The sequence below is a fragment of the Chamaea fasciata genome, unplaced genomic scaffold (genome assembly GCF_029207755.1).
Source record: "Chamaea fasciata isolate MVZ Bird 193981 ecotype frontalis unplaced genomic scaffold, bChaFas1.0.hap1 SCAF_10, whole genome shotgun sequence".
Taxonomy (NCBI): Eukaryota; Metazoa; Chordata; class Aves; order Passeriformes; family Sylviidae; genus Chamaea; species Chamaea fasciata.
This window is the reverse complement of record NW_027094095.1, coordinates 16,980,134-17,051,299: the sequence shown is the minus strand read 5'-3', so window position 1 is coordinate 17,051,299 and position 71,166 is coordinate 16,980,134. Positions and strand designations below refer to the sequence as shown.

Here is a 71,166-nt window from a genome sequence, read left to right as displayed (position 1 = left end):
TAGAAACTCACATTAGAGACTGAAGAGAAATTGGATATCCTTCGTGCAACACCAAAGCTTTCTGGAAGGAGAAAAAGGATGGCACTGTCTGAGAAAGCAACTTTGAGGTCAAGCTGGACAATAGCTGAGGCTTTCCAAAACACAGGGAAAATAACTCAGTTGAACAAGCAGGAAGTTTCTCAGCTGGACAATACACTGAAGCAGACTCAGTAGACAAACCTCAACATGTGGCCAAGGCTGGTGGAGACAGTTACATTGCTCTGGAAATCACAGAATGATTTGGATCGGAAGGCACCTTAAGATCAGCTGTGCCTTAACTCTATGGACAGCTGTGTGCAGCTTCAGTAAGTGGGAACTGGGTCATTCAATAATTATATGTCTTTTTTACATGTAATCGTATCATTTGGACATCATCTATTGATTTTCTTTGCTGCTAAAAAGGAAGTGGTTTGAAATGAAGCCATTTATATAGGGAGATGCATAGATTTGTAGCAACAATGTGTGGAGATCTGAATAGAGTTCTACAAAGGAAAATCCTTCCTCCTCTGGAGAGTGCATGTTCATGATGCCCAGAAAGGCCTTGAAACAAGCAGTCTGAATGACTGGAAGGCATAGGCTGCTGCACACCATCAGAACTCTACTGATGCAAGCCCTCATGTGGATGCCCTTGCACTAGAGTGACTGGAGAGATTTGTCTAGTTTGTGTTTATGAGCATAAAGAGCAAGTTCAACCTGGTTATTATTATCTGGATTTGATACACATCAGAGTCAGCTGGTTTAAAGCAGAACCCTGAGGCCACATCTCTTGTGATGTTCAGAGCAAAGTCCTTTCATGTAGCCATGCTGCCACCAGTCCTTCTGTGGCTTAACCTGCAAGCTGCCTTCTTTCTACCACCCTCATTTTCTGACAGGGAAGTGATTTCTGTTACCCTGTCATGTGCTGAGGGCAGATTGTGCTTGCAAACTGCAGCCTGCCCAGCACCCTCTGTGTGAGACAGGCACCTTCCTGCCCCATCCTTGCTCAGCATTGTCCCTTTCACACCTGCCTATGCACAGATGGGAATTGGCAGGGAGAGCTCCTTTCCCCCGGCTGGGCGCCAGAGAAGCAGGCAGCAGTGCTGGGGAAAGGTGAAAGGGGCTCTTGGTCATGTGTGTCCAGAGGAGGCTGCTTGTGCTGCTCCCTTTACAGAAAGCATCACGAGACACTGAAGCTTGAGCATTGTGTGACCCCAAGGAAGATGTCAGAAGTACTGAGGGATCCACCAGCTGTCATCAGGAGAACGACAGACATAGCTGAGGCGGGTGACAGCACGGGCAGAATACTGCACTTGCAGAAATCTAGCTAGCAGCAGAGAGTGCTGTCGGCAAGAGAGTAAAGGACATAGGCATCACTTCATCATGAAATGCTCTGGCTAAGCAGGTGAGTGCTGTCAGAGATCCCTCACACAGCACTAGAGGGGGTAACGCTGCTCTGAGAACTGCATAGCTCACTGGGACACTGAGAGAGCAGTTTCTTCCTCTCCTTGAAAGGAAAGAACTGGAAGGAAAATGATCAACCAGAAAAGTATGTTTGTGGGAGAAGGAATCTCGTGTTTGTGAGTTCAGACGCCTGGCACAAGCAATTTTCGTTAGTCTTGGCAGGTAGGGGCACAGCACAGTGTCACTTCTTTGATTCCACTGGTTATCCAGCCCCACCAGGTGAATGAGGCCAAGGGTCTAAACAGGGTAGGTTCAGTGGAAGACCTACCATGAGGGAAGGAATTCCATGAGCTGAGAAGTCCTTGCAACTTCTTTCATCCCTAATTTTGTTGTTTGTTTTTTTGTTGGGTTTGGTTTTGTTTTGGTGAGGTTTCCCCCCATGCCTTTGCTTTTCCTTCACTTTCTGCTAATCTTTTAAAACATTCCGGTGTGTAATACTTTCCTGACCAAAAATGTCAAGAAGAAAGGAAGCAGAAATTAAAAACCTGCAACCATTCTGAAGTTCATTCCTGGTGCGGGTATAAAGAGACTCAGCTTTAACAACACGGCACACTTTCTCCCGTGGCTACCTCTCGTACCGGTCATGGAAACAGGGGAATATTGGCTTTTTCCAGAGCGTCATCATGAATCCTTGTGAGCGGCAGCGACGGTCCCGGAGCGCAGTGCCAAGGCGACCTTTAAAGGTGCGAAGCCCTGTGTGCCCGCGAAGAAGGGAGCTGCGCTCTGAGCGGCGGCGCTGGCCGGGGCCAAGGCGGTGCCCGCGCTCTCCCCCGCCCTGGGGCAGCCCCGGGGCAGCAGGGCCGTGCCCGGGCCGTGAGCGGGGCGGGCTCGCCGGGGGCCGGGCGCGGGCTGGCCGAGCGCCGCCACTGCCCCGTGCCCGTGTCGCTGCCCTCGCACGGCCCCCGGGTGCCTCCTGCCGTTTCGAGACCGTTTAGCGCACTCGACCACACCACCCTCCGATGGGATTTGGGCTGGATTGCGAGCCCTTCCAGCGGGAGTTCCGCCTGCCTGGGCACCTGGCCCGTTAAGCAAAGGGACGCGTTTCTGCAGAGACGCCTTCCCAGAGGCTCAGCGGACGGCCCCGCAGCACTCCCTGGGGTGGTCTGCGCGGAGCCCTCGTTCAGGTCCGGGAACAGCTGTCGCTTAAGGAGAGTTTACTTCCCTAGCCAGACCATCTTCAAAATATCTTTGCAGTAATGAAAAGGAAGCATTTTTCCTTTGCAGTTTTTTCTTATTCTACTCAAGCTGGAAGAGTGACCTCTTGAAAAACGGAGTGTTTCTTAGTGCTAGATATAGCAGTCATTTTTTAACAAGTACTGGAAGATAGCAGTAACAGGCTTCAACCATCTCTGATGGATTTTGGAGCATGACAGAAAGTCTGTTACTGGTTTTCTTTCTTCTTCCAGATAAGTTATTCATAGCCAGGGTTCCCACGGCAGGTCCTGAGGCCACTTAGGCCAGGCTGCTCCTTGTGGTGGTGGCCAGCCCCAGCTGTTGTGTTACCATGAGGCCATGACTGCATTGTTTAATAATTTTGCTTTTGTCTTCCTTTGCAGAACTGTTAAAACCAGCAGACATTCAGGCAAGCAGACCAAGACTGGCAATGCTAAATGCTGCACACTCAAACTGATTTGAACAAAGTGTTTGTTTGCCCTCAAACCTAGGGAACAGCCTACTAACACACGTGATGGATGACGAAGGATGGGGTGCAGGAACTGGAGCTTGCTGGGACTCTGGGAAGGGCCAAGAGTCTCTGGCTGATGAGCTCTTTGCCTCTTGGGAGCTGCAGGGGGTGGCCTCCCTTCTTCCCCACTTCATGCAAGGGAAGGTGGGATGCTAGGTAAGGATCTAAGAGGGGGAAGAAATGTGTAAGTAGGCATCCTCCAAAGACAAATTTCATTTTCTTTGAAGAACTGTGCTCTCTTTTCTGTTAAGACATATGGAAGCTGAGTGCATTGTGGCCTACATTCATGTGGATGTCGTTTTTTCTGTTGTGACTAACGATTCAATACTGTGCAGCACCCTGTAATGTGGTCTGATAGGGCATCTTCAGTTTGCCACTGTAGACAAGTTTCTTTGATTGCTTTGTGACTAGTGCAATTGGAAACATATTCCAAACACAATGATGGGAAGAAAGGGAGGCCTGTATTTCCCTTCAGTGCTCTTCATGTGATCTATCTGCATCATGTAGCCATGCAGTTTTCTGTGGTTCTTCTGCATACAGCTACCCCAAGTGAAGTAAAATAAGCTTCATTAACCTAAAAGGAGCTATTTTTTCAAAGCATGTGGTTTTCCAGGTTTGTAATAAAAGTATTGTGTTTCCTAAAGGTAGAGCTTCTGCAAGTGGAGTTCATAAACAGTGTCAAGGGATGTTTTCAGAGCAAGGTTTGCTCGACTTCCACAGAGATCATGAAAGTCTTGCTGTTGACAATATCCTTGAGTTGTTATTCCAGCAGAAGAGAAGTCTCTTATGGTCCTATGTCATGTCTGCAAGCCCTTCTGGCTGCTGACCCGTGTCCTTTGTGAAGCTGTGCCAGGCACTGATTTACCAGAGATGCAGTAAAATGCTGCATCCTACCTTCAAGTTCCTAGAGACAGAAAATGAATTCATAAGCTTTGGTCTGCAGGTGTCAACAGACAATCATGTCTGTCCAGGTGGGAGAGTTCAGTCCTCTCCATCGGTTGCATTCAGGGTTTTCAAAGACCTGCATCAGCATTTTTCAAGCCTGTACACTCTTGAATTGGAACAGTAAGAAAACATCCACAAAACTCAAGTGAATGGACTGGGGAAAAATCTTGAAAGAGCAAAGTGGAGATCGAGCAACTGTGTGTGTCTGATCCATTCTTGCTTTTCTATGTTCTAAAAATTCTTGTACCACATTGAGCAAAGACGCTGCTCTGGTGTCCAGACCAGGTGAGATGTGGCAGGTTGGCATCCCAGAGGTGCATGTACCGCTCCACTTTAATGCCTACTGCATGTCAAAGGCAGATTTTGTATTGGCTTTGAGACAAACTGCAAACTCCAGTCCAGCCATTGATTTGCTACAGAGAACACAACAAGCTTGTCCACGGGTATAGTGACTTGCCTCTTTTTCGAATGATCCAGCTCTGGGAAAGGAAAATATAAGGGTCTTACACTAATGTGAGCTCAATTATTTGGGAATTTTGCTGTGCGTGGTGGCTCTGCTGATTGAGTGGAAAGACCATCTCCCCTCTGCTCCTCCTGTTCTTTCCAAACCCAAAAGGAGGAGGTAAGGACACAGCCTACCTGCTGTGTGCAGGCAAGCGAAAGGGGACGAGAGCACCCTCCTTTGCTTGTGTCTCCAACAGCCTGGACACCAGCAGTATGGAGCTCACCTTGTCCTTCCCCCTGGCAAACCAGCCACTATTTCTGAGACATTCTGCTCACCTAGATTTAGGAAATGCATACAGGAGTAAGTAACACAAAAAAAGTGAAATGGGTCTTAATTTAAGGGATCTTCATCTACCTCCAGCCCCAGTTTCTCAAGTTAGGACTTCATCCCTATTCATTACATGCTTAAAGCAGAGATCAGCTCTTCCTGTTTATGCAGCTCTGGGAAAATTGCTTGTTCGTTGTTCAGAGAAGAATAAACAGCAACCACCAACACGGTCAGCTCATTCCTACCATCATCACTGATCGTGATCTGTCAACTGCTTTTGCCGCTTATTTGCTGGCAAAGAAACTCAAACCAAAGGTCCTTTGGGAGATACAAAGACAATAGAAGCAAACTTTTGCCTGATGTCTGATGTTACCACAAAGAGCTGGCCAGTGCACATAGAAATATTGGACTTACTATGGAAAATTAAATGGGGAATATTGCAGGACTAGAACCTGTGCTTCGAAGGGCTTATCTGTTCCCTGACGTGCTCCAATTGTGTGTCCTTTTCCAGCACACTCCTCCCTCTGGAGGAGGGTACTAGTCACAGCATCTCCCATAGTCAATCCCTGTTTTCTGTTCCCAATCCTAATTTCCAGACTTCCAAAATTAGACCATGCTTCCCATCTGAGAGTCCTGATGAGGAGTACAATTTAATCACAAGACACTGACTGTCCAAACCTTCCTGGAGTTCTTCCTTAGGTGCATTTCGGGCTCTTCCCTCTTGCACCAGAAACATCCTGGTTCACTCACAAGCTGCTACTGCTCTGTGCAGCTGCTGCTTGTTATCAAGATGTTTATGTGTGAAACAAAACCTAGTTATAAAAGAAGGGGGAAATGTGGATTCCCTGGGGTTGGGCATGAGGCTGTGGGACTGTCTTAAACCCCTGGAGATTAATTTCTGGTTCTGCAAACAAGCTCTGAGTGAAAAACATTGCCTTCTGGAGCCAGCTACTCCCACCACAATTAATGTGTAGGAACTCAACGTATTTGAAGGTTGTGTCTCTGGAGGTATTGTGATGGACCACTGTCACTGCAGGAAACCTAGAAAAAGTGGCATAGGAAGTGGGCATAAACTGGAAAAGTTAGGCCGTTTTCAGTGGATTTACTGTGGATTTAGTAACATTTAATTGTCACTTTATAAATATTCAGATTTACTGATCAGCCAAGCAAAGGGGTTAGCAATGGAAGCAACTGCAGATCGGGGGGACAATGTATGTGAGTACCAGTAGAGCTCATGCCACAGCAGCTTCAAGCACAGGGTTGTGTAATTTGAAAGTTTGGGTACCCGTCCCTCACCCTCTATTGCACTAACCTGAGTTTGTTTTGCAGTAGAACTCATACAGGAAAGATATAAATGGATGGTTTTGAAGTGGAAAGGCAAAAGAGCTTACTGATAACACAAGGGAAAAGGCACACACATAGATGGTGTGCAAGAAGTGTTTAAAGACATGTTCAACAACGGATATTCAGATATGAAGAAGAAATTCTGCAGTAATCACAGGTAAGACAAGCTGCTCTATATAAGAGGAAAAAAACCGCAAAAAACCAAAAACAAACAAACAAACAAAAAAAGGCAGTTAAGGGCTAATAGCACAGACAGTCTTCTTTTCCAGAAGCTTGGAACTAAAGTATAGAAATTTCATACAGGGAAAACCAGCAACATAGAGCTGCCAGTCTCCTCCAGGCCAGAATTGCCACAAAATGGCATTTGGAAACTTGATAGATATAAGAAGCTTTCGCAAATACTGGGAAGCAGGAAAGAGATGGTCACAAAGATAACTTCAAGTGTATCCAGGATGCTGTTCAAATGGACAGGGAGTGTTCAAAGCTGGAAATTTGAGTCCTAATATATAGATAGCAGGACAACATTGTGCAAAAAGCACCTAAAAGAACACTGCAAACAAGCAGAACTCCCCCCCCCCCCAAAAAAAAAAAAAACCACTTGGTAATGTACTGATCTCAGGGTCCAGAGGTGTCATTACAAAATAATGAAGTGTCACCTCGCTTTTCCTTACTTGAGAACACACACGCAAATTACTCCAGGCTGCATTAACAAGCACATGTGGACCTGAGACTACAGAAAATGTAACACATGCCAAGCTAGCAGCCAAATTTGGGTTCAGGAGTCACAGACGGTAGGGGAAGACTCTAGGTCACATTTAACTATGAGACCTTGTTGTTGTTAAGATGAGCAAAATTGGGAAGCACAAGAAAACTGTTCATGTTTTGCTGAGTTTTCAGATCTGAGTCTGCTAAATTAATGTTTTAAGTAAAATAACAAAATTTTATAATATGTTTCCAACTAGTCATTTTACAGCTTTCCACAGATGGTCTGAAGTATGTATGAAAATAGAATACAAGTGGAAAATTCATTGCCTTTAGAGCATCCTTATGTGCTCTTTCATATGCCCATCTGCTGCATGTCCTGCAGCAACAGTTTAAATATTACAATTTCATGACCACTGGTGGTTTTGTAGTGGTGAAATGAGGCTGGAGAAGTGGAAGCAAAGAAACAGTGCAAGAAAGAGTGATGTTTCTAGTGGGAAAATAGAGTGTGCACATGCAAGAGACTTGCAAGGAAAAGTAAAAGAATCAGAGGAGGTGGTGTTAGCAGCACTCAGTTCATCTAGGAAAGGATGGGGGGTGGCTGAGATGCAAGGTGGAGACACACCCAGCAGAAACAGGGACCAGCAGAGCTATGGTTGTTAGCTGAAGCCCTCCAGGCAGATGAGGTGGTCTCCAGAAGGTCACCCAGCAGACATTTGTGTTCTTCATTTGGGAGGAAGGAGTACATAGGGTTGCAGGAGACTCCCATGTGGAGAGGCCAGGGAACAGATGAGGGCAAAGAAGGATGAATAATATGCCTGGGGTGGGAATAGAAGTAGGACACTGGGGTTCTGGTCCGTGGGTCTTTGTGGAAAGAAAGAAGGCAGCAGAGAAGAAAAGCAATTTCATAAGACAGGAAGGAATATAGCTTGAAAGGGAATTTGCAATAAATGGCATCAGAAGCAGCGAAACAACCAGAGGGATGGGGATAGAGATGGAGGAATGAGAGGCTGTGAAACTTAATGGTGCAAGCACTGGAATAAAGGTATAGATCAGGGTTGTTAGGCTGAGGGTAGAGTTAGCTGTGGTGCTGGCTGGATTCTTCCATTCAGAGGACAAGGAAGAAGAAAGGTGTATAAGGGTGGGATTTAGGGACAAGGAGAAATTATAAGGTGCTTACCTTGGAGGTCTTGATAAAGGATCCTGGAGGAAAGCAAGGATTTGGAGCTGTGAAGGATTGAGTACGGCTAAAGAAGGTGGCAGAAGATACAGATTCTGGGGTATTTGGATAAACAGGAGCAGAGAATGGGTAATGCTGTTGACTGTATGAGAGCCAGGGAGAGTATGGGAGAGGAACAAGCCTGGCTCAGGCCTGGGAGAAGCTGGCAGTACCCCTGCACATGGGTGCAGAAGACCAGTGTGAAGCAGTAACCTGAGGTGGTAGGCAGGGGGTCTAAAGCGAAGGAAACTGTAGGAGGACTGGGAGAGAGGATGGAGCAAGAGATCTTAGGAGAGAGCACAGAGCATGTTTAGTAGGGAGATAAAGAGGAAGGAAAGGGTAGAGCAGTGCAGCAAAGCTTTGTGTGGCTGAGGAGTGCTGGGGAGAAAAGGGGGTGGAAGTCAGACAGCAGAGGTAGTGCGAAGGTGGAAAGGATGGAGAGATGGAATTATTCCAAGGTGGGAGGGAAGGGGAAAGACAAATGAATAGGCAAACTATAACTAATGCAATAATTAACTGCTACAGCAGTAATCTGATTGTCACCCAAAAAAGAGGATGAGGCAGGGAGTTCGTGAGTGAGGGGGAGGCATGATCAGGCTGGCAGAGGAGCAGAAGTGGGCTGAGCCCAGTGGGGTGCAGAGGCAGCGTGGCAGGGAGCAGCAGGAGCAGATGCTGGGGCTGTAGTTCCTATGGCAACATACGAAGGCAAATGCAACAAGTGTGCCAACGTGCCCCCGTTAGCAGGGGACAGCTCGGTGCATTTCCGTGTCACACTCCTCAGGGTGGCAGTGGAGCCGTGCACCATCCCTGGGCACCAGGGCAGCTGGGCTCTGCCCCTGCAGAAACCAGCACAAGTTACTGGCAGGTTTTGAGGCCCGGCCCCCTCACTGCTGCTAAATGGGTGTTTTGTGCTCTCTTTCTGCAATCCAGGGAATCCCAAAGCGCAGCAGTGAGAGCTGCTGAGCATCTTGCCAGCAGTGAGGCGCCTGTGTTGTGCCACATGGTGAGGGGATAGCTCTGCAGGGAGCGATGGGAGAGTGATCCCTCCTCATGCCCATGTGCCGTGGGGCTGGGGGCTTAAATCTCCCATATCCTGGCTCAGCATGGCCTGCTGCAGATGGCACATGCCTCCAGTGTGTAGGTGCCCTCCAGCAGGGCTGTCATAGTATGAGGCCACTCTGCCTACAGCAGGCAGAAAAAGCACGTCTTTCACAGGCTGGGCGCTATTTTTCACTCATTAATTCTGGCAGAGTTTTCCCTTCCTTTCTTATAGTATCTCTTGTATCAGTATCAGCAGTTTCAGTCTGCAGCTACTCCACACCATTGTGCTCGTGTCCTACGCTAAACAGCTGGAGACAGAACATAAAGGCAATTTTTCCGATTTCTCTGACGCTCGGACAGAAAGAACAGCCCTGCGGGGTGTCCAGCAAGGATGCTGCTCCTTTTATCCTGCCGGCGCAGGAGATCCACCGGCCCCGCAGCAGCGCCCGGGCTTTCCGCGGGCTCGCAGCTGCATCCAACAGCAGAGGGAGCTCCGGGAGAGGAAGAGGAGCAGGCGAAGCTTGGCAGGAGCAGCCCCAGGGAGGAGGGAGGCGGGCAGGGGTGGACAGAGGGAACTGCTCTGCTGCACCAGGTGCGGAGCTTTTAACAGAGTGAACGGCTGAGGGGGAAAGTGGCCTGAAGACGGGAGTAGTTTGAAAGCAACCACCATGGAAACAAAATGCCAGGAGAACTTTAGGCATATAAAAAACCAGAAAGAGACAAGCAAAAGATGCGTCTGGGTGCTCGTTCCAAGATTTAAGGCTTAGGCTAACTTCAGGGTATCTTGTGCTAAATAGCTGTAAGGAGGAGGAGGGTATCTTAGTTACTTGGAGAGTGTTTTCTGTGTATTTAAGTGCTAAAAGGTCTGGCTGTATTTCTTCCGAGGAGAATGCCCTGTGTTGAACGCTGCTGACATGCCCAATTAATTTCAGAAAGTTTCAGTGAGATGTTGAGAAACTCTGGTGCCACGGGTTCACACCAGGATCAAAGGAAAGCAGTGAATATGCTTTTGTGGCTGTGGAAATGCACCCACTGGAAGTCGATGGCCATTTCTGCCGCACTTGGGATGACAGCAATACCAGCCAGCCACATCACAGCCCCTGCAAAGCCAGATCGTGGCTATGACTCTCTAGCCACAGAGATCAGAGCAAGGAAATAAACATGTTGGTCTTTCCATCCCTTGCTCTCCGTGGTCCCGGTGCAGCACAAGAGCGGGCATGATTCATTCTACAGTCTCTGGGCAACCCAAGGGAAAATTGCTTGCTAATTTCAGTTTCTGATGTCAGAACGTATAATTAACCTGACAAAGCAAAACGTTATTTTAGGTTAAGGCGTGATCAGACCTTCCTTCTCCCTCTACCTATTTCTAAATGGTAAAAAGTTGAAGGTGTTTGAGGCTGGGGGAGGTATATGTTTTGTGGTGGCTATGCAGTGTTGGCAGGGAATTTGCTGCTCCTATGCCCTTTAATATATAAAAATGTTACCAGTGCTTTCTCCAATTAATTTATATTCAAGTTAAATGCAGAGAAAACAAATTATTTGGACGTTAGAGTAAACTTCTTCCCTTTCATTGCAAATGTGTGCAACACTCCTCCTTTGTTTCAGTCTTTGGAACAGGAAATGAAGCAGGTTTTAAAATTAACATGCTGAATGCCATGGTAGCTGTGCATAGGAATCACAGGAATACTTGGAATCTTTAAGGTGTGTAATGTTAGAGTGGATAGTGTGATGCTAGACTGACAGTGGATATCTAATTGTAGAAGCTTTAGTGACCAGAATACTTCGGTTTACTGTCATTGTATTTGAAAAAGTATTGGGAAGAGGATTTCAGAGGTGAAATGTTGTTGCTATGTTTTCCCTTGGCTAGAACTGATAGAATGGAGCAGTTGATTTTGTTTGATCCATAATATGTACACATAACTAGCAGAGAGTGCTGCATTTAAAGTAAGAAGATTAATACAGCCCTTTTCAAGCAAAATCAACTTATTTTAGTGCTGTGTTGGCAAGTCTGGGTTCTGTAGGCTCCTAGCCACAAAAAACCCCCCCGGCCCTTTTGCAGTTCTTGAGGTGGGAAAAGAGCTCCAAGTACCTTTGGGTCCCTGATTAAGGAGCTCAATTTTAAAAAAAGAATTCTATAGTCTCCTTCTACAGAATGACTGGTGGTTTCTTTGCTCCATGGTAAAATAGGAAGGTAGAGAGAAAATGCAACATGTAAGATATAAATATTACTCCCTTATCCCTTTTTTTTTTTCCTGCTGTTTTTGCCTGGTATTCCTCAAATTTGGTCGTTTTTTGGTGGTTGAGGTTTTTTTGTTGCTTTGTTTTTTAGTTTTAGGTTTGGTCGGGGGTTTTTTTGGGAGGGGGGTTGTTTTTTCTCTTTTTTTTTTTTTTTTTTTTTTTTTCTGATCTAGTTGGGTGAGTCCTTAATCTTTAGCCATTTGGATGACTGGAGATCAGTCATTTGCAGGCTCAGAGCATTTTGGTCCCACATATGTTCTTTCTTTTTCCTCCTGCTGCTCACAAAGCTTAGCCCAGCTGTGCACCTCATTATGCTCTTGTGGCTAGGCTATTTTAAAGAAACTTATTCGAAAAGAATAACAAAATCAGCAAGGTCTAACTATTGTACCTGTGTGATTGGGGAAGTAAAAGTCAAGTGCTAGCACAGGTACAGCTCAGCACTCTGAAGATAACTGGCTTGCCATTTCTTTAAAGACCCACCATTGTCCTAGATCCAGGTAGGGCACTTAGGTTTTGTGTCATTCCATTTGCACATGGAGCCACAGCCATTTCACTGAGAAAGCCAATTGAGATCTGAAGGGGAAAGAAGGGCTTTCAGGCATGATTTGAAGGAAGAAATAACAGACTGAAATGTCCTGGGGAAAGCAGGGAAATCGTTCCAGAGAGCAGGGCTGGACAAAATGTGACACCTGAAAGCTTCTTTTGGTCTTATCCTGCTAATTCTGATTATGACAGATTTTAAATTTTTATTTCCTATTCAGTCTCCACGTTTAGCATTTAGTATTTGTTGAAATGGTGGCGAACAGATGAGGCAGAGATCACAAACAGTAAAGTGCAAAATTAAGAAAATATGAAGAGTAAGTAGATTAAGTGGACTGGCAGAGACTAGCCCGCCCCTCCCCTCCCAGCCCGCCGGCTGTAAAGACCTGAGAGCACTCAACATCTCAGTGGTGATTCCTGCCTGGGCTCTGAGTATACAGAACCATGTTACCAGCCTCTACATTTGACTGACACAGGCTCTATCTTGGGCTGGCCAAGCAATGCACAACCATATTCTTGCTTCTGCTAAAATCAAGTCCTACCCTGGCTAGCTGCCAGGGTGAAGGGCAGGTTTGCCTGCAGCTCAGTTCATGGCCTTCCTGCCATGCCTCCCATCTCATATGATGCTGTGTGTTTTGTGACTTTATAGTCCTTTATTGATAAGTACCAGAATGAAACAGATTTGCCATCTGTTTGTATATCCACTGGATGAAATCTGAGAACTCACGAAAACTAGGTCTTCTGTGTACTCAGAAGCAGCCAGCATGTGTTCCTGCCATCACTTGAAAAACTTTACTGAGCTGCAGTGTGATAACACACGTTACTTGCAATGCACATCATCATGGCTGCTGCTCTTGTTTCAGAGTACGAAGGTACTTGCTAAGAATGAGGCTGCATCCCCCAAATTTTTAGAAATGGAACTGCACATCGAGTGGCTGACATATTATCACAAATGAAATAAAAGAACTGGTGAGCACACTGTGGAGTTCTGGATGTAAGTAGAAACTGCTGTTTATCTAAAACAGTCATTCACTCCTTTTTTCAGCACAAAGACAAGGTAAGCAGTGATTTTTTTTCCGTCCAGGAAGTTCAGAAGTTGGAAGAATCCCAGCCAGAATAGGCTGGCTCACAAGCCCTCCGAGAGTCACTGTGTTTTTAATACAGAGGCTGTTGTGCCAGGTGTTTGAAGACAAGCAGAATAACAAAGTATCTCCCAAAAAAGTGGGAATATGAGTCTGGATAATTGTTTATAATGGAGTTATATAATGGCAAAAAAGTTTGTTAGCAGGAATTTTAAAAAAAATTGATGGAATTACAAATGAATGTAGTAGGGACAGGGTTTTGCAATGCATTTTATTTTTGAAAAACATGGGGGTTTTTTTCTTCAATACCTTCGGGATTGTCAGTAAAAATGTATCTAAAGGAGGCTTGTCTGGTAATTTGATTAGACTTTCTGAAAGCTTTGGCAATTTGTCCTGGTGATGGGGCAGACTGAGCTGCAGCAGTCAGGTAGCACAGGATCACAGCCCTCGGGCTGTTCCTTCCCTCTCCTCTCTAGAAGAGCAGAGCCCTTGAGCCCCACACCCCAGGGCTGGCTCTCCACAGCAGGCTCTCCACAGCCAGCTGTGGGCATATGCACAGCAGGCCCTTGCCAACATCTGCTTGCAGGGCAATAAACCAGCTGCCAGCACATCACCCAATTTTGCCTGGCAGGTTAGCCTTGCTGCCACTGTGGCAGGCCCGTGGCACAGGGGTGGCATTAAAGGGCACGGGGGTGGCGATGGCACATCGGGGCTCACACGTCTGGGTGCATCCCCAGCCCCATCCTCCTGCCCGTTTGTCCTGGGGGAACACCACAGCCTGAGCTGTTCAGCACTTAGAAACGCTCTTTCTTGAAAACAGATGGCCAGTAGCCAAAAGAAGTGACTCATATGTATCCTCCTCATTTAAACTGCAGTCTTCCCCTTCGTGCTTTGCCCATTCCATGAAGCCAAACTGCCCTGTTTCTGGAGAGGGGAAAGCCAATTCCCTGCCTGTCTCTGTCTTCTATGTAGCCATCCCCACTTCTTCCCAAGTAACTACCACCTCATCTATTTAATCATAGAATAGTTTGGGTTGGAAGGTATCTTTAAAGGTTATCTTGCCTAATCCACAATATCAAAATTCCCCTTCATCTTAAATTTGTTTGGGAGAAAAATTTGTCAGCCTACTCAAAGCCAGGACTGAAATATTTCTCAGTATGGAACTTCCTCACTGTTTTCTGAAGAACTACTGGCACTCTCTATTTTTGACACCATCTCTTCCTTATGTTCACCTTCTGCTGGTGTTCCTTTTGCACCTGGCTCCCTTGGACTGAACTTAGACACCTGCTGGACAATGTCATGCAGGTATATATGAGATGCACAGTATGGCTGTTTGAATGAAAGAAGGAAAGTACTGGAAATAATCTCGGAATAAATGGTCAGCTTTCAACCTGGCCAAAACCATAACTGTTGGAGGGCTGATATTTTCTAAAAAATTTTAATGATATGAGAATGATGATAACAATAAGGTTGAAAAATATGACATATTTGGCTACTCAAGGTTATGGAATTTGAAAAATTGAAACTAAAAGGCAGTTATAAAACCAAACAGGATTGGTTTGTCCTGTGAGGAATATGGCTGCATTGCTTTTGCTTGTTAATGTGATCACTCAGTTCTCTGAGCTACAAATCAAAATAACAATATTAGTTTATTTAATTGTAAAGGGCCAATGTCATAACTGTGCAAGTGGAAAAGAGCTCTTTTTCCCTCACAGCCTCTGTTTTCTGGCATCTTTTCTATCACATGGAGTAAGCTGGCTGACTTGTACTTTTGCCTATAGACTACAGCAGGATAACAAAACAGCTGGGATTTTTATTTGCCCCAAACCGAGCTCTTTTAGATTTATAATTCCCCTCCTCTCTTTTCTGTCCCACCTCAGCATGTCCTAGGTGATCAGAACCAAAACTAGCAATCTAAAAAGAGCTGCCCAGAAGTACTCTGACTTCAGCCTGGGGAAGACCAGACCTGAAGAGGTCTTTACTAGAGAAGCTTGAAAGAGAGGGTGTAGAGAGGTTTAAATTAAAACCCATTTGCATTACCTTTAAATACATACCAAAACAAGGGGAGAAAAAAAACCCCCGAAACCAAACCAAAATAAAAACCAAACAAGCAACTCAGCATATGTTCTGTAGGAGGTAAGTCCTTCACACTTGTGTTTGCCCTGTCAGAAAGGGAATCTTAATTGGATCTGGATCTGCCCAGTTCCAGGTGTCTTCTGTCTCAGATCCCCAGAGCCATTTGTTTGTTTTGCTGGTGTGCCTCAGCTTGGCAAAGTATCTTGATTGCTAAGAGAATGTGGATTCAGCCAGCTCTGACCAGCTCTGGCATCTGAAAAAAATCTTTTTTTCTTCCGCTTGAATTTCTCTGCCAGCTGCCTTCGAGTCAGGATTTCCCGGCCAGCAGCTCTTGTTATTATCTGTTTTCACTTGCCTTGATGTTTACCAGATTGGACTGCTTTTATCTCTATTAACCCTCCCTCACTGTGGAGCCCCAGTATTACACACCCTGTGTGCCTTGGCCGCTGGGTCAGAGCAGAAATAAGTAAATAGGTAATAAAACCACCTTATTGAGAAACTGAGGTCTAAAATGCTGGCCAAAAATAACACAAGTGATGATCATCTCAGGGAAGAAAATAACTAAAAGGCCAAATGAAGGTATTAAAAATCAAAGCTTAAAATAATTGACAGCTCATTAGACTAAATCTGAGCTCTGCTAAAATTCCCCACCAGATGAAAACTCTGGTATGAAAATAGTGCCGAACAGCTGAGAGCAGGACAAGCTGGCCTGATTTTTTTCTGGTCTCAGAAGTGAATTGTGGCCATGAAGTGCTTTCATTTGTAACCTTAGATACATCATACAGTCATTTAGACCAGAAGGTCTGATTAAAAATGCATCTAAAAATATAAAGGGGAAATTCTCAATCTTTAAAGGGCCATAAAGCTATTCTGAACAAGCACAAAAAGATCACTTCCCATTTCCTCTAGTTCTTGAAAATATGGGGAGGAAATAAAATATGGAAAAGATGAGCTCGTATTTTATTTTTTTAAAAATTCCATTCTTGATCAAGACCAATATACTTTCAAAGGTAATAGATTACATCTGGTTGAAAAGACCCGCAGGTCTGGTTCTGGTCACATGTCGGCTCAGTGTTCAAGAAATGTTTAAGGATATCGGTGGCTTTTCAGTGTAAGGAGGAAAAAAAAACAATCTAGTGGATTTCGGGGTAAGGATCAGGGTCAGTTCGGCTTCTTCCTCAGTGTCCTGTATTCAGCCTCTGGAGCCGCCGTGGAGGAATCCGTCCCTGCGAACTCAGCGGTGCCGCCCCCGCCCAAGCAAAAGCTGCCTTCGACTTTTTGGTTCCCTCAAGGGCTCAAGACGGACAAATAAAATAACTTCAACATTTTAATAATTAAGCCACGCATTTTGAACCTGTCGCTGTTTTATCTGGCTCACGCACTACGTTCCATTTACCTGCGCACCGAGAACACCGCACACACTTTGCCGCCCGGCGCTCCGCTCCCGCCGCGCCCCGCGGCCGCACCCGAGCGCCCCGGTGGGTCCGGGTCCGGGCCCCGGCCCCGGCCCCGGCCCCGGCCCCGGCCCGCGGGCACCTGAGCGCGGCGGCTGCGCGGGGGGCGAGCGGGCGGGGCCGGCCCGGCCCGGCCCTCACATGCGCGGCGCCGCGGGAGCCATTGGCCGCCGCCCCGCCGGCCCCGCCGCCGCCGGCAGCCGGTGCTGTCCGCACGCCGAGCCATGCGGGTGCGCGCTGCAGGACGCCGCTAGGAGCCGAGCCCGCCCCGCCTCTGCCCGCCCGCATGGCAACGCCGCGGGACTGACCGCCGCCGAGAAGCTCTGCGCCTCCGCCGCTCGCACGGCTCGGCTCGGCTCGGCTCGGCTCGGCTCGGCTCGGCCGGGCGGCTCTCGGGGACCGCAGCCCGCAGAGCCGGCCCTGAGGTGAGGCGAGCGCGGGGCCGGCGGGAGGCGGTCGGGCGGGCGGCGGAGGGGCCGCGGGGAGGGGGCGGCATCTTCACCGGCACCCCCGCCGCTCCCTCCCCGCGCTTCCCGTCGCGCTTCTCTTTATCTTTTTCTGCGTGCAGACCGGCCTGGGCCGGTTTCGCTGCTGCTGCCGCCAGCGCCGGTGTGCCTCGGCGGCACAGCTGCCGGCGGGACCCCGGGGGCGGCCGCGCTCGTCGCGCTCCTCTCCCGCGGGATGCGCGTCCGCGCAGGACGTGCCCGCATGGGCGGGGGGCCAGCGGCGGGTCCGGGAGCACGGCGTGGTGCTGGGGAATGCGGCTGGAGCTGCGAGCCCCTTTCGAGGCCAGTGGGGATGGATCCGGCCCCTCTGGGGGCCGCCAGCTGTGCGGCTTTTGTGTGGGGTCAGCTGTGCTTCGCGTTGCAGCACACGCAGATTAAAGGGACCCAAGCCGGTCAATAAAGCACATCTTCAGGGCAGAGCCAGCCCTTGACAGATAACCATCTCTGTTTCTTCGAGGCGCGTCTCCTCCCTTCCCCCTGCTCCCCAGTACGTGGCAATACCGACTCCCGCTCCTACAGGATCCCTGAGCTTGGCACAGCAGCTCCTGTCTTGCAACCTCCATTTCCCCCCGTCACAAGTGCTGCCACTGCTTTTAAGCACGAATTCAGGCGCAGAAGGCTTGTGACTTGCCCAGCATCCTTTAGGGGAGCTGGTCTGCGGTCACTGGGGGGATTCAGGCTCTGCCTTGATAGCACGCCTGCAGCCCGTGGCACTCTCTCCTCTGGACGTTCCCAGTGTGTGAGAGCCATGAGATAGGTTACTCAGACTTGAAAATGGAGGACGGTAGTGGTGATGGTGTTGTTTGGTGGATAAGTCTTAGCAGTACTTCCTGTAATGGTGGTGCTGAAAGTGATGTTTTACTTGACTTAGCTGCTGGTGCAGAGAACAGTTTGGGGTATCTGCTACTCCTAAGCTTTGCTAGTTACAGCTTTAAAAAGTCCCCAAGCACTGCGGGGAGGTATTTGGGGTTTTTTCAGCATTATGTCTGTCACCGTGATAGTAAAGGCTAGTATTTTCTGCCTCTAAAACTGGAGGTGGGGAGTGACAATACCTGCATGTTTGAGAGACAGGGCTTTAGGATGCGAGAAATTTGCATGAACAGGGCTGAGATTTTAAACCCAGAGCTCTGAGCTATCAAAAAAGCACCCTTGTGACAGATGGGGTAGCTAAGTCCCTTTCTCTGTGATTTTTTTTTGTGGGTTGTTGTTTGTTTGTTTGTTTGTTTGTTTTTTGTCTTGTTTGTTGTTTTTGGTGGTGGTGTTTTGTTTTTTTTCCCTCATCTCTTTCTCGAGGCAAAGGAAACCATCTTTCTTCAACTTAGGGTAAGCTTAGTGTTGTGTTATTTGCTCTTGATTGCCCTCTTAAATTAATTCACCAAGCCTTACTTGAGGCCAGGATCCTATTAATTCTTTGTGCCTTACAAATGCCCTATAAACCTTTTATTGTTAGTTGCAACTGATTTATGGGATCCTGACCCATACGTCTCTGTGGCTATATTTTTTTTACGATTTTCTTCCGTGTCTCTAGGCAGGCATTGCCTTCATAGTAAACTCATTTGGTGTTTTGCCTGTACCTTGCTTAGTGTCAAAAACACTCGTCTGTTTGCTGTGTCTGTCTTCTTGCACATAATAGCAGGGGAATATTAAATAGATGCTATTATTTGTAATTGTGATTGCTTCAACACAAACGATTAAAAGTTTACAACAGCGATGTGAGGTTATGCAGGGAGGGAGCAGCGTTAAGCTGTCATTTGTTTTGTAAGATCCAGGTATGCACAATAGATCTCTACCAGTCCTGATATCCTTGAGGGGATGGTAATCTGTCCAATATGTTGAGATCTGGAAAAGGAATTCTAAGCAGCAGTACCAGCAATGAAGAAAGACTATGTGCTGCAGTCAGAGGAAGGTAATTATTAATAGGAGGCAACCTCTATAATAACAATGCAGAGAGAGTGAAAGCTCTTGGGTGCTTGCCCTGGAAAGATTAACTAGTGAACACTGTACTAACACATAGCTCTACACCTGAAATGTAGTTCTTGTATTCCAGTTCTTTTCTAGCCCTTTGTGCCTGTTGCCTCCTTCTCTTATGTAGGAATACCTAAGTGGTGGTACAGAGATACCCCTGCTCTGCCTCCTGTTTATGGACAGTTTTCTTGACTGCATGCCTGGATAGGGAGGAAAAAAGCTAATGCTGTTTGTGTTGGGCTTGCAATAAGTCCTGCCAGTGACAGGAGGATAAGTGCATAAAGGCTAGTGGAGAAAAGGGTATGTCCATCCCTGTGGTCAAAAGCACTTGCAGCTATGTGTGTTGTGGCTTGGCGCAATTTTATAAGAAGGGACTGTACTGAAGTTTCCTGGGTTGAAGTTGGTTCTTTTAAATTCTCTAGGTCTTCCCATTTCTTCTGTGTATTGACGTCCCATTCAAAGTCTATTAAAGTAAGTGGATTTTGAATCAGGCCCTGTACACAGGCTGGGTTTCTGACGTGCTGTGTGTTCTCTGGTGGCACCAGCAGCTGCGTCAGGTCCTGCTGTTGTGGCGTACTCGAGGGTTGGCTGGGGCTGCTGTGCTGGCAGAGTGCTGACTCAGCACCTCAGCCTGGGGTCTCCCTTTGCCTTCTCCTGCACCTCTAAGAGAAGGGAATTTTGGTACAGGTACATGGACACTGTGATCACTGTTAGTGTCCTGAGGCTTAAAGCACTTATTCTGTGTGGGGCTGCTGAAGGCTGTTTTGCTCAGAAGTAGCTTGAGTCACAAATGGGGGAACATGAGGGAGCTCAGTAAACAAGTTTCTCAACTGGGTGCCAAAAAAACCCGGGAGTTCCAGGGTAAGTATTTCACAAAATAATGAACTCTGAGGGTTTTCATTTCCTTTTAAAAAAAAGTAGTCTTTATCTTCCAATTCACAAGGTTGCTAAATCCCTAAATATCTTTAAACACAATTAGCAATATTTGTTATACTCAGGTATTACGTATAATAGCACAGTAACATTAAGTGGAAAGAACAAAACCTGTTATTTCAGTTTCTGATATTTAAATTCTTCCATTTCTTGCTAGCATTGAAACAGGGCTTCACGGTTCTCCTTTTTTTTTTTTTTTCCTTTCCTTTCTGTTTTGTTTTATTTATTTATTTTTTTATGGTCTATTGGTGGTGGGAAGATTATATCCTAACCAATATAAAAAGAAAAAGCTACTGCTATGTTAAGAAAAATGGAAGTAACATTTGGATAGAGATTTGTCTGGGCTTTTGCATAACTGACATTTTAAACATGTTTTTTTAACAAGCAGTGAAAATTCTGTGGACTTCACCATGCAAAGACTTGTATCCATGACTAATTTTTCATGTATGTATAACTTCATGAGTCCACATGCATACATGAGGCTCTCTGGGGTTGCACTAGTGCTGCTTGATCTTGGAAGTGTTTGTTCTTGGCTGTGATGATGAGCTGCTGTGGGTCCACTCAGGGCTGAAATATGAGGAAAGGTGTTTGTGAAATGCAGTTTTCTAGCAGCTACTAGCACTGTGTGTTGTGAAAGCAATGATAATTAGTGTTTCAAGGCTGTCCTGTGCCTCTAACCTTGAGAACGCTTTGAGCTATGTTTTTTGGGTTTGACTTGCTTTGCATTGGAGATGTTTGGCTCAAGATCTTTTGGTTGGAGCAAATTGAGTACAATTTTCTTTTAACCATATAACAAAGAATAGGTACCAATTGCTTGCCAAACAATTTCTCCCATCAGAGATTACAAAAAAATTTAGGAAAGAACAAAGCCAGGATTTCTAGGGTTTAACTTCTTGAGAATCATCTTGGTTTTGGCATGTTAAAAAGAAAAGTGCGTCACAAGTCAAATTGGCACCTAATACTGTCAGTAATACTAATTTCCACATGATTAATTTTAACTGACACTGCTTCAATCTTTCTCTTACCACAAATTTATTTAATTAAAAAAATTGAAGATCTTTTCATTTATTTTTATATTCTCTTCAGCTGTAGCAAGAACAGGTTCTTGTCCCCCTTCAAGAAATGGATAGGAAGAGAAGTTAAAAGACATTCATGTAGCAGCTGCCAGAATGTTCAGGGATATATCCTTGGAAGGAGAAAACTTGTTTTCTTGAAATCAAGCCAGCAAAATGCCACTTTTGCCCAACATTTGCAGGCAAGCAGTAGTATGGGAAGTGAGGATGGCTGCACCAAGAACTTGTTTGTTAGAACTGTTATGAAAGAAATACCTTAGTTTTTCTTCTTCTCCCTCTTCAAGTATAAATCAGGATACAAAACCATATTGTTATGTAGCCTCAAAACGAATTTTCCTTCTTTCCACTTGAGCTCTTTCCTCAGAATTGATTTGTTCCGAGGCTGAAGTAACTGCGACATTCAAGATTTGAGAAGCAATCGTGGGGTAAAATACAGCCACCCTTAGGGAGGAGGAAAGATAGTTGTTGCTCCGATATTTTTTCTTTTTGGAGGCCCTTTTTTGTTGAAGATAACTCTGATTAAGAAGCAGAAAGAAATAACCAGGCTGAAAGCATGTGGCATCCAGCAGTGGGTGAGGGTAGCATTTGCGTTTATTCATCATGGTCTTGCTTTTTTCTTGTTTGATCAGTAGAAGAAGGAATAGTCTGATTCTTGTGATCTGCCTTGCTAGTGTTAAAAAAAAAAAAGAATCCTCTATGTGTGGTCTTGTCAAAAGTTGGGCATCCCAAGTGTTCTGTCCTATGATGGTCTACTTTGAATACCAGAAAATTGCAGTGGAAAATTTCTCAGCCCTAAGGGGTGGGCACTACAGATAATACAGATAATGCTGTTGTTGCCTTTTCCTATCCAGTATCTCTTCAAACTGTTTGCTGTACGTATAAATTTGGAAAAAAAACAATGCACAGTTCTCAAACTGGAGTTTCAAAATCTCTCTATTCATTTGCTCGGGATTTTTCTATCTGAGTTGTATCTCCTGATGATTTCCCCTGCATGGTTAGACCATGGATGAGGCGGACTAAAGTGTCTGTTGCTGTTTTAGATGTCTTACCTTTGACACTCACATGAAGCTGGTAAATATGATGAGACCATCTGCTGGAGACAGTGATGCTCAAGATGAGCCCCTTCCCTGCATTCATTATGTAAAGATACACAGACAATGGAAAAACTCCATGCATGAAGGCTCTTTATAGTCCTTCTGATGAAGCAGTGAGACAGGCTCCTACCTGTCCTCATGCAACCTCATGGCTACAAAGTCACAGCCAAGGTACGCGTTTGTCTTTTTTTTCCTCGCTTGAACTTCATTCTTTACAATAGAAGTCAGCATTGAGAGAAGTTTCTTTATAAAAGCTGTTCCTGATTGCCCTTGGGTCCTACAGAAGCCAGGGCTGCCGCACCTCTAGTGTTTTCAAGTCTGGCCAATGATACAGATACCAACATGCCTGTTAAAAATGGGGATTTTTTTGTATGGAAAAAATGTTGAAGCACTTTACTCTTGCTGCAGTCATTTTCCAACCTGAGATTATAGCTTTGAGGACAGAACAAGTGCACGGGATACGTATACGAATATGCTGTCTGAATATTTACCTGTTCTTCATCCGTTGCAGGATAGGAAGGAAAGGAAGCTTACATGCTTTCAGCTGGTGTGAGAACTTGTATAAAAAATGCTGATGCCTGCAATTACCCCAGTGCAGGCTTGCTGAATCTGTGTGTGCTAGGGATGGATATATTTTGATGTGTGCACATAAAAAGTTGCTTTTTTTTCATGTTATGACAATAAAATGTATGGTTTGTTATCTGTCTCAAATACACTGATTAAATACCCAAGCTTATACAACACTGATTTGTTAATCATTGAAAATAACCTTTTGGTTCAAGTGCTTTCTCTGTGCAAATTAATATTTTATACAGAAGTGTTATGTAATAGGCATTTTGTTGCCTTTGCAGTCCTGCACAGAGGAACACAGTGTTAAGCTGACGTAGTTTGGATTGTTCTATATAAATTTGTTCACTAAACCAATGCAAATATCAGTGAATAATGGCGGGGGGTGGGGGGGAAGTCCATATTGCATATCTGGAAATGGTGGTTTGTGCACAGATCATGGCAAGGGAGGATGGGAATTGCTTTGGTCTGACAGTCTCTGCATTAGAACTTGAGGGAGCAGTGCTAGAGGTGGTGCACTGGCTTGCTTTGTTTCCAGGCACCACTGTGGTTACACACGCTTTCCACATGCATTAGCAATTGCCTTCATCAAGGATGCACAGAGGAGCCAGGCTTCATGGTTAATCTGCCTGGTGTTTAAAAATACAAACTGAGAAGTCCACATACAGGGCTCCTCTCAATGGCTGACATCCAGAAACTTTTATGTACTTACTTTCTGACTAATTAAATTAAGAAACAAAGCCTAACCTATGTAGTTTAGCAGAGGAACTGACAAAAGGGAAATGAAACTTTTCATGCATTGAATTTTTTTAAAGTAATGTTTGCTGGTTTCTAACCCGTACTAAATTTCTTTACAGTTTTGCCTTGTTGGCCTTGTTAGTAGAGAGAAAGGGAAAACTGGCTTCATGGTTTTGCTCCTCTTCTTTTTCATCCTTCTGACAACAATTCTATTTGCTCTGGAAACCAGGAAGTGGAGGAATGCAGGTACATTAAGGCTTGTTGGTGCTGCAGAAATTGTGAGTTTAACCAGTGCTGGTGTCCCAATGAAAAGTGGGTAGGAAAGTGTCTAACAGAAGAGTAATAGAAGAAAAGTGTTCTTAGAAAAAGAGGTGGACTGAGAGAAACAAAATTGTGCTAATAATCATTCAGAAAAGTGAAAAATGCACAGGTTTGGACAAGATTCTTTTTCTGCTGTTTAAAACTTGTATTTATGCCATGTTTACTTTTAGTGAAAGTTAATTTAGGATGTACTTACATTGAGAGGTGAGCTTGAGAGTGTCTTTATTAGCATTGATCGGTTTACCCCAAACAGATTTTAAAGAAACAAACCACTGAGGCCAGAGTTACAGGAGAACAAAGATAGTGAAGCCTGAAAATAAAAACATGAGAAACATGCAAAAATACAAAAGAAAATAGTAATGGTGAGGCAAAGAAAAGGAGATAAGACTGTGGACAGAAGTGTGGGTAAATATAACATAGAATTATAAAGCTTGAGATTGTATATACTGTTCTGCAAGTGGAAGGTGTAGGAATTCCAGTTGAGGGTGCCTCATTCCAGAAACAAGGCTGTCATGCTCACAGTGGAATGGCCAAGTTTTCCCTGTTTGGAGTCATCTTGAAAGCAAAGTATTTGAAAAAATTCATTGCATGAAATGTAATGGGTACCTGGAGCTTATGGGTTGAATTAGTACAAGCATGGTTTTGACTAATTGTTTGCACGTGCCACATTTGTATTTTAAGATTCTAGTCTGTCCATGTGTCCACATGTCCACAGTGGCCCAGAGCAGCCTGGAAACAACCAGTGCGCAGCTGGTCGGTGTGAGGAGCAGAAAACCCCTTCTCTGCTGTTTCCTTAGTGCATGAAGAGAGGATGGTGGCCCTCCACACTCTCGTAGGTGCTGATTTCCGTCGCCTCATCCATATTAAGACTTCTTCAGTGTCTGATTATTTACCTGTTTGCTGTTTGAACTTGTGAAATCTTGTATCTGGTTTGCTATCTGCTAAAGAGTGTAATACCGGAGCTACCAGCAGCAGCCCCCTGTCTAACTGCCTGCAGGTCAGACAGTGAGTCACCTGTAGCAGTGAGAAATTTTGCCTGCTTGACCAGCAAGGTTTGATTTGTTGATGTCTTTGCTATATTGCTGCTCTCTGCAGCAGAGGAGAGGAAGTGGAGAGGAATTTACACACAGCTTCTGGCTCATGGATGGGGCAAGAGGCGGTGGCCACCAAGAGAAGGGAGGAATTACAGGGAGCTCCCAAATTAAACTGGGTGTTGGGTGTCATGTGAAAAGCTGCAGCAGGGCCTTAGAATGGACAATGAGCTCTGCAGGGAATGGCAGTGGGATTCTGTTGGCTCCCATGTAGCAGGAGCAATGCCTAGGGTGCTTTCCAAGGGGAGTGTGGTTTCAAGACCAGCTGGAGCAAATTTGAGCTTGCACTGCTGTTGAAAGGGGAAGTCCTGCCTTCCAGCCCACCCTCTGCTTTGGGCAAGATGCCTTTCCCAGGCACACACCATGGAGAGAGCAGGAATGTTAAGTAGCAGGGTGGCCACAAATCAGCTAAATGCAAAACTTACTCAGAGATAGCAACAAAATCTGGTATTTATCTGGTTAGGTTACATGCTACTTTTGACAGTATTTTTACAGTATGTATCTGTGCTGGGGTTTTTCTTCTCTCTTGATGGCATGACACTCTTCCTGTGTGCTGGTTTGTTGTTTTTCTTATGCAGCAGCAAGGGAGGAAGATGGCAGATTAACTGTAGAGATTGTCAAATGTCTGCTGTTGTCTGGGTACTTGGAGATATATGCAGAACTGAGAATTTTTCAGTCGTGCTGAAATTAAACCTCTGGTGACTGGGACTGCTTACTTATTTAATTAGCTGAGGTTGTTGGGGTTTTTTTTCCCCAAAATCTCTACCTCTTCCCCAAAATACTGTGACTTCCCTTCTTTTCCTTTCTTTACAGAATTCGTAATGATTTGTTCTAAGTGCATTGTCGGGGTTTTGGGTTTTTTCACTCTGTTAACAATTATCATTTCCCTGTTAAAAGCATCAAAAGTATTGTTTTCCTTAATGGAAAAGATGTTTGATCAAGTGACTGTACAAATGGAGGCAGCCACATGTAGGCTACTGTATTGAGGACGTGGCATTTGGAGGTTGCAGGTGTTATGCCTGAAGTGCCAAGTGCCTGGCTGTGATTCAGATGAAATTGGCACTGGCTGATGCCAACACCCCAATGTAAATGTGGTGTCTTTCCCTATGCTGTAGGGCCTTGAAAGAAAAGTACTAAAGTGAATGAGTGCCAGAGGGGATGAGGTTAAAAGAGAAGTGGTGCATGTGCTTCTTATTTAATCTCCTTCAGAGCCACAGTCCCACATACTGACTATACCAGTGGGTGTGTATTCTTGTATCAAAGCAGATGTTTCTGTAAGAAAGATGTTGCTTTGTTTTAATAAATTGAGGTTGTCACTCAAAAAGTGGGAGAGGGAGGTGAAGGAAGTAGCATAAAGTGAGAATTTGTCAAATGGGATTTGGAACAAAATCCATGAGAATTTTTGTGGTAAGAACTGTGGGGAAGAATCCTTCGCTGGTGTTGGCATTGCCCAAACATCTGCTTATGCACTGTTATGATTTATATAAGAATTTCTGCTTTTTCTGCTTTTAGATTGGTTTTTGGTTTGTTTTTTTATTTTCTTTTGTTTGTTTTAAACCAAAATGTTTAAGTGTTTTGTCATTTGTTATCCTTTACATTTCCTCCAGGTATGATCCAGTCCATGTGCTCAGCCTGTTCTGGGAAGGGGAGGGTGGTGGTGATGGACCTCAGCAGTCTTTCAGACTGATTCAGCTCTTGAAGAGAAGGTCTCCTGTTCTTCCATACCTTACCCAGTGTGGTGGTGGTGCTGTTCAGCCTCTCCTGGCCCCTTTCCTTAAATGCTGATACATTCTCAAAAAACACAGTCCTCCTACTTTGGAGGTGGGGACTGCCTTTGCCTGCTGTTTTAGGAAGTGGTTTGTTGCCTTTGGAGGCCGTGCTGAGGAGGGATTGGAGGGCATGGTGTACTGTGTTCAGGCCCTTTCTTACACGGCTCTCTGACCTCATGAAAAAATAGTTACAGAAGCAGCCAAGGTGAATGGCCCCGTGGCTATGAGCATTTTCTGTTAGACCTCAAGTATGATCCAAAGGTCTGTTCTGAAGCCTGCTTGGAAGGCTTTCCAAAGGTAGACCTTTGGAAAGTATCCAGTCACAGGTTTTTTTCCTCCCTGTATTTAAAAACCTAGAGTCTCTGAAAACTCCAGTTCTGCATAAAAAGATTTGCTTCTCTTGAGACTACTTGACCACCCCAAGCCCTTTCAAGAAGGAAAGTCCATGAGACATATTTTATTTGATCATTTAACAGTGTTTTCGCCATCTCCTTATCCTGGGTCTCTACTGCTAAGAAGAAACCTGGAACAGCAGGTTCCCGCTGACCTTTAAAATGATCTCAGTGGTAAGCCTGACAGAAGGCTTGTTCCTGTGTGCTTCTGAGTGCTGGTGGGTGCCACCCCTGAAAAAGCCTCAGAAAAAAAATTAGAGGGAGATTTGGTGAGGGGTGGAAGGGGGGGGAGGCTTGGTTTGCATTTTTTTTCTGCAGTGGTTTGAGAGCAACTCAGGTGGGTGAGTGCACTGCTCTTGGTGCTGGGTGCAGACTCTTAGGGCAGAACAGCTCTGCTGTAGGCTCTGCTGGGGTGGAGGCAGTGGGCTGGGGGCTGAAGCAGGGGATGCAGCTGGCTGTCCCTGGCTGTGGAGCATCCTCTGCTCTGTGTACCTGGGACTTGCCGCCCTTGCAGTGAGCGCCTGCTGCACTGGTGTTGGCACCCTGGCACAGTGTGCTGTGGTTGGCAGTGCTAGGAACACCTTGGGCACACAGCAGTGCTGCTTGGGGTGCAGCAAGGCAGTGGCAGCCAGCCAGCCGTGCACTGAGAGTCCTGTCGAATCCTGCCTGTTGCTAAGGGACTCCTTTTGGATGTGGAACAACATTGGTTTACATAGCAGCTTTCCCCGTGTTTGTTGATTGGAGGCAATTACTGTAAAATACTTGATTTATAACAAGGCATACTTAATAAGCAACAAACTAAAATAAATATTCATGAATTACCTGCTGGAGTCTGTCTGTTCTTTTTGCTGAGTTGTTGCTTTCCATCTGTGTGCTCTGCACAGCCCTGGAGCCTCTGGGTCTCTGGAGGTGAAGGCGGCTGTGCTGGGTCTTAGCTGGTGGACATTTTGGGCTGAAGAAGGAGGGGAGCAATCCCACTTCTTCTCTGTTTTGTTCATCCCAGAGGACAGAGGTGTTTTCCTGAGATTTTTCCAAGCAACTCGTTTGACTCAAGGTGGTCTCCTTGCCTGGCATATGGCCTGTAATGCAGTGGTTAAAGTGTCATCAAAGTGTTTGTATGGCACACGTGCACTGTGCAGCTACTCTATCACTGGGGTCTGTTCTGGCTTTTGTGGTGGTGTAGGGAGGTGATGATGTAGAAATAGTCGTGCTCTTGGTTAAGTTAGGATGAGCCAATATGTTTAAGAAAATATGTGGGAAATGACAAATTGCTCATTTGGGATCTACACTCTTTGAGAATGGGACAACTCATTTAGAGTAGTTCCAAAGTTATTAAAACAAGGATGTGCTCAGTCTTCCCCAGAGATGAAGCACTGTTAGCAAAAGGATGAGTAACCTTTGTCTTCTGTGTTGCAGAGTGACTTTCCTCTGACCCCCGCTACCATGACCGCTTTATTTGGGCGGTTTGATTCACAGCAGTTTGTTTTTATACAGGAGGAGTCTGTGGCGCTTGTCAAAATGAGAAAGTGATCATCAGAGTCTGACTTGGTGTTCCTGCTGCTGGAGCCTTCAGGAGCCAGCGCTCAGCCCAGCTGAAGCCAGAGGAGGAGGGCAGAGAAGCACAGCCTGATCAGGTACTGAGCCAGTAATGGCAAAAGTTGTCTGATGCAGGGTTAAGTTGTGTATGATCATTAGTTACAAAAAGTTACATTCTTTAGAAGATCTTGTTAACGTGTGTGATGCAGTGGGGGCCCAGAAAGGACAGCCGCATCTGTGGGCCCGGCATGGGTGCATGTTATTTATCTGAATTCTGTAACAGATCTGAGGTGAATATAAACAAATGCAACACGTTTTCTGGGGTATTTGATTTGCACATCTAATGTGAACTACAGTTCAGTATGTGTCTGCAAATACCATTTTCAGGCTTTGTGTAAGTTGTAAAGAATGGGCTGGGAATACTCTTAGCAAATGTTTGAATGTTGAAGAGCAGTTTGATGTCTTGAGGAGGGGTTTTTCCTCAGCTTTATTCTTTGTTCTAGTAGGGAGACTTCAGTGCTAGCTTTTGATGAGCATGTGTGAACTGTAGAGCACAGAGTGATAACAGACTGATGGGTTTTAAGACAAAACCAACTGTCAGCTTGCTTACTGTGTTTTTATTCGCTGAGGTGTCTGTAACCATTCCTGGAAACTGGTATTTATTCTTGCATTCACATCTTTCAGATTGTCATACTTGAGAAGATTTAGTTAGGTTCATCTTGTATGAAGACAGAGAAGTTCAAGGTTTTGATTTATTGTATTCAGTTTGGGGTTTTTGTCTTACGTAACTGTACCTTTCAGTTTATGTGGAACTCCTGCTCTGAGGTCCATGTTGTGAAAAGACTTTGCATGTATTTGTGTACCGTTAGAGGTCCTTTAAGAACAGGGCTCCTACTTATGTGGGCTTGTACAACAATGCTTGGGATGGCAGTGGCATGCAATTCACTGTTAGACTGAATATTCTTTGAAGAAGCATAGTGTTTTTTTCACCTCAAATGATATTTTCTCTCCAGAAATACCAGCCTCTGTTGCTTAGACTGTCTGAATTTATTAGTCACATTTTTGTTATTTTTTTATTTATTGACCCAGGTGGAAGCAGTGACGGTTTGTTTAAAATCTGTTAAGAAAATTATTCCTGATGTCCTTGAGGTAATTTCCAGCTCTGATTATGAGTCTTTACTGGAGTGGTTAAAAGATAGAGACTCTTTTCTAGCCTCCATTGTGAATGCTTCACTTTTTTTTTGTCTTGGGAAATAAGAATCAGCATTTGTTTGATTCAACAACCAGCTTCCTGCTTCCCAAGGAAGAGATAGTGGCTCATTCGCCTGCAAACATCCCTCCTGTGGAGAGTCTTTGTTGGGGAGTTAGAGGAAAGCTAGCAGTTCCTAGTGAAATAGCTGCGTAGTAGGATGAAGAGGGATTATTGAAGCATTACTAGGAAATTCATGGCTGTGTGGAAGACCTTATGTACCCCACAGACGAGCTGACCTAAATTCTGCAGCCAGGCCTTACTGGTTTCTGTGTTGATGTGATGTGGCAGGCTGGATAACCTGCAGCAGATCTGGGGTTTAAAAAAATGAAAGGCAGAGGGAATACAGAAAAGATTTATATTTGAGTAGAAACACAGACAGGCAAGTCTTTAAAAGTGTACTGAATCTATCTTATTTTTTTGTTGTTCTCTGACCCACACTCCTCTATTCTTGGTATTGAGTATTTTTCACATAGCCAGGATGGGTCTGTGTTATAAGGATGCTCATTAGGAAATTGGAGATGTTGTTTACTCCTGGATGGGGAAAATGTGGATGGTTTTGCTCATAAGAGGCTTTTACAGATGGCTTGGAGTTCTGAGATAGGTTTTAGCAAAGAAATTGTGCTTAGTATCTTAGCAGTAGTTAAACCATTAACACAACTAACACTTGAACTCTTGGGGAGAATAGGGTTAGTATCCACTTGAGGTAAATGGAATGCCTTATGCTTGAGTTTCTAGGTGATATTTGTTTCTCAAGATTATACATTACACCAAACATGACACAAAAATCCAAATAGAAAACAAAATGCCAGGTCTGTCACAGTCAAGTTGGTCAGTCTGACCTGCGTGCAGTGTTTTCGTGCTGTTACTTCTTGTAGTAGTGTTGTGACTTTGCAGTTCAGTTTCTTCTGGCACAAACGTGGTGTGAGGGCAGTTACTGCTTCCTGCCTTTTTCTGTACACATAAGCTAGCCTGATGCAATGCTCTCCTTTGCTTTCACCCTTCCTGCTTGCACACTTTTGTTACCTGGTCTCACCACTTCTTCTCAGGTTCCTCTACTGGTATGAGAGGAATTTTTTTTTGCTAGTAGTGCTTATAACATGTCCTGTGAAAGGAATGGTTTATGCAGGCAGAAAAATTTTGCAGTTGCTAGAAGGGCTTTTGCAGTAAGATTTTTGCTGGCATAGTTGGGGAGCAAGAAAAAAAATATTGGCTGATACAGTTCAATGAACGAAATGTTAAAGTGTGGCTAGGGGCTTTCCTGTGCAAGTTTTCTGGTCTGGTTACTGTGATGGAGTGTGTGTGTGTATATTTATAATACATTTCTGTCTGGAAACCTCTTTTTGTGGGAGCATAAGCTTTAAGTCTTGAATTGTTGTAGAGGAATTTCTGCAGCTGCAGCATCCTGAAGTGCCAGGGGAAACAGTGATATTCTGAAACATTGCTGGCTTATTTTAGATCACATTTCACTTGATGTGCTTTTGATTTGTTTTAAGAACAACTTGTCTGTATAAGCTATTTGTTTACTATATGCACATAATAAGTAGCAACGCTGACCTTCTGCTGGAAACCAGAATGACGACTGGTCCTGCTGCCCCACTACCAGGAGCAGGTATGGTCTGGGGATTGGAGAGCGAGGGCTGTTTCCCTTGTCTGTGTTTCAGTACCAGAAGTAGTAATTAGAAGCTTATTAACTGACAAATAAATTAAATTGGTTGAAATTCCCTCCAAAATGACAAACTGTTTTTTTGCTTGCAACAGTGTTATTGTCAAGGCCTCCTCAAGGCAGAAGCAATGTTTTCCTTAGTGCAGATATAGATGTCCTTTTGAGTAACTCTTTGCAATGAAAAGAACTTTTGTGTATCTTGCTTCACTGTTACAATTTTCATGTTGGCTTATCTTTTCTTTCTCCTGTCCTTCCAGCAGAATTTTCGATGTTATTGTTAGAGACAGAAACTGAAAAATAACTGGAAAACAGCCCCACTTTGGTGGTTTTTTCACTGTTTTTGCTCTTGTATTTCTTTGCCTAGACAGGAGACTTGTCCATTCCTGATAGCAGCAGCCAGTCCCCACAGCCGCGGGTCAGTGAGCTGAGCGGCTTCCAGCTTGTCCTTCTGGAGCCTGAACCCAGGCTGGCCACGGGCGGTGGCACCGGCACAGCACGGGGGAGGAAGGAGATGGCACTGGCGAGGCTTGTCGCCAGCTCGCTGTGGCAGAGAAAAATCTGAGCAGGGTCAAAATGCAGCACCACTTTCTTTCAGCCTTCCCTGGAGTAATGTCTTGTTGCATGGTGTTGTGTTCACAGACCTGTTTCATACTGGATGGGTATCAAATCCAGTGGGCTGCAGTATTCCTAGCCATGTGTTTTGACTTATTATGATGTTGTTTTGAAATACCTACCTGCTCTCAGTTCTTGGCTGGAATCTCGGGAGGTGCCTTTTGGATAGATGGGAAGTGATTCTCAGTATGTTGCTCCCTCAGGCTTTGTCTGTTGTCTTTGGTAGGTGATGCTGTTTTGAGGAAGGCAGCACCTTCACAGTTCTCATTCTCTCGGAGGTTGAGTGAACACTGGAGCACTAAATCAGTGTAGTGAGGTGAGGCATCAAACAGTAAGATCTGCCTGTCCTTGTGCATACCCGATTTGGTTTCAGGAGAGGTGAAACACTTCCGGCAATTGAGAAACCACAGGAGAGGTTGGACTGGGGAAAAGCTGGCTTTTCCAACACTAGGCTTTCCTTGTGTAGATGGGCCTGACATGTCTCGTAGTGCTGTGTTTGCACATGATGGTAAAAAGGACATACCATAAGATGTTGGTGACATTATTGCCTTTGCACCTCAGATAGTAAAGATGGGGGGAAGAGAAAGAGATTTGCAAGGGAAAAAATGAACAAACGGCTCTTTGTTGCTCAATTATTTTAGTGCTTCTGTGGTTTAGCTGTTATATTGTGTTACTCTGTCCACAGCTTTTTATGGGCCTCTTTTAGAAAAAAATTTAAATTTACATAATATTTGTTTCTCTAGTTCTATTTATTATTTCAAGTGCTAGAATATGCTTGTAGTTACAACATTCCACTGCCTCTGGTGATTGGATATATATAAAATTCTGGCCTTTGTTGCTGAGCAATGAGCTCCCAGACTTTCTGCTTATCTGACTGCATTTCATGAAGTAGGTTTTGCTCAGTGTATTACTGGAAACATGGAAGAGTCTTCTATGTGTAATTAGAATTGTTTTGATCAATAAAGCATCAGTCTCTTTTCCATTCCATTAACTCTTACATTCTGCAGGAGCTGGGTAAAAAAACTGATTTTTTTTTTCTGCTCATAAACTGAATCTGCTACCTTTTGAGGTAAAACGTTTTTCCAGGCAGACTGCAAAGCGATTTTCATGGCCAGTTCAAGTAATTACTTAAGGAATGTAACGATTGTTAACATTACTGATATTTGAAACATTGGGGGGAAAACAATTCCATGAAAAGAAAATTTTAAGAAAGGAAAAGGCCATACAGCCCCTTCCCCCAGGCCCTGCCATGTGCTGCTTGAAGATCTGTGGTAGTTAAAGGGAGCACTGCCCAGGTTTGGGTTTGGTTTGTTTTTTCCTATCTTTTCTATGGAGGAAACATTGTAGTTTAAGGCTATAGAGGCAGAGCTCAAATGCTACTCCACTATTCCTCCCAGCAAAACCCCACCAGGAGGTTGTTGCTTGTACTAGAGCTGCACTCTGGCCTCCGGCTGTCCGGTTTGCAATTGTATCTGGCAGTCCCACATGCTTTGCCTTTTTGGCACGTGGTGTGTTTTGGTGACTTGCTGCCTCCCGTAGCATCGGGCTGAGATGCTGGTAGTGCTGCCAAAGGCTGGGAGCAGCAGATACTCCTGTGGCATGGGTCAGATGGGAAGAACTGGAAATAGGGCTGCTGCATGGGTTTTTCTTCAAATGCAAGAAGTGATGGGCTGTGATAGAACCAGACAGTCACCTCTCAAGTCACCACCTTTTGGGTGACTAATGGCTGTTTTTTCCTAAGTCTCTGTGCTCTCTAGTCCTTGGGCTGTCACTGATGAGTAGTAACTTGCAGTCAAGTTCACAGCAATCTCAGTTTTTCCTTTTCAGCTCAGGGAACGGGATAGGGAGCTGCAGGTAATCTCTGGAGGATTTGGGTGAGTATTTGTGAAGACGGTGGTGGGTGGTGATGGAGCTGGGAGGTATCAGAAGGGAAAACATGGAACATGAAGCACAGCTAATCTTGCAGGAGTGTGTTGACCCACTCCTCTGGACTGTGCTGTCCTGGTATGTGTATTTAAACTGAGACAATCTGAAATAACTGGCTGTCAACTTGTTAAAATAATCAGGCTGCCAAGAACTCTATCATTTTGTTAAACTTCATTTCAGATCTATTGCATATTTTTTCACCTTTAATGGAACTAATTTGAGGATGCAAACGTGAGGTTTAGCACACTAGTTCCACTCCCTGCAGTTCATTTAAATTTTCTTTTCATTTGCTTTTGCACCCCTGCTCTGTCTCACCTAGGGTTCAATCTGAAGGCAGCAACCGAGAAACTCTTCCCTTCACTGAAAGGATATGTCTAGGTTGAAGGAGATGGGAAAATGGGAATCGGAATCTTCATCCATAAACATTAAACAAAGCTTATTTCAACAGACTCTTCTGTCTTTGTTAGAATAGTTGGAGGTATGCTAACCTAAAAAGCCCCAAACCTGCTTTGATTTAACTTTCACCTAGATCTTTATGTGTACTATCCTAACGAGAGGCAGAGCTACTTCTGTTTTCCTTTTGTGTTGGGTAGCACTTTCATACATTGGTGGTGGGACTTGGGTGGGTTTTTTGCAGTGCCATTGAGTTTCTTTTCCTTGTTCCTTCTTTTGGGAAGACAAACACTTGAAATTGAAAAATATGATGAGGCAAGGGCTGTCAAGTATTATGCATCAATTTTGTACTTTGCATGCTGAGGTCTTGGCCTGCTTGAGGTCTCTAGGTACTTCTGCAGTTTAAGTGTTTAGCAGTGATAAACTGCAATGTCTGGCAGAGGGATTCGGTGTGCAAGGACACCTGAAAAAACAACCTTTAATCCTTTCCCTGAAATGAGCTGTTTTCCAAGTTTCTGTTTTTTTTAGAGAGGTTGGACAGGGTGCTTCCATTCATTGTGTGCTGGCATGATATTCAGTGGTCAGCACCTTGTTTTAATAGTTGTCAACAAAGTAATATTGATAGAGCTGACTTATTGGACTTTTTTTTCCCCTGCATGTGTGCTGCATTAATTCTTTGAAAGTATTTTTTTTTTCCTCAGAAGTAATCAATATACTAGGAAAAGCCCTGTTCACCAATAACATCTGAAAACAGCAAAAAGAGCAGAAGACCAGAAAGCCCCCAGATATCCCTAAACAGCACCAACAAAATGAGCTATAATGTGGTCAAGGAGAGAGGTGCTTGTAGCCAAGGGCACTTGCTAAGAGGGAGACAGATTATGAAAGCCCACCATTAATCTTTGATTTTTGAACGAAGGAAAATATAATTGTGTTCTCTAAATAAATGTCTGGAGTACTTATGTTATGTATTGTTCTTTATGGTATTAAGTGGCTTGTTAATAGTTTCACAGCTTGTCACAAAAGGCCTTGGTGTTTATTCTTGGTTTTCTAGATAGTCTGTTTACAGATGATGGAACTAGACAAGCTAAAGGGTCATGGTATTTTAGAAAGATATTCTTTAAAGAATATCTCAAGGACCTTTCGGAGTTAGAGATGTCCTCAAGATAAGCTGTTACTGATCTGAGGCCACGAATATGAGTGTTTCTTGCTTATTAAATGCCCCAAACATGAGTAGATGTGTGTATGGTTAAAAGGCTCTGTGGATCGGCACTGGCTGAAAATGTTTTCTGAAGTTTGTATGGGTTAAACAGTGTTACTGATGTTTCTAGAGACCTTTTCTGCAATGTCATCTACCCTGTTAACAGCATATTTAGGGGATGGGCTTGCTTTCATTCTGTACAATCGGAGTGCACGTAAAGAATGTGCATCTTGTTTTCACAGCAGTCATAGACCAGTCCTCAGGAGCTGACTCACTGCTATTTTGTAAGCAGGGTTTGCCTTCCTTTTATGCGGTTCTGCATTTTTCCATTCCACAGTCCATGGTAATTTAGATCTTAAGTGTCCTGGTGTTAAAAAGCCTGCTTCCTGGAGTAGATCTTATCCCCATGTATGTGGTGTGTACTTGGCCTAATTTGATACTAACAGAAGTAATTTTTGATTATTTCACTTTTTTTTGTAGTTGGGTCTTAATCATGTTATGTTACAAAGGAACTTTCCCTGCAGCTAACACGATCATTAACAAACAAATATTAATAATTCGGGGGGAATTGCATTTGGTCTGTTAGTTACTGTTACACTGTTGCACTTGTAGGGACTTGTTTTCAAATTTTCCTGCACAATATTTGACTGTCTTGAGTTTCAGATTAATTGACTTATTCTACTTGCATTTTAACTGAGCTTTGCTATTGGGATGTCATGGTAGGGTAGGTCTGGTAAAAATGGGCCACTGGAAAGATACAGAAGGAAGGCTCCCTCTAACTTGAGCATTCAAGTTAGAATTTCTAGTGTGTAGCATACCTTGAATAACACTGGATTCCATTATTGACTTCCAAAATCACTTAAACTCACTCTCACACCTTAGTAACACTTTATTCATGGCAAATCAGATGTTTTCCTGTGACTTTTTATTACTTGCTTTTACTTGGCTCGGATTATTTTTTTCCCCACACTGGCACCTTCAGAGGAAGCAGTGTCAAAAATCTTCAGTGCTGTCACGATTTTTGTTTTTTAGTGAAAAGCTTTTCTGAAAATAACCGCACCAATGTGTAAATCAAACTTTTTCCAAAGTTCTGCTACCTTTGTTATTTTTTCTTATAGCTTTCCTAGGTAAAAGTTGAAAGATCAGATTGTTTTAATTGATTTTTTTTTTTTTTCAAAACTTGTGTGGCTGGAAAACTGACAGTAGTCATGTGAATTTCGTATTACTTCTGCATGATTAAAATCAACAGCAGCACTCTGGGCTGCTACTAGAAATATTTTCAGAAAAACCATACAGGAGAGACTGAGGCAGATAACCCAGCAGAGACTTTTTTTGTCCTATTCCTCTAATTCTGTGGTAGCTCCAAGGCTGAGCATAGTAAAAGGGAAAGATGTAAATCGTTCTTACAGAAAAATGGTGACGTGAAACTGGTTTCCCTGGTAGTAGCCAGGAGGCTGTGGAGAGGAGAGAAACAATAGGAAGCTTTTTGTTTCCTGGGTGGGGTTGCACATTTGACGCTGGCAAGTGGGAGCCTGATCCGAAGACATCGGGCCGCTGGGGCAGCAGCACCTTGGCTGGGAGCTGCTGGACTTCAGCCTGGGTGTTCCTGCAGGAAACTCCACCCTCTTGTTCTGTCTCTTTCTGGTACGTTTTCTAAGCCTTGATGTCGTCCTGTTACTGCCGGCACAAAGTTACATGTGTGGGAGATATGCAAATGTGTTGTAATGTTCTGGTATAATTTTAGCACGGGAAAAGAGCAAGCTCTGTACATAGGTATCAGCAACTGAGCTCCAGTCTTGCAGCTCAGTTTATTTAGGAGAGCTGTCAAACTTTGAAAAGAGATTTGCATGGATGTGGGGTGTAGGATCAAGTTCATAATTTTGTAAACTTAAAAAGTGGCTTCTATCAATCCACATTTCTCTATATTTCTTTACAGACAGTACAAACTGTCTGAATGAGTGTAGGAGAATTGTATAGTTCAATGACATGATAATTGAGAATTTCTGATGATGAGAATCCTCTTATTATTTACAGTGTTTACTGTCACTGGAAGAATACTGGCTTTGCAATGAATAACTGAGATGGACTTTATCTTCTCTTGTTTCTCTCAGTGTAAAATTCTGAGAAAACAGTAAAATACTGTTTTGCCTTTTCTCTTTTTATCTTTTTCTTTACTTTGGGTTTGTTTTGATTTTTTGGATGGGTTTTTTTGTGTGTGTTTTTTGGGGTATTTTTTTGTAATTTTTCTTTCCAGTTATAATGAGGACTTGATGGTCTTGTGGGAGAGGAGTGAATCTACTAAAATCCTTTCTCATATATACAGGGTTAAGTATTGCACTCTGGAGGGTAGTGTTCCAGTGGAATTGCAGTCTCCCCGTAACAGTTTAGACTTTGGTAAAGCAAGTGGATGAGTCATTGCAGGGATTTGATGGCTGAAAAGATTGATTAATAATTAATTTAAAAACAAGATGCCCTTTCCTGTGTCCTAGCTTTCAGCCATTTAAAAGATCATCAGATTCCCACATGTAGTTTAACATTTGAGTGCTAGGGATGTGTTTGTTTTGATGTCTTTCCCTGAACTGCAAATGTTGCTTTGTCTTTGCTTTTGCTCACACATTATTTATAGAGATATAAATGTCAAATTTGAATCAACGTGTTTTGATGAGGCTTCAGCACTTTGAAGGAGCCAAATGTTCCCGTTTGGTGTGCTAGGGTTATACTTGCCTCATGACCTTTTTGAGGTGCAGTGGTATACCAGGTGCTTCATGTGTAATGGCATTCCTGATTTTCAGGAATTCTCGCATACAGGTTCCTTGCTTTTCTTCCTTTGTCAGTCAAGGATTTGTATTTCTACAGGTTTGCATTTGAGCTGGGTGTGTAATGGGAAACCCCGGGTCCAGGGTCCTTTCTGCCTTTATGCTGGGAAAGTGATAAAAGTGAAGAATGCTGCTGACTGCAGTGTGGCCCTGAAAGGATGACTCAAAATGGGCCCTTTTGAATTCAGTTAAATTAGCAGAAATTATGGCTATTTGAGGGGGTGGTCAACTGCAGTAGGTCAAAGATGCGGGGTCAATCCAAACCAATCCATGAAAGGCACAGAAGCTTCAGCAACCTTTTGGAGTCCTTTAAGGTAAATTGATACCCTCTTCAGTGCTCCTGTCTGGGGCCGATCTTTGATACAAGATAGATCTTGTGACTCTGATGTTAGAAGAGGTAATAACTTGTGTTTTGTCTTTTTGGGTAATTAAAAGCACGCGGTGTGCAATCCTGGGCAATTTAGGTACTGAATCTTGAGTATGTAGCGCATGGTGAACATACATCAAGGCGTTTGTTTGCTGACAGTGTACAAAAAGCCTCTCTCCAAACTTTCATTTTTACTTATTTCTAAGAGTGAAAGGTGAATGAAAATGTGTAATAATCTTACCTTGAGCTGTTGCTATCATTCATAAATTAGACCTGAAATCCTTCACATTATCAGTGTAACGATCCCCTTAATCATTAAATCCTGAACAACGGATTGGCTGTAGTCTTCTGATCAGGCTTCTGTAAAAAGAAAAAAGGCTGCCAGATATTTGGTACTAAGATGTAGGCACAACCTTCTGGCATTGGTGTTTGTGACATTGCATGTTTTCAGACAGGTAAGGAGCAGCAGCTGACACCTTGCTCTTTGCAAAGCCTCAGTCTTTGAAAATTTGTCTAAAATATACCACCTGCTGATGATTAAATACTTTGGCCTCCTTTAACTGTGAACATTATTTTACTGTAGTCAAAAGCTAAGATTTAGTTGCACTGCTTTATAAATGGTGTATAATAGTTACTGCATACCGCAGAGTTACTGTGAGTAGGGATTTTAGCAAGGATAGCATTAGAGTTAGACTTCAGGAAGTTTTGTAAAGAGGTTGGTTTTTGACCTTTGTGATGAAACCACCATTTGCCTGGGCACAGAATATGGAAGGAGAAAGCTCTCCCTCCCACTACCTCTTTAATTTGTGGTAAAAGCACTGAAAATAGGAAATGTGGAGATGAGATTTTAGCTGCAGGGAAGAATATGTAATCTGACTTATAAAACTAGACCTTCTTGAATGCTTGTTTTACTCCAGCAAAACCTCCTTTGGTTAAACGTCATGTGCAGGATTGAGTGGGTGTTCACCTGCTGGTTTGTAGAGAGAGGAGGACAGGAAAGCAGTTTGCTCTTGAGGGGTGCTGGGAAGAAGTAGATGATTTCACAGCTTGAAGTATATAAAACTTGCTCTGGTGTCAGTATGGGCAGTGGAATTTGACAAGAAGTGGGAGGGGGAGAAGTGTGTGTGTGACTAGGGTGATACTTTGCGTTCTGAAAGGAAGAGGCAGGGTCTGGAATTCATAGTTTGACATTTTTGAATGTGAGAAAGAAGCCAAAGGAAGCTAGTGGGTGTTGGGACATGACTGATTTGCTCCAGTTTACAAAGTAGGTGTGGACAGCAGAAATCAGAAGGACAGCAAGAAATCACCAGGTTTTGTTTTGACTGAACGGGAAAATGGAATGGTCATCCTGGGCAGCCTGGCCTGCTCTAGGTCCTGATGTTGGAGCCTGCCAGTGCAGCTGTTTTTAGTTCACAACTTGAGAGCCACTTTGCTCTGGATTCCTGCCACTGGAAACATCCTAAGGCAGAGAAGTCCCTGAAGAGAAGTAGTTGCAGTTACATCAGCTTTTTCTCTGGCATCACTGCAGAACCCCTGGATGGATGAGATGGGGGTCAGAGATGGATCAATGTTTCCTCCAGACCTTATCAGATTTGCCTGCAGAAAGAGATTTGCGAGTTGAGCAATGGTGCTGTTAAGAGGATTCCATGGCAGAGTGGGTGAATCTGGCTGTCGGAACTTGCCCTCAGGAGCCGGACTCACCCGGGCAGCTCCAGCTCGCCTGAGTGTCTTGGTCCAGAGCCTGCTAAGTGGGAGTTAACACACACAAAGTATGTGGCTGAGCAATCCTTGTGCATTAACTCTGGTAACTTCTGTAAGGTATCTCCTGTTAATTACCTTGCTGTTGAAAAGGTGAAAAGTAAGATAGGGTTTTTTTTTTTTCTTTTTATTAAGCTGAACTAGAAATAGTCCCTTGTGGGCTTTGAGGCTTGGCCACAAGAACATTACTTATGTGGTGTCACATCAGCTGAAATCCTCAGACAGTAAGGCTGCTGGATTTCCTGATGCTTCTAGTCTGCCTTTCTCCTAGTCTGTCACAACTCTTCCACCACTCAGACTGGTGTTTCTTGTATGTTTGGGTTACGGGGGTAACAAAGCTTGTGAAACATGACAGTCTGTGAAAAATAAGTCTGTAATGTTCCTTCAGCTTTTCCACTGGGATAATTTTTCACATGTACATTTGCATTAATAGCAGTTGGCTTCTGGTTAATAAATACAGGGCCCTGTGAAATTAATGGGTTATTAGGGTTGGATGGGTTCCTATGGAGCCCTTAATACTGCAGCTTTCACTAGCTAGCTGTGCCTTTGCTTGTGTGCACAGCGGAGTTGTTTACATGTTAGGAATATGCTAGAGGCAAGGAGAAAGGAACAGCTTTAATGTGATGCAGCTTAGATGCTCTGTGGGGGGGGGGGCTCAGAATTGTTCACAACAGGATCAAATGTCAATCAATGTTGTGAGAAGAAAAAGTTACTCTTTATGAGAAAATTAAAGAATAGTATATTACATATTTTTCCTCCATCTATTTTTGACTCTGTCTAGGAAAATGACCCTCCCCTGTGGTTCTTTTGAACCCTGTAAGAGTATCAGTGGTGCCTAGGAGAAGCATCTATGCAGACCTCTCCTTTTGGCTCCAGCCACTTCTCAGGGCTGCCTTTGGTAAGGAAACAAGTAATATGCCAGCCAGCTTCTTTCAGCTCTTCCATGAAAATCCTGGTGATCATATTGCTGAGGATGCTGCTGGAACATTGTGGGTACTATTAAATTTCTTTTACAGGCACATGGGAGGATTTACTGCTCTATAGAGTAAGAAAACACTTACTCTGACATCAAGCCATGGGCATGAGAAAATGGCTTCTCCCTCATTGCAAGGGAGGAGAGAAAGAAGTGGAGAAGAAAACAGCTGAAAACCTCCTCCTCTCCCTCTAGAGCTATTTTTTGCCAGTGACAGAGAATGGTGGGATGGGCAAAGCTGATCTATATCTGCAGCAGGCTGTGGCTCTGATCTGAAGATGTATCCCCAGGAAAAAACAGTGAGAGCCTAGCTGTGGGGGAGGGAGCATCCGAAGTCAAAGCACTTCTCTGCTGATTCTGCACCTGCAGTTTCTGTTCCAAGTTGTTTTACATTGTAGGCAGGTGATGCTTAAGATTTGTCAAGAAGGGGTTGTCATATTTTGTCTTAGATTATGCCTCATGTGTCAGCTGTTAGGGCAACAGGCTGGAGTTTGGAAGAGCAGCTGGGGAATGTAGCTTGTGGAAGAAGGGTAGGGATGGGGAGGGAAGGGCTGGAGAGGAATCATGGATAATTGTGTCAGAATAAAAGGCTAGGTGCCTGCTAGAAATGCTTCTCTAAAACCTAGCAAATGCACCACCAGTATTTCCATTTACCACAGTTCAAGCTTTTCTGATTGTGTGGCTTCTTGCATTCTTCTTAAAATGGTTTGGTGTTGAACCAGTGTCCTGATGTGTTTTGTTGCTGACTCCCAGCATATCCCAGGGAGATATTTTGGACAGTTACTCCCAAGTAAATTCTGTGTGTCAGTCTGGAGTTAAGTGCTTGTCTTCACATGCCATTAAGAAATTATTCAAGTCAGCTGAAGGTGTGAATTTAAAGAGAATTGCATCAACTGTTCTACATTTTTGAGGGAGAATAATTGAGAGTCACTCTGATTCTGAAGAAAAGCATCTGAAGAAGGTCTCAAGCAGTTTAATCAAATCAGTTTTTTAATTTGCATAGTTTTTGTCTTAAGAATTAATCCAAAGTGCCTTATGCAGACAAAGCCTCAAAGTGGATTATATTATATAGGAAGGCTGTTCTTAAGGATTTGGGAGGGTTTATGGGGATGCAGATGTATTACTAGTCAGGAATAGCACTTGTATTTTGAAGTCACATTACACTTTCATCTGAATTAATTTTTCAACCTTCTGACTCTGCTAACCTTAAGCAGAAGTTATGAGAGGATGTGAACTGACTTTAGTCTTTGCGATAGACCTTTGAAATGCTGCTGATGGCATCCTTAAAGCTGTTACTAACTGTGTAATGACTGAAAAATTCAGTAGAAACTTCTAGTTTACATATTTAATCTTTTATAGTGAGTGGAATGCACTTTAGTGGGTAAAGCTGCTGATTTTTTCTGAGGTTTTCTAAACTGAGGGAAGGAGGGTGAAGGAAGTTGGAGGAGTACAAGCCCTCTGAGCAAATCTTGGACTTCCACCCCAGACTGAAATTCTTCCCATCCCATAGAAAGTTTTTTTTCAGATGTATGTATGAAGCAGGGACCTTTAGCAAAATCTGGGTAGTAGAAAAAGGCTGAGTATTCTGTTATCTGAGGCTTTTGGCAACCTGCATAGTTACGTTTACCTCAAGCCTGAGAGGAAGGGACAGAGGAATCTGGCACAGGGATTGTGCACTTCAGACTGAACTGTCTGTGCAGACTGGCAGTCTTGAATATTTACTGCCTAATTCAGGGAGAATTTGTTGGAGAAGCTATGGGCAGAGCTCCCAATTCTGCATTTTAATGTATTGCGACAGTTTTTTTTTTCTTCCTTCTTTACTTTTCTTCCTATTCCAATAAAAAGAGGAATGCCTGAACTACTGTGGCTATTTTTCCTCAGTCAAAATAAGTTGCAGTGGCTGATGTGCAGCAAGAACACAGATAATTGCCTTTTCAGTTACTGAATTTGACTTGGGAAACATAGGAAGGACTTTCTAATTTAACTAAATTCACGCAAGTATGTGTTTCAGCAGCTGTGTGAGATTAGGTGGAAAGGTTCGTCATGTATGTTGAACTGCAGAATTCCATCTGTAGACTGCTACTGCCATGCTTCTAGAACACAGATCACTGTGTGTGAGTAGTTAGTGTATTATTTAAATGAGGTTGTGAAATGGAAGGTTCTGAATGCTTTTCTTATTGTTGAGGCAAGTATAAAGTCAAATGTTGTCGTTTTCTTGTTGAATACTTTGTTTTATTGCCCTGTGAAAGATACGCTCCTAGAGACCAAGGACTGATTCTGTACTAAGGTTTGACAGGATGGGCAAATCCAGGTAAAGCACAGATGCCTTCTCTTTGGGCAGATGAGGTGTATTGTATCTACACTCTGAGTGCATGTGGTTTGCACTGCCTTTCTTGGCTGAGGAGCAGTGCAGTTTCTGTGGCAGTGTCCCACTGGGATCAGACTGAGGTCACTTCATTTTGCCTTGTTCATCAAACAGCAGCAGATGGCTGGCTTTGCAGAAGCTCATAATGAGAGTGAGGACTAGGCTGATGGTAGGAGTCTGAATTTGTATGTTGTCTAGTCTGGCTGACATCCCAAGCTGCTTTGTTGCTATATACCTCATCTTTGCAGTCAAGGACTAGATTTTGAGGTGCTTTCTAGACATGTCTGAAATGGCTGATGAACAGATGTTCAGGTTTGTTTCCCTGTGTACGCTCTGTTTACTTTTGTTTTGGTTGCCTCCAGAGTGCAGAACATCCTGTTGGCATCATGGAAAGATGTTCAGTGCCATGGAAATTTAGCCCACTGCAGGTCAATTCTTGTTTCAGGTCTTCAGCTGAAAAGCTACTGTGGACTTTGGTATCACAGAGCTAGAAGCTGGTGGTTGCCATGGGACCATCGAGTGTGACCTGTTTATGTAAAGGATAGACAAACAGAGAACAGCCCCAAAGAAATTATACTTAATGCTTCAAAAGAGCATATTTGTCATCACAGAGAACTTGATGTCATTGTAGGAAAAAAAAAGTGAATGGAAAACAGATCCCTGTGAGAAGATACTAAATAGTCCAAAAGCTGAAATTCTGGTTTAAAGAAAGAAGACATCTAAACTAACAGACCTCTGGTTTTGGGACACATCAAGAAATTTCAAAGAAAAGACAGTAATTAAGGGGAAAATGTATATATGAGAAGACCAATTAGAAGTTAAGGAAGTAAGTTAGAGAATTAACTGAATATTTTCAACAGCTCAACTGCTAGAAATAACTCCAATTACTAGATGCAGATAATGAAGTAGCTCATGCAAAAAAGTAGAAATATTAGTTAATACTCTTCCGTATCTGAGAAAGTGTAGAATGTGGTACCATCAGTGCAATTCCAACAGAGAATTAAGTCTGATTTAATAAATTAAGATTTCTTCTAGGAATGCCCATATGTAAATCGGCATCACTGTGACTTGATTGTTCTAAAGACCTTGATGAAAAGTCTGTAGGCATGCAGACAGTTTTTCATAATTGTTGGTAGTGAGGGTCTCAAAACCAGCTGTGCAAGAATAGACAAGGAAAGAGTGGGAGACTGACTTAATCGTATTTCAGCTAGCTTGAATAGTCACCAAAATACTGGAAAAATTAAAGCAACCAGGACTCTGAGATGTAGTAAAGCCATGTCTTCAAAGGCGTCTGGTGCAAGGGGGATGGAGACAGTTCAACCCATTGTGGTCCTCTGCTACTCCCTAGCTCCTTCCAGGTCCTGTCTCTGGTTCCCTTTGTCAGCAGCAGCAGAGGTAGTCAGTGAGGACTGCTGTGCCCCTTGGGGACTCCTGTCCTGTCATGTTACTGCTCTGTGATATTGCAAAAGTAAACGAATTAAGAACTGACTAACTGGTGTTTAAAAGTTAGTCACTTGTGGTGAATCATTGTCAAATGGGAATGCTTCTAGAAATCTTGTTTTAAGGATTGAGGTGAGGCCAGATTCCACTGAACCTTTTCATCAAGTAGGTAGAGACAGGGAGAGGATCTGTAGTGATAGAATTGGCAGGCCATATCACACTAGGCAGTATGGTAAACAAGGACAAGGCAGCTTGTACACTGGAATTTGCATGACCTGGTGAACTGTATCAGTCAAAAGTCCAGTTTAATGTAATCTGGAATATCATGAGGCCTTCAGTGTAGTGAGAGAATAGGAGCTTGGAGTGAAGACTACTTGGGGTCACAGTGAGTCAACAACTGGACATGACTGCTGTCTTGCAGGGCAGCAAAGGGGGGGTAACTTTGGGTGTAGGAGGGGCAATGGGCAAAGAAAGGAGAATCGTGTAGAATACTGAGATCACAAGCAGCCTGAGTTCACATAAGTTGGAGATATTTGAAGGCTGACTGGTGTTCCACAAGGAGAGCCTTAAAGGTTCATTCTGTTGGTGGGTTTGTTGTTTCTTGATAGATAAGTGGAGGAACTTGATAATTGGTGGGAAGCATCTTCTGAGGGAGACCATGCTGAAGGCTAAAATGCAAACAGAAACAGGCATGACACAGAACTGATGGCTTGGAGCTGCAGTCAGGCCATTGGAAATAAGTACATTTGTAATGGTGAGAGAGGATAAGTGCTAGAACAAATAATAAATAGGGGAAAGTTGTGTATTCCACCTAAAATATTCCCAGGGCTGAAAGATTTTCTGAAAGTGTTCTCTGTGCTAAATACAGGAATTATTGAGAGTGGGGGTATGTGATGCCAAACTGACTTCAGTGAGTCAGTCATAGATGGGACTGTACAAACCTGCAGACCAAAATGTTCTTCGTGTGTGCCGCATGGTTGAGCATCATCTGTCCTCTCTGCTAGAAAGTGTGTGTGTATGTATATATGTATATGTAGTGTGTATACTTACAGGAGAGGCTTAAACATGAGCGGTGCCTCTTGGCCTGAGATAAGGTAGCTGCTCTGGTAAATATTTCAAGAGCGGCTGAAGAAACAGGAATCCACAAGTTGTGACCAAGAGTTTCCTAACCATGCGTATGGTTCCTCATGAACTCAGACTGGGAAGCATGAGTGCGTTTCCACTCTGCTAATGCTAGGAAGTAATTGCTCTCTGCAGGGTGGACTAACTTGTGTGTAATGCTGTCTGAACTCCTCTCTGTCTGGAACTGATCTTTCTTGCACATAACCAGTTTTGGAATCTTTGTGCTACTGTTCTCTTGCAAAGTAGCAGCTTAGATCTTTCTGTTCCTCTTCTTGAAGGTGCATCTAAAGGAGTATTGGGGAAAAGTAGAACAGAATGGAGTAAGTGCGGCAACAGGCTCACAAGCAGTGAGTTTATGAGTAATATTTTGGGGGGATGGGGAGGTTGGGTGTGGTTTTTGGGTTGGTTTTTTCTTTTTTTGTAGTAGACAATTAATTTCTGAAACTCACTGCTGCATGATACCATTATGGGTAAGAATTGATAGGATTCTACAAAGGATTAGACATCCAGGAAATTATTTTATTTAGTTTCATATAAATCTATATGATTCTGTTCTGGGTTTATAAAAGAGCCGGTAACAGTGGGATCTAATGTGGTGGACTGATTATTCTATAGCTGTTTACTAGGAAACTTCTTTTGCTGTATCTGTTTCTAGCTACTTTCACAACAGGAACTGGTGATTCAGAGTTCTGTTTCTAAATTTAATATAAGAAGGAGCCTAATTTGGGCTGAAGGAACACTGAGGGTGTGTGTATGAAGGGGAGTTGATGATAAAGGGGAACACACCCTGTGTGCTAAAATGTGTCATTGTGCCTCTAATTGCAGGGCATGCATGCTGATCTACAAACAGAATATGCATGGATCAGAGTAGCAAACTGCTTTTTGATCGCTCAGCTTTTCAGTGATGATACTTGTACAGTATTTCTCTGTTGTGTTGAAGTAATTGATCTGCAGGGAAATGAAAGCATCTTTGAGGATTGGTAGCATTAGAAGTGGAGAGAGAAAATAGAGCAAGGAAATTTAAGTTCTGGTAAGAAGAAGGTTTAGCTGTATTTTTGTCGGGCAAAAGTCTTTAATTTCCTTTGTAATTACCTCTTGACATTTGTTTTGAAGAAAGCTTCTCTCTGTTCTTAGACTGAGAGTTACAAACGCTGTAATTTTCATTACTTTTTTCCCTTTTCTCCTTCCCAAGGTTACATGTAGGTGAGACAGGCACACCCACAACTTAAGTGACAGTTGCATCTGGTAAATACAAGTAGACAGAAAATATTGATGGGAAGGTGCAGATATAGGCATAGCGACTGAGGGTTGTTTCACTGCTGCTTCCCTTTCAGGGTTTCCAAGTGCTGGGATAGCTGCTCAGCACTGTGAGCAGAGTGTACCTCAGTGTGCTCTACAGATGTCACGTGAAGAGCAGAGAGCTCCTCGGTGTTTGTCACTGTGTCCACACAGAAACACATGTACGTGATCAGAGAAAACCGGTCAGCTCTGCATGGGTCTTGCAGCCCATGTCTGTTCACCACCCAAGTCTTGGTGGAAAGCAATCTGCAGGATTATAAGGAGAGGGAAGCTTTAGAACAAGAACATGAGAAAAATGGTGATGTAGTTAAAGTTGTAAAACTTGGGCAGGTTCAAAAGATGAAGCATTTTAACATTGCTGTCCTTGTAGATGGGAATGCTTATTTTCTTGTCAGGCCATCTGTGGTCCAAATATGAGGACCGGTCTGCTCACAGACTTTCATTGAAGTTCTTTTCAAGGATAAAAGGAACACATCATTCCTACCTCTAGGGGGGAAGAAAGGGCTGCCTTTCTAGCTCAATGTAGTGCTAATCTGGCAAAGAATCAAGCAAGGATACTGGACTGTGAACAGAGGAAAACACGACATTGAAGTCATAGACGCTATGAATTGGCTCTTAAGAGCTGCATCAAGAAACACAGTAAATTGTGATATTTTGTGGGTTTTGTATGACTGCCATATTTTTCCCTGCATGCAGTCATTCCAACACAAGTTAAATTCTTGGTTGTAGAAAAGCTAAATGTTTTTGAATGCTGAGTCTAAAACACAGATGATATACTGCAGCAAAAGACTCTCATGGGATTTTTTTACGAGATGGCTTTTATTTGTTAAATGAGTTTTCAGTAGTTTTTCAGTACATGCTATTGTATTGTTTGTGTGATGTCTTACAGTGTCACTGGTCTGATCTGGACTGTGGTGACTGAATAAATTGCATCATTTGCTGACTGTGGAAAGATGGCTTGATCTGTAAGACACATTTGTGTATATGTACATTTTGTAATGTAATTGTAATCATAAATTAAAGATGTTTAGTTAATGCCAAATACGAACTGTATTCATAACTCTTGCTGTTCTTGTCTACCCACAGGAGTTCCGAGAGTCAGAGGGGATCATAGAGGAAACTGAAGCTGCTTTTGTACTTTAAAGGGGGGAAAGTAATGAAATAAGTTATGTAGTCTAAGACATCTTGAAATGGACTTTTAAGTGGTCTTTGGGCTTCTACCAAGGAGCATGCTGCTGGCATTTAGGTTTTGTGCTTTAGAGGAAATAAAACACTAGAAATCCCTTGGCTTTCATCTACAGAGAAATAGCTACACTTTGGTGGTGTGTTTTGGCCCCGCTGGGTTTTGGCATGGTTATGGTAATTTATAATTTTATGTCCTGTGGGTTTTCAGTGACTTAAAATTACTAAGAAGTAGTTTGCCCTGAAGTGGTTGGTGAGATGGTGTTACAATTGGCAGGGAGACCTTTTCTAGGAGTTGGAGGATCAGACCCTGTAGTGTGCTGTGACTTTGACAGTGACAGATGTCACAGAGGAGGACTGGAGAAAACTATAGTAGCTGGCTGTGGTGTTACAGCGTGGTTGATTGTTTCTTGCCAATCCTTGCCTTAGATGATCGAGGGGTAGACCTTGCAATTAAAAAGCTCAAGTGCAAGTCTCACTGGGAAAAGTGGAATATTTTATGTTAACATGATTATGCTTTTGCTCATTGCTAAAAAACTTCCAATTTTAAGTCTGTGTTATAGTGAAGATTTATTGAGATCTCTGTTCAAATTGCAGCTATTCACAAACAGCAACTCAGAGACAAGAAATCATTTTATCTAACTTAATTTCAAGCAGTGCCATCATCACATTTTTTTGTTAACTGAAGGCAATAAAGATTCTCTAATAAATGAGTCATAATAGCATTAATGCTCTTATTTATATAACTTGAGATTTTGTAGTCTAATCCTGTTGGCCTTTACATCCATGACTGTTTTAATTTTTGATGGGGATTTTGTTTGTTTTAAACCGCTTCATGATTACTCATTTCAAACAGTCAGTTGTTTCTCCCCCCTTCAGGGGTAGAAGTAAATCTTTTTTTACAGTTTGTCAAAGCAAGTATCAGTGAATATGGCCAGCTTCAGCAAGTAAGTCTGTGCAGAGCACTAAGAAGCACTATACCCAGATCAACTATGTGTGGAAAACTTGGCTACACTCCCAGAGTAAGAGTTCCTGTAACTGGAAATGAATGGTTTTATTTGTGAATTGTACACCTGCCCAGAAATACCAAAATTTTCTGCTACTTTGTATCTTTCAATGATACATTTGTTCAATCACTTTTCATAGTAGACCTGCATAGTAAAGAATAATTCCAACACACTGCCAATACTTGAAAACTTTTTTTAGGATGACTTTACTTTGTGATTATTCCTAAGGTCAAAGTGTTGCTAATGTAGAGAATAAAATATTTATTCCAATTTCCAGCCCATGGGAGAAACTTAAAGGTTCTTCCTTTTCATAACTGGTCAGTCTTGAAACTCTGCCTTCCTCAAACACTCTTCTGTGTTATACAGAGTATAACATATATCAGTATGAAATCTGATGCAATTCAACTGAATTTTTGGGCCATAATGCTTTTGAAACAGGATGACACACTGTATAACGCTGTAAGGCTTTCATATAGATTAGAGAATTGAACATTTTATGCACTATAAATATCAAGAGCTAGCAGAGTCTGTCTTGTCCAAAAATCACTTTTTTTGTTTGTTTGTGTCAATTTGAAGAAACTGACCAAGACACAGGAGCTGGAGATGCAAGGCACATGGAACATTCAATTCAAGTATTGTGAGAGGTAGTGAGTGGCATCTGAGGCACGGCATGATGACACAGACAGGGTGCCCCTACTGAGTCAGGAGCAGGATTGTCACAGTGCTCTGTCTCATACAGAATGCTTTAACCCAACAGGGGCTCTGCCACTCAGAACACAGCAAGCTGCACAATGAGCTCTTAGCCATGTTTCAAGACTAGGCTGCAACAATAGTGCCTGTTTGTGTGTGGTGAGCAAGGATGCAACTTTGGTATTGTAATCCAGGGCTTCTTCACAATGAAAATGGACCTGGTTATGTCCATTTGCAAGAATTTAGAGCGCACAGCAGTAGCACATCACCTGCCTTTTTAAAGTCACCATTTTGGGTCTTACCTGCTAGGTCAGTTGGTGCTATGTGTGGATGTCCCAAGCTTTGTGACGGAGTAGAGAACGATACTTCATTTGGCTTCCTAAAGCAAATCTGTTCTTGGGAAATTGAAACCAGTGAAGGCTTAAAGGAGTAATTTACTTAAATTTTCTTTAATCCGAAGTTGCTTGGTGGTTTTATATCTAAGAGAAAGGCTTTTTCTTTTAGCCTTTGAGGAACTTGAAACTGAGATTAGAATTGCTGTTTAGTCTTAAAGGGAACAAAAACTACCATACAGTTCTGGGCCTTGATAAAACTCTTCTTATTTAAAAACAAATGTACTTCAGGCACGATTTGACAGGCAGAACTCTTGGTCAAAGACAGGCTGTTACGAAACTTTATCTTAAATGGGTGGTTTTAGTCTGGCCATGACAAATCCCAAACTCTTGACTGGTGGATATGTAGTCATATGTATATTATTGCTGTACACCCACATGCACAGGCAGTTGTCCAAGTGTGCGATGAGATAACGGGAAAATGTAAATAAAGCGGTTGGCTAGTTGTTGTCCTAATGTTCTTGAGTAGGTCCTTGTGGAAATAATGCCAGTCACACAAATAGGTCTGTATGGAAGATGACCTGTGTTCAACTGTGACGTGATACAGGTCACTGTGTGGGAAATTGTGGCCATTCTGTGTTTTATTTTGTGTTGAGTCAACAATCTGAAATGCAAACCAAGAGCTCAAATAATCCCTGCTGTCCCTGGTAGTTGCAGGATGTCTCCAGGGTATTGTGTGCTGAGAGGGGTGTTTGCAGGCCCGTGCCACCTGATCACTGTGAGTGCCTGGAGATCTCTGCATGCCTGGGAGGAGAACACTGTAGTCATTCACTCTCTCACTACCACCGCTGCACCAGAACTGGTGTTTTCTGGTGGTGTTACAAGGAAAAAACATCGTTTGCTCCATTGTTCCTGCTTTGCGTGTGGGTGTTGCCTAGTTCATCACACATGCCTATAGAAATACTGCTGCCTGTGATGTTAAGAATTTGTCTAGCACAAGTTCTTGTTCTGCTCAGGACACCAGGGCAGCCGTGGGGGCTGGATTGCACCTCTTTCTGAAAGCCTTGCATTATGCTTGGTGTTAGCCACAATGAGAGCCAGGATGCTGAAATCACTGATGTACTTGCACAAGCACAGTCTTTGCATTTCCTTTTTTTTTTTTTTTTTTTTTTTTTTTTTTTTTTTTTTTTTTTTTTTTAATATTGGCATGTTGGTAAAAGGGCTGGAAGGTGATACAGAAGGTAAAGACCCTTCTTCTGCCAGGTCAGTATGATGTAGTGCTGTGTCCTGAACTTGCCTTGCTGGTTATTCATGCTTGCACAGAATCTCCTGGGGGACTTGACTGGGGCCTGCTGAAGGATGTGAAAATTGCTTAGAGCGGCAACAACAAAACCTGATTGTGTTGTTTTCCTCCAGTTAGAAGGCACTTTGGTTTTATTTCTGTAGCAGCTGGGGAGCAGCCATTGTGCCACCCGTCAGTGATGTGAAATTTGCTAAAATGAGTTCAAATGGAGAGCACCTGGGAAAAGGGGAAGCTGCCCACGGAATAAAAAAGCTGCCTCTGCATTGATTTTTGGATGTGGCCATCCAAGCAGCTGTTGGCTGTAAAAGTCAGACAGACAGTGACATGATACATGGGTGCGTGTCTGTGAAGGTGGCTGCCAAAAACACTCTTGCAAGTGTGTGTGAAAGCCTGGAGTAATCATGGAAAAGTCCTAGGTACTGGAGCAGGAGTGGTATCTGTCTGTAAATGGGATTAAATAAAGTGTCCCCTTTCTGTAGTTTTATTTTACTTGAAGTGAAGTATACGGTCAGCTTCATTATCTATTTTCAAACAAATTTGACTGGAAAGGAGAGCTTCATTATCCGTTTCACTGGAAAGGTAGATTTCAAGAGCTGTTACGTTTAGTGCCTTATTTTTGAGATAGCATCATTCTCAAACCAGTGGGAAGGAGTATGGCTAAGTATATAGGAATGCTGTAATTGTAAAGGGATTTATCTGGTCATAATGTTAAGCCTTCTCAAAGATTGCAGTGCGTTAAAACGTTAAATTTGATTATACTTTAATCAGGCTGTTATCCCACATCTTTTTCTGGAAGCCTGAGGGAGTTTGGTTTTTTGCTTTGAATGTTACAGCCACAAACATGCTTCTCATTGCCTAACAAATAATCACTTTTAGACTGTGAGCCTTCAGGGGCAAGGGTTGTCTGCCCACTCCCTGCTGGAGGGCCCTCAGTGCAGAGGTTACAGTTCCAGCTGGAGCATTTGAGTCAAATCATAATATAAATTTAGCAATAGTAAATATTTAAATTTGAGATTGTATGGATCTGTTAGTGCTGGTGAATGGCATCAAGCAATACAACAGAACCTTTTTGCAGAGCTGAAAGCTTGCTTGTTAGAGCAGGAATGCTGCAATCTCTGGGAGAACAGCAAGCCTTGGAACATTCTTTCTGTTCTTAAGTCAATGTTTTGAATGGGGTTTTGAGAAAATAAAGCATAAAAAAGGAGGTGCTCTGAACTCATCAGCAAAATTTCAAAAGAGCCCCCAAAAGGATGTATTGCAGTACAATTTCTTTTTATGTTAAAGTACTGAAGTACACACCCTGAACCAAACAATTATGGGACTAGATGGGCTAAGCAAATAGCTTATCTCTTACAGAAAGCAGCTTAACTTTAGAAGAGGAAAAAGAATTATAGTAAACTTAAATAAATCCCTTTGAGGATAAATGCTTCAGCTGCAGGCTTTTTTCCTGGCATGAAACCGCTGGAGATTTGGCTATTGGAAGCTTGGCAGGAATGTGGTAACGTTAATAACTCATCTTTCATCTGCTGATCAGAGTTTTATGTGAGAAGTCATAGTTGTTACCCATCTGGCAGGATGTCTGAGGTGTAGAAGATCTCTCTGCTTGATGAAGAGCAGGTAGGGTTGGCAGCAGGCTGTCAGCTGAGTGGTCCTGCCCTGGGTCAGGGGAGACAAGATGCTGGGAGGTGTCAGGGGCTGCTTGGCTGTTATCTGCGGTAGTTTCTGTGACATGGTTTTACGGCTGGACCTTGGCTTGAGCAAGGAAGTATCCCCTTCTCCCTGGGGATAAAAGAAGCTATGTGACATTTAAGTAGAAACAAAGTTTTAGACTGTTGTCCCATAAAGGGTGGGAGAGACTGTGTATTTGAAAACTGAGGGTGCAGCCTATTTATTGAGCTGTAAACTAGCATTTTAATTTTTTTATCAAAGCAGCAGAGTGGATAGAAGGAAAGGTGGACTTGGTGGTTTTTTTCATGTCCTGATTCTCAGCTGCATTTAATGCATTTAATGCTTTTGCCACAGAAAAGGTCTTGGCGGAAACAGAGGAACTCTGATGTGTGAGTAGGAGGCTTGTGTTTACATGTAGCTTCTTGTGTCACTGGGCACTTTTTTGTGTGTATGCATATGTGTCACTTGCTTTTGTTATTTTAATTTTTTAATTTAAGTGCGACTTTTCCTAGATTGATTGTAGCTAATGGGTATAATGAAAGTGCCACTGCAGATATTTGAAAATACAGTAGCTCATCTGTGTGCAAATCTTTATGAAACTTCCGTTCAACATGTAACCCAGTGAGAGGCACTGTGTTTGCAGGCTCAAGAGATGAAACCGCTCAGATAGGGAACAATGGAGCCTGTTCTTTAGTTAAAGGAACTTTTTGTCTCTTCTTGGCTCTAGATCTTTGTGAGGATGCTGTAAATGTTCCAGTTCAAGGTTGCTGACATGTCCATTAAAAATAAAAGAAAGGAGAAAGTATTCATTGAAAATAATTTGCTCCAGTTTCTTGGTAAACCTGCTTCCATATGGCTGGGAATGCAGTTTAGAAATTAAGTAAAGCAAGACTTTAGTACCATGAGTTAAGGTGGAGAGTTCATTTTGTCCTGAAGAGGGGCTATTAAAATATACAGCAAAGTGAACTTCAGCAACACGTTTTTCTCTGTGGTAGGCACTCCTCCTAATTCTTTAGGTACTTTAGGGTGTGTAGTTAGAGCTACTAATATGTTCTGTAATAAGATTTCTATCTTTACATTCTGTGGCTTAAAATCACCAAACTATCAGCTGCATATATGTCAAGTTCAATTATTTTTCAGAGGAATTGCATGAGTTGCAGAGTGCTGTCTCTATCTGAGATAAAGCAATTTCATGTAACAAGCTTTGTAGCCATGTGGACTTATTTATGTAAAAGCAAATTTGAATAACTTGGATATAAACTCATTTTTAACTGTTCTATTTTTCAGGTTTCTAAACTAAAAAGGAAAAATAACAGCTTGTTTTTTAAAAAACTTTTTTCTCTTCCAATCCTTTTAATTTATTTTTAATTTATTTTTAATTGTAATGCTGGGTTGTTTTTAGTGATTTAAAGCAGCCTCTAGGGACAAGAGTTACCAGATGTGCTTTTATTTTGGTGCAGCTTGCTTTTGCAACTTGATAAATTCCCAAAGTGCTCTGGTTAGTAGAAGTGCCAGATGTTTACTGTGTGTTCCTCTACTTCTGATAGTGGTCATGAAAGCACTGTAGAAACCTCACTGCCTAAAACATAGGGGAACAGCAGATTTAGAAATGGCAAAAGGATTAAATATTTACACTTGAGCGCAAGCAGCTGTTAGTTTATTGTATGGTGTAACGTCTAATTGCATTTTACATCCATGCCAGCACAGGTTAAATCTTCTTCAGTAGCTTTCAGTTGTGTCTTTTGAGTAAAAGTGCTTGGTGTTAAACTGGGAGTACTGCACCGCAAGTAGGGCTTATACTTGAAAAGTAACCTTTTCAAGGTTACTGGTGTGGCTGTTTTGGGAATTCTGTGAAATAAGATACAAAGTGTCTGGTCACTGTTTTTTCTTTCTGGCTATGTGAAACAGAAAATGCTGTTGGAAATTTAGTTACTCATCCTTGGCAGTGTTACTTTGATCACTGGGGATGTGCTGCCTCAGATAAAAGAGGGACGAATTGGCACTGCATAAATAACAGGGGTTGCAGCAGCATTGTGAGGGCAGGAGTGCATGTGCCAGGGTACATCCAAGGCCTATTCTTCGCCATTGAGTGCCAGGTCCTTGCCACTCTGCTGTAGGATTTCTGTTCTGGCAGCTGTGCCAATGGAATGCCTGAGCATTCATGGACTCTTGCTTACAGGTATGAAAAGCATCTTGAGTGTTTACCCTGCTGGTGTCTCATTAGCCACCTCTTTTGGTTTCTTGCGTGTTGCCTTGCTAAGTGGTTTGTTTTGTAACTGTAAAATCACATGTGGTTAACATACAGATACAGAGAGCCTTGAAGAGGGATGCTCACGGACTGCTCTCTCCAGTCCTGTTTGCTTCTCCCATCTCTTCTCTCCTGCCCTTCATGGTCTAACCCTGCTAACCTGTGAGAAGTAAGGATGGAGCAGTGTTGCTGAACACCCAGCTTAGGGTCTCCCTGAGCTCTCTGAAGTATACTGGATACCTGCTCTGCACTCTGAAGCCTGGGGATAAATGTCAATAAAACTTGAAGCTTGCACTTCTGGTCAAAGTGGCTCCTTTTAGAAGAGCATGCTCAGGAATACTGCACTAGGCAAAGTGAGTTCTTTTTCTGTGCTCTGTAGGCAGAGAATGTGCATGTAGCAAATTATTATTAATTGTGTTAATAATTTGGGGTTTTTTGGGGAGCTTTAATTGTGTTAATAATCTTTGGGTACTTTGGGGAACTCTCAGAAATACAAAAAAATGGGCTCCTGTTTTGAAAGTCATCTTTAAACGGACCTCCCTTGTCATTTACAGCAAGGCAAGAATGAGGTAAGATTTGATAGTTTATTGTTAGGGAAATGATGGCTGCTAATACTGCTTTTAAAATATCACATTGATTACAAAACCATCTGTGTAGGAGTGGTGTATGGCACTAGACCTTCAAAGAACTGGTAAACAAGGAAGATTCAGTGTAAACACTTAAAGAGCAGCATCCAAAAGTAGGTTAGAGTGTTACGCAACCTGAAAAAGCCCAGCTTTGAAGGGCAGCATTTTTGAAGATTTTTTTAAGTGGTTTTTATAGATTTCAGTTTTGTAAATGGTACTAATTTGACATTGATTACGTAAAGAATCTTATTTTTGTCTCCAGCTTACTGAAGCCTAATATTTCTTTATGCAGTCCAAGAGAAATAAGATTTTAATTGTTTTGTTTTGCAAGTTACTGTCAGTGGGATTCATGTTATTCATAAAGGTGATACTTACTTACCTGGAGGATGTATTTGCAGACTGTATCAGAGATTATATATATTAGATATATAAATATATAGATATATATAGAGAAAGAGAGATTATATATCCACTTTAAGAGAAAGTCCAAAGTTACAGCTGTGCAGTTTGGGCAGTGGGATGGGGGAACTGGGGGAGATGGGTTAGATGTGGGGGGGTTTGTTTGGTTCCTTTTGTTTCTCAAATAATGAATGTATGAGTCATGCTAATTATCCCTCCTTGCTCATTTAAGTGTGTTATCAGATAAAAGCATCATATGTTTCCATATATATTTATCTAATGAGATTTAATTAAAAGCTATTGTGAAACTCTTGTTCCTTAGTTGAAATGTTTTTCTCAATAGGAAATATCCTTTCAGCTTTGTGTTCATTGCTTTTCCTTATCCAGTCATCATCCATTACAGGGTAGCCATAGAAAAATTAATCAAACTACATCCTGCAGATTGATTTTAAATGGGTAGATGTGGTTGCTGTCAGATGTTTAGTGAAGAAACAGTCAGTGGGAATTCTTGTCATTCTAATTGGGCGGAAGGAAATAATGGAAATCTTTTTCTATGCAGCTTTTTATGTTAAATCTGTTTTTTATTTCCAGAGATAAAAGCACTGATCAGGAAGGATGTGATAACATAACTCCATCCTGGGGTTAATGTTCTGCAATGCTTTCCATCACTGAAGTGGCCCCAGAACATTCCCTATAGTAGAGAAATACTATAAAACCACCCATGTTATATTTTCCTGTGAAATGTTTCCTGGACTTTTCAGGCAATAGAGACACTCAGTGCACAAATCCATGCTTAGCTGAATTTCAGGGGTTTGTTTTCAGGATGGTTGAGAGGAGGAGTTGTAGTCACAGTTGTACCTACAGTTGGTTTTGTAGCTTGAGTGGGTACAGGAAGAGTAAAGCACAATAATCCCTTGTGAAATAAAGCAGCAGAGAGCTAATTCCTCTTAGCCAACATACTAGGAGTTGCAATCCAGGCTAGGGATAGCTGTAATATTGCCACCTACTTTAGCAGGGCAATTTCCCTCTATTACTCCATGGCAAAGCCTACTGGTGGTTTAACCCTTGGTTTGTTTTAAACTTCTCATCTCAGAAATTGAATAACCAGTGCAGGTATGGATGTGTCTGTATGCTCAGAATGCCTAACCTGATTTGTAGACTTCCCTGTAGGTATTTGTGCATTATTTCACAAGGATTCTGGGGCTCCTTACACTTGATTCTGTGGAGAAGAAAAGGAGAGGGGAAATAAGCCTAATGCCATCTTTTTGACCTTAGCAGATTGTCCATGGAACAATTGATACTGGCAGGATCCTGGCTAACAGGAATCTCATAATCCATTCCTAACCACATTAAGGCCTAATAGTCTGGTTTAATAGGATATTGCAGAAGTAGAAACGGTTCATGGAAAAAAACAACAAAATATACAGTGGAAATAAATTAAAACTTATAGTCACTTGATCAAAAGCAAACTAGCAAGGCCTTTTAGTTATGGGAAAACTTTTCTTCTTGATTTCCTGTGGGAAGGGAGAAAACAATTTTGTTCATGGTAGCAAGTTTTCTTTTCAGCTAGAAATGTTGAGGTTTTTTAGGAAATTCTTTACCAGATGCAGTAACAAGGCGAATTCAAGGATCTTTTTGTATCCTGAAACAAAGTGGACTTGTTTGGAGTCTTGGGAACCTGAGAGAAAATGGGTGTATCATGTGCTACAATTCTCGTTTTATTTGTTTATTCTGACTTTGAATTTGCTTTAACTTTAAATATGCTTTTAAGACAGGAGAGCCAGTGAGTTACAGGACAGATAGTTTTTATCTGTAAGTACAGGAAGAAGTAGGATGTAAATAAACATTAGTGACATACCAATCTGCTGCTTCCTTTTCTGCTAACTTCTGTATTTAAGATAGAACAGTTCCTTAGGAAATATCCCAAATACGTCCCTTTTGTGTTTCAGCATTTATAGTCTGAAACGTGTCAGAAATTCACCAGGCTAATTACATTCTGATCTCTTTCTATTACAGCTTTTCTTTAAGGCTAATGAAATTATTATAATTGTTAAGAAAAACGATTTATTAAATGAGTTGCTACCCTTGCTGATTTAATGTGGGCCTATGACAATTGTATTGTCATTGTTTATTTTTTTCTCTTTATATTCCAGTTTCACTGTAACTTGTATAACTGCAAAAAAAAAAAAAAAAAAAAAGTAGGTTTAAGTGTAGAGCTCCAAATCACACTACTGCATTACTTTCAGAACTTGAAGTTTTTCCACCGAAAATCTTAGAAAGTAGCAAGAAACAGCTGTGCTTAGAACAGTTGCATTATTTAGACTAAATATTTTTGTTTGTTTCAGGAGAAAGAATATGCCCAGTAGATACCTAGAAGTGATAGATAGAGCTGAAAAGTTGATACTATCCTAGAATGTCATCCATGTTACAGAACTGGAGACAGAAGGTTTGGGAGGAAAAAGGTTATTTGTCAAAATTAAAGCCTTAATGTAGCTGTGCAGCCCTAAGGATCATACTGCAATAGGCTTGAATTAAAATCTGTGCTTATTAAAACTAAACAAAAAAGTGCTAATTTAAAAAGGGGTCTGTCCTGACATTCCATATTGGGAATGAAAAAATTTCTCTTGAAGAATCTCACTTCTCTAGCGTGGATCTCTTTGTATCTAGGGTGTGTCAAAAGCCCATGTTCTGCTGAGCCTCAGGGTCCATTTGGTGCCTTGTAAGCCCTGGAAAAGGGCTGAAAGAAGTGCATGTTTTCACCGTGAGAAATCAGGTATTTTAACATTTCAGCTGCCACAGGACTTTGTTCTTCAGTTTGACTTATCTGCTCACAGATGTGTTCTGCACTGGGGTTGTGAGTAGAGCATGCCATGACTGGTTTTGAGGGGTGACCACCTATATGACAGGGCATTGCAGGCTCTGTCTGTCAGACACAGACTGGCATTTGCATCTTTCTTTTTTCTTTTTTTTTTTCTTTACTTCTGTGTTATCGCTGTAACTTACAATGAGACTCAAAGCCCAATTTGTCACTCTTAAAAGGAGTTGAAAATTAGCGGTGAAAATACTATCCACCTACTCTAAGGAATATTCCAGACAGTAGGTTTTAAAAGCTTTGAGTAGTTTAAATTCAACTGGAATAAAGAAAATCCAAACCCATTACAATACTGTACAGACCCGTTGTTCTGAGTGCCTCTTAAGTTGTTTGATTTCTAAGTGTGTGCAGAAATATAAAAGTTAACTTTTATGGTTATTGGTTTAGTAAAACCAAACGCCGATACACGTTATGATGGATTTAAGAGACAAACTATCAAATTGATTTGCACCCTGTCAGAATGTGCCTTATACTGTGTGTAGATTTATTGGTTTTTGTTTTAAAAAAACAAAGTCTTTTGAGTCTTAAAAACTCAGAACATTAAACATTTTGGACATGTAAGGAGGCAAATCTGTTTTCAGCTCTTGGAATAGATGTTTGCTAGCTAGTAAAAGGTCTGTGTTTTATGAGGCAGTGTTAGTAATGCCACAGAGGAGTTTTTTGTGTTTTATACCTGCTAATCTCTGCCAAAACAGGAGCTCCTCTCTAAGTATCAGTAACTTGAAAGAAAAGATGTGTTCAGAACATTGAATGTGATACTTCTTGGTGTGTAAAGCTCCTGTTACACCATGCTGCCTGCAGCCTCACAAAGAGGATTACTGGGGTTCTGCTGTGTCTCCCAACCTTTTTGGGAATGATTCTGTGTGTGCAAGACAGAGGTCTGGGAGAGGTGATTTTTAACTTTTGCTTTTATTGCTGTTCTTTCTAAGTATTCAGCTGGAACCGCTTTGTGCTCTGCCATCTCTTTTCCATTATTTCAGTTGTTTAGAGCAGTCATGTCTACAGTGCCTGGGCTTCTGTGCTTTATCCACGTGTTCTCATGGCAGAAGCAAAAAAATCACCCTCTTTCTGTGAAAGGAATTCTGGAAGCCATGCCCCAAACCGCAGTGAAGTAACTTCCCACATAATTAGCTAGTCCAAAGCTGAGTGAAATGCTAGCCCCAGAGGAACAGCAGTAGCAGCTCCCTGTGTTTGTTCCAGCAGTGATCTCCTTCCCACCCTGCTTGCCCTGCTCTCCCTGCCCCGTGCATGGCTGTGTGAGCTGGGGCACGGCTGGCATGCGCCCACAGGACTTATCCCTGCTCTGCTTCTGGCTTTCTGCTCTCCTGCTGAACTCTCCTGCTGGGAAAGAAGTTCTTGTGGCAGCCAGGGTGGGTGAGACCACAGTGAAAACAGCATGGAGATCGAGAGTATGCCTTCCAGAGAGCTTCCTAGAAAGATAAAAATCGGTTTGGGGGAAAAAAATCACCTCTGCTGTTGCTTTTGTGGTTCTCCTGTTGTGGGCAGGTGATAGGCAGTTGGGCTCTAGGAGCTAGGAGGGTCCTTTTATATCAATCTGTTCACATTAGCATAAATGGCTAATGCTGTGTTCATTTGCACAGTGGTATTGTTTAAATGTCAAAGGCAGCAATTCGAGGGCAAGCAGTGGTGCTGTGACTGGGTGTAGGTAAAGCACTGGGAGACATTAAAGGTGGGAGTTTGTAGCTAACTTCCAAGGAAGGCGCTGTGAGGCTTTGATAACCGGGGTGTGTTACTGCTCCGTGTCCTCCAGCACTTTGCACAGCAGCTGCAGCCCTGGGGAGGTGTGTGGGGGCAGGCTCAGGAACCTCGCAGGAAGGAGGGCCTTGTGCAGCTGGGAGGACTGCAAGACCTCAAAAACCTCTAATGAGGGAGGAGCATTTAACATTCGTTTGCCCACTGGAAAATAAAGAAAGTGAGAACTGGAAGCTCCTTCTGCTGGTTCCCTGAGAAACTCAGCCCTAACTTCTAAGTTTCGGCAATAGTGCCAAGAGCACGGAGAGGAGTGCTGCAGTGAGATAAGGTCCTTTCCTCTCTGGCTGCCTCCACCAGATCCGAGGCTTGGCATGCAAGACTGGTAAAAGCTTCTGGGAGGAGTGTGGGAGGGCAGGGGCTGGGTATCTCCGTGCTGGAGGAGACACTTTGATTGTGAGCTCTGTGGTAGTAAAGACAAGCGCTGGCCTTTCCCACAGACCGAGATGTGGGAGCTGCTTGCACTGGGGGGGGAAGGAGGGGTGCTATGCACGACTTTGACCGTAGAGGCAATTGCTGGTATTTGAATTCTTTGTGTAGAAATGTCTGTTATCTAGAAATAATTAAATTATCACACTTTAGGGTGTGTAAGATGCAACTCTGTAAGAACTGTTATGCTACAAGTTAAAAATAATAAATCTAATGTATCTTGTTACTGCCTGCTTTGATCTCCTTGGGCTCTGCTAAGCTGTTCTCCCAAGCAAAGGGAGACAGACTCTGTGGGATAGTGTACATACTATCTCCTTCCCAGCTGCATATGTGCACACAAGCTAGATATTTTTCTTCAGAAATGATGAATTTGGGTCACACATTCAGCAGTCAAAATGATGATTTTACCACATCCGCTTGTGCAGGAAGCTTATTTTTTTAAAAGCTGATAAGTTGATTCCTCCATATTTTGTCAAAACAAAAAGCCAAGCAAGTTATTTAAAGCTGCAGAGAGGTTTGGATTCTCACGTGGTCGGTTTGCTGCTTTGTCTCACATGCATATGTTTAAGGTAAAGTGAAAGCCTTGCAGTCAGCTCCTGTCCTACCTGTACTAACTGGCTTCCTATGATCACTAGGATATGATGATAATCTGAAAACATGTTTTCCCTGTTGTATTAAGAAAGAGTTGGGCTGTTTGCTCTTGGTTAGCTGGGTTAAATCAGTTGGCGAGAAAAATATATACAGTACCAATATTTGGTCCAATCGTAGAATAAATTGTTTGGGTTGGAAGGTTCCTAAAAATAGCATCTAGTTGCCGTGGGCAGGGATGCCACTCACTAGATCAGGTTGCTCAGAGCCCCATACAACTGTTTTTTACTTTAAAACATCCAAATATATTAAAAAAGCTTGTTCCAAATGTTCACATAGTAGCTGCAAGGCTTTCACTTGTGCAGTGAAAGGAACAGTTAAAAGGGAAAGGAACCAATTAATCTGATAAGACACATGATGCTCAGTAGGAAGGAGTGGAAAGTACTGTGTTGTGCTAGATGAAAAGAAATGAGAGACCGTGCTGACAACATAACAAGACCTAAAATGTGCTGTCCAAGTCATGAGCAGAGTGCAAAGCATTTAGAAAAATGCTATTTTGTTTAAATGCAAGGTACTACAAAATACTGTTAGTATTAGTGGATTTTTATGCTCAAACTCAAAAAATCATTTTTACAGAATTGGATTTTTGTGCTGTGTAGTCTATTGTTGCATTTATTAATATATATCAGCTACAGGATTATACCTTTCAGGTGTTTCACTTGCATAGAGAAGGCTTTGGTACTGTGAAGTGGCAAAGATATGTAAACATGATCTAGCCTGAAGTGAGAAGTCTTCTGTTTTGCTAAAATACTGCATTGTTTTGGTCATATCCTTTGGAAAAACTGTTAAGTGGAATGATGGACAATATGTGACAGGCAACAAAACATAAGAAAAAGTGAAACCTCCTGAGGATGTGTATGTCATGCTGGGATTGTTTTTAAATGGTAAAATTAATGTCCTCAGTCAACAATACTGATTTTGTCTTTGTTCTCTTGTAGGAATGTTTACCCTTGCAGAAGTTGCATCACTCAGTGACATCCAGCCAACTTACCGTATCTTGAAACCATGGTGGGACGTATTTATGGATTATCTCGCTGTTGTTATGTTAATGGTTGCCATTTTTGCCGGAACCATGCAGCTGACAAAAGACCAGGTGGTCTGCTTGCCAGTTTTGCAGTCTACTGTAAATTCAAAAGTGCAGCCTGATACAGCAGGGAAGGCTGACTTTACCACTGTTGAAACAACCACTGGTCAAGAAGAAGCATCAATGAGAACTGTTCCCTTTGGAAGTACCCCTACTGTAATACCTGAAATTTTTCTGAGCAGAGCTACCTCTTCTCAGTATCAACCCACTGAAGCAGACCAGGAGCTGAAGAAGGAGCAGAAAGATTCCTCAGGCCGTAAAACAAACTTGGATTTTCAGCAGTACGTGTTTATCAACCAGATGTGCTATCATTTGGCTCTTCCTTGGTACTCAAAGTATTTTCCCTATCTTGTTCTCATCCATACTATCATTTTAATAGTCAGTAGTAATTTTTGGTTCAAGTATCCCAAGACTTGCTCAAAAATCGAGCATTTTGTGTCTATACTGGGGAAGTGCTTTGAGTCTCCTTGGACTACAAAAGCGTTGTCTGAAACAGCATGTGAGGACTCTGAGAACAAACAGAGGTTAACTGGTGCCCAGTCCCTGCCCAAGTATGTTTCCACTAGCAGTGATGAAGGAAGCCCAAGTGCTAGCACTCCCATGATAACTAAATCTGGCTTCAAATTTTCAGCTGATAAACCGATGATTGAGATTCCCAGTGTCACGATTTTAGATAAGAAAGATGGAGAACAAGCCAAGGCACTGTTTGAGAAAGTCCGTAAATTCCGGGCTCATGTGGAAGACAGTGATCTGATTTATAAGCTCTATGTTGGCCAGACTGTCATCAAGACTGTCAAGTTCATCTTTATTCTCTGCTATACTGCAAACTTTGTCAACACCATCAGTTTTGAACACATCTGCAACCCAAAAGTGGAACACCTGATTGGCTACACACAGTTTGAATGTACACACAATATGGCTTATATGTTGAAGAAGCTGCTTATCAGCTATATCTCCCTCATTTGTGTCTATGGTTTTATCTGCCTCTACACACTTTTCTGGCTGTTCCGAATACCTTTAAAAGAATACTCTTTTGAAAAGGTCAGAGAAGAGAGTAGCTTCAGCGATATCCCTGATGTCAAAAATGATTTTGCGTTTCTCTTGCACATGGTGGATCAGTATGATCAGCTGTATTCTAAGCGATTTGGTGTCTTTTTGTCAGAGGTGAGCGAGAACAAGCTGCGCGGGATTAGTTTAAACCACGAATGGACTTACGAAAAGCTCCGGCAGCACGTCTCCCGCAATGCCCAGGACAAGCAGGAGTTGCATCTCTTCATGCTGTCGGGAGTCCCCGATGCAGTGTTTGATCTGACAGATCTGGATGTGTTGAAACTGGAGCTGATTCCTGAAGCAAAAATTACAGCCAAAATCTCCCAGATGACAAATCTTCAGGAGCTTCATCTGTACCACTGCCCTGCAAAGGTCGAGCAGACTGCCTTCAGCTTCCTCCGGGACCACTTGAGATGCCTTCATGTGAAATTCACAGATGTTGCAGAAATTCCTGCGTGGGTGTATTTGCTCAAAACCCTCCGTGAATTGTATTTGATAGGCAACTTGAACTCTGAAAATAATAAAATGATAGGGCTTGAATCTCTTAGAGAGTTGAGACACCTTAAAATTCTCCACGTGAAGAGCAATTTGACCAAAATTCCCCCCAATATCACAGATGTAGCACCACATCTGACAAAACTAGTCATTCACAATGATGGCACTAAGCTTGTGGTACTCAATAGCCTTAAGAAAATGACAAATGTTGCGGAGTTGGAACTGCAGAACTGTGAACTGGAGAGAATTCCCCATGCTATCTTCAGTCTCTCTAACTTACAGGAACTGGATTTAAAGTCAAATAGCATACGCACAATTGAAGAAATCATCAGTTTCCAGCATTTAAAAAGACTGACTTGTTTAAAGCTGTGGCACAATAAAATAGTCAGCATTCCATCATCCATTACCCACATAAAGAATTTGGAGTCTCTTTATCTCTCCAATAACAAACTTGAAACCTTACCTGCCGCAGTGTTCAGTTTACAGAAACTTAGGTGTTTGGATGTAAGCTACAACTCAATTGCGGTGATTCCAGTGGAAATAGGTTTGCTTCAAAATCTTCAGCATTTTCACATCACAGGAAACAAAGTCGACATTTTGCCAAAACAGTTGTTTAAATGTGTTAAATTGAGGACTTTGAGTCTGGGACAAAACTGTATTACCTCAATCCCAGATAAAGTAAGTCAGCTGTTGCAGCTGACTTACCTGGAACTGAAGGGAAACTGCTTGGACCGTCTGCCAGCTACGCTGGGGCAGTGTCAGCTTCTCAGGAAAAGTGGGCTCATAGTAGAAGATCACCTCTTTGACACTTTACCCTCAGAAGTTAAAGAGGTGTTCAATCAAGACACAGGCATTCCCTTTGCTAATGGGATTTAGACTGAGGTGAAATGCTCTGGTAGCTGACTTCCAAATGGCAAATGCTAACAAGTATGGCAATTTGTGAGATCATGTGTTTTAGAAAGCAGAATTCCTTGGAAGGCAGAATTACTAGCAGGTTTAGAAGTGCAACTGAGTGTTCAATGTTTGCAGTGTTTTAAAAGTTCATTTCCAAAATTTTTGAGCGGATAAAGAACCTTAATAATCTCAATTCTTTTTTCCTTAAATTGTTTGTAACTTGGATGCTGCCGCTTTTGAATGTTTACAAATTTGCTTGCCTGCTTAAAGTAAATGATTAAATTGATGACCTTTTCTTACTATGCAAGTTATTCCTTAAGGTCTGGTTTTACTTTAGTGCATTATGGGGAGACAAACCAAGGCTAAATGTTGTATGTGGTATGGGCCTAACAGCACTTGAAACACACGTTGAATTGTGTTGTTAGTGTTTAGCTATCCTTGGCAACTGAAACCAGTTTGGCTGTGATTTGAACTGCACCAGGACCACCATTTTCCTGCATTAAGGTATGTGGTTTCATAGAGTCATTTAGGTTGGCAAAGACCTGTAAGATCATCAAGTCCAACCATTAACCTAACACTCCCAGGTCAGGTCCACTGTGTCCCTAATCACCATGTCTGGGCTTTTGTTGAATGCTTCTGGGGGTGGTGATTCCACCACTTCCCTGGGCAGCCTCTTCCAATGTTTGACCACCCTTTCGGTGAAAAAATTTTCCTAGTAATCTAAACCTTTCCTAGCACAGCTTGTGTCTTCTTGTGCTATTGCTTGTTACCTGGGAGAAAAGACTGACCCCCACCTCGCTGCATCATCCTTTCAGGTAGGGAGTGATAAGGGTCCCTCCTGAGCCTCATTTTCACCAGGCTCAACACCCCCAGCTCCCTCAGCCAGTCCTAACAGGACTTGTGTTCCAGACCCTTCACCAGCTCCACTGCCCTTCTCTGGACACTCTGCAGTACTTCAATGTGTTGCATCAGGCCAAGTGTGTTTGCCTTCATTCTTCTCCTCAAGGCCTCATGTTTTTGGGTGAGATTCCTTCTGTGGTCCAGTGTGCTTGTCCTTCACACTGGCAAAGGCTGGTCTCCCCCTCAGCCTCCATAATGCTCCTCTGTCCCATGCAGAGGTGGGTGGCAAAAGGGAGAATATTGCCACGTGGCTTTCAAGTTGGAGATAGTTTTGATGTTTGAACTCTTTTGGAAGGTGACTTGGAAAGCCATTAAACACCAAGTGACTTTACTGCTCATGTTTTGCTCCTCTGAGTTTTTATCTGGATAACTCAAGGCATTTTATGAGTTGGTGATTGTTCTGTTTCACAGCCCTTGCTTAGGATGTGGGGCATCATCTCCATTTACTAGACTAATAACAGACATCAGATCTGCTTTTTCACTCAACCGTGATTAAGTTTTATCACCTGTTGTGGTTTCTTTCACACGTGGACTTTTCCATACCCCAGCCCAACTGATCTGATGCCTTTGAACACTCTACTCACTGTTAGAAATCCTAACTGTGTGCCAGATAAGTCATCCAATAAAGAAAAAAGGAGACACCAGGGAGCTTGGGATATTTTTGTTGTTGTTGTTGGCCTTTTTGGTGTTTTTTTTTTTTTAACTAAGTTTGCATTGCCAGAACCATTAGAGAAATATAATCCATGAAATCTGCAAAATCATCAGTTGAAAATCTCAGTCATTTACATTCCATGTGTGCAGAAAAGAAGTACTATGCTGGGAGATGATTGCATGATTACTCATGGTTTAAACACAATTCCCTATTGTAGTGTGGTCAGGACTGAACTAGTCTGTAGTTCAAGGGACTGTTCTCACACAGAAATCCTCATGCACAGTGATTTCTACTGTAACTTCACCAGAGCTGCCCTGACTTACACCACTATTAACAAGCAAATAGTTTAGGCCTAGAGGCATTGAGCAGGCAGGAACATTTCAAATACTGCTCTTAGAAGTCTTGCACATTTTATTGTTAATAATTTACTGTTAGTCATGCTGGGAGGACTGTTCTCAGCTGTAGGTAGCAGTCTCTGAATACATACCTGCACCATATGTTTATGTATTTCAGAAGACCAGTTTATGAATAGTGGTTTTCCTATTTCTCATGGGGATACAGTCTGTTTTCCACTTGCCAGCAGGTAGTAAGCTTGGGATGTTGACAGTTTTGCAACACCAAGTCGCAGGTTAGGCAGAGTACTTGGAGTTACTGATTTATCCTCCACTGGGAAACTTAGTGCTAATCCTCAGATTCTTTTTTTAAAGTAGAAGTTAAGGCTGCAGCGGACTTTTCTTTTTTTAAGAAACTCTTTCATTTGTTTATTTTTTGCACATAGATCACTTTAAAATTGCTGGACTATTGACTCTAGAAAAACTGTGGACTATACTATTGGTGTATGCTTTGTATTCGCTGTTGAGTGTCATTTCAGTTAACAAGAAATTGTGTGTAGGAGGGAGGAAGAGTTGGAGGATGACAAAATGATTAAAATATTTAGAAAAATAGTTCTATTTTTCATCTTTTTTCCCCCTTTTTTAATAGCAGAGTCGCACAGAATGTGGCTGTGTATTGACCTAGTTTTTAAAAGGTGTTTTTGGTGTTTCTGATTCTCCTGCTGGCCCTGCTGATGTTCAAAAAATAAACCCATGTCTATTTCATATGACTATGGAATAGTCAAAAAATAAACCCATGTCCACTGAATGAGTATGGTATACATAACTTAGACCACTGTTTTGACTAGTTAGTAGCCAACTGTACCTCTTTAGACAATTTCCTCCAAAATAAGTGTATGTTAAAATTAATTTCAGGCTTCTAATGCTTGCTTAGCATAAACTCCATTCTTGTTTTTAGGAGATCTTTCTAAGAGTGGGGAGGAACTGCCCAACATCCCCATGTCACCTTCCCCCCCAGTCCTTCCTCCTCTTTGTGACTGTTTATAATGTTCCTGTTTCCTGCGTGTCAACTGACACATTTTTGCTTTAAAGTCTTGGAAGTTCATCTCTTTTCCATGTAAGGCATGTGAAATATATTTTGCATTTCTATTTGATTTAATAAATAAGATGTTTCTATCTTCCTCTAATCTATTTTTTTTTTACTGGGTGGAAAGTGTGTTTGAATAGTAAAAGCTTGGATTTCAAGTACCTCATGCTAAACTTGTTCTGTGGTGCCTGTACACTAAGAAGGAAGAGATATGAATTGCTGCTCCCAGTAAATCTTGTAGGTATGTTTCTATCTAGAACACAGTACTTCAAGGAAAAGAAAAAAACCAACAAAACATGCACGCAATCTAAATGACCTACCACTGTTTTTATTTGGCTAATCAAATTCTGCAGAACACATATATGGATGGCCCTGGAAGAAAGCCCTTGTGTTTGTTCAAATGAGAGGAAATAGGAAATTGCCCATTCTGTTTGCTTCTGCCACCGTAACTTGTTTTGGTAAAGATCCTCTAGTTTTCCCATAAATTGACCTTTTGGAAACGGCTTCCAGCGGTGCAAACTGAACTATGGCATTTCTGAGCAGCTGTTGGTGTAAGGGAGGAGGATGCTGACACTGGTGAAAGGCTCTCTGCTGCTACATAAATGGCTTTGCAGTCCTGAGCTGCCGTCTGGTAGCAAAGCAGGATGCCCAGGCAGTGTACGTGATGTCTTGAGTAGGGGGGTTCTGCTTTGTGGACTGCATTTTTAATAAAAATCTTACAGAAAGAGCTGTACATTGTGTTTCCCTGGATGTGCAGAGAAATTAGTGGTATATGGTTGCATGAAGGCAGCGGATTAGATTGTGGTTCCTTTACTTAAAGTCAAATTAAAGCAGGTGCTTCTACAGCTGTGGTGGTGACTATCATTCTCGTTTAGTGCAGGAGCAGATTCTGGCTTTCAGACTTCTCAGTTCTCACGACAGGGAGTTGAGCAGGAAACCTGACAGTCCCACATGTAGCTTCTGCAGCTTGTGAACATAAAAAAATGGGGCTTCTCTTGAGTCTTTGCGCTTTGCACCTGTGAGGGTGCAAAACATGAGAGTCTTGGATTTACTGAGGGACCTTATTACTGATAGCAGAGCCATGGGGCACAGTGGGCTGAGGGGAGCAGAGCCATGGGGCACAGTGGGCTGAGGGGAGCAGAGCCGTGGGGAACAGTGGGCTGAGGGGAGCAGAGCCATGGGGCACAGTGGGCTGAGGGGAGCAGAGCCATGGGGCACAGTGGGCTGAGGGGAGCAGAGCCATGGGGCACAGTGGGCTGAGGGGAGCAGAGCCATGGGGAACAGTGGGCTGAGGGGAGCAGAGCCATGGGGAACAGTGGGCTGAGGGGAGCAGAGCCATGGGGCACAGTGGGCTGAGGGGGGCAGAGCCATGGGGCACAGTGGGCTGAGGGGAGCAGAGCCATGGGGAACAGTGGGCTGAGGGGAGCAGAGCCATGGGGAACAGTGGGCTGAGGGGAGCAGAGCCATGGGGAACAGTGGGCTGAGGGGAGCAGAGCCATGGGGAACAGTGGGCTGAGGGGAGCAGAGCCATGGGGAACAGTGGGCTGAGGGGAGCAGAGCCATGGGGAACAGTGGGCTGAGGGGAGCAGAGCCATGGGGAACAGTGGGCTGAGGGGAGCAGAGCCGTGGGGAACAGTGGGCTGAGGGGAGCAGAGCCGTGGGGAACAGTGGGCTGAGGGGAGCAGAGCCGTGGGGCACAGTGGGCTGAGGGGAGCAGAGCCATGGGGCACAGTGGGCTGAGGGGAGCTTATCT

The 71,166-nt window shown here is 43.0% G+C and overlaps 1 protein-coding gene and 1 long non-coding RNA gene across 3 annotated transcripts; one reads left to right on the top strand and one right to left on the bottom strand.

Annotated features, from left to right (window-relative positions):
* Positions 1-16,068: 16,068 nt before the first annotated feature.
* Positions 16,069-16,642, bottom strand: LOC136294930 (uncharacterized). Its single transcript, XR_010722535.1, has 2 exons — positions 16,519-16,642; positions 16,069-16,439 (listed from the first exon to the last, which is right to left on the bottom strand). It is a non-coding gene; the product is annotated as an uncharacterized lncRNA (long non-coding RNA).
* Positions 16,643-16,831: 189 nt separating this feature from the next.
* Positions 16,832-69,513, top strand: LRRC8D (leucine rich repeat containing 8 VRAC subunit D). 2 transcript variants are annotated; one of them, XM_066192504.1, is made up of 3 exons: positions 16,832-17,001; positions 28,520-28,659; positions 63,858-69,513. In XM_066192504.1, exon 3 carries the CDS (start codon positions 63,860-63,862, stop codon positions 66,422-66,424), a length of 2,565 nt encoding a protein of 854 aa, XP_066048601.1. In that variant the 5' UTR covers positions 16,832-17,001; positions 28,520-28,659; positions 63,858-63,859; the 3' UTR covers positions 66,425-69,513. The 2 variants fall into 2 exon arrangements, with proteins under 2 accessions (XP_066048601.1, XP_066048603.1); XM_066192506.1 differs by lacking the exons at positions 16,832-17,001; positions 28,520-28,659 and adding an exon at positions 62,055-62,167.
* The last annotated feature ends 1,653 nt before the right edge of the window (positions 69,514-71,166 follow it).

Coding starts and splice junctions, on each gene's coding strand:
- LRRC8D (XM_066192504.1), top strand. CDS start 63,860: ATGTTTACCCTTGCAGAAGTTGCATCACTCAGTGACATCCAGCCAACT.